A 72,089-nucleotide genomic window follows, 5' to 3' on the forward strand; every position below is an offset into this window, starting at 1 on the left:
GTTCTGTGTCTAATCCTTTCTAAACCTGCTAAAACCCCTCCAAACACAAGGAGCACTGCCCAGTTGTTTAGACTACCCACTGCACAAGGCAGGAAGTCACCATTCCACTTATCAAGAATAAAATTTTAAGTAAGAATACTTTTTATTAATAGAGTATAAACACAGTTATGAAATAAAATGACTTATGGAATAAACCAACAAAAGTAGGCATACTTCTCTTAACATTTAGCTTCAGCCAGATCAGTGAGAGCTCCATAATACCTTTTGTTAGCCTTCCTCTGCAGAGATGACTAACGCTGGGCCAGGTGGTCCTAAGCTAGGCCTGTCTGCTTATTGGCACACTCTGCTGTCCCTAGTCCAAGCTGCATTTCTCAGGTGGGAGGGAGGGAGGGAGGGAGGAAGAAAGAGGGAGGAAGGTGGGAGGTGGGCAGGGCCCTTTGGTGGCGCTCTTAGTGGCTGCAGCTGAGGGCATATCCTATGAGAACCCCAAAGGCAGGCCGCTACAGATGCCTGAATACTAACACCCAGCCCCTAGGCATCACAGTTTTAATTAGTTGTTATATTTATTTGTTTGTTTATTGTGTGGGGAGGTATGGGGTACACTCATGCCAAGGTGCACGTGCCAAGGTGCACGTGCAGAATCAGAGGACAACTTTAAGGAGCTGATTCTCTGTTCCGATATCGTGTGTCCTGGGATTGACTCCGGTTGTCAGTGTAATAGTAAGCGCCTCTATCCACGGAGCCATTTCATTATCTCCATACCAAGGTTTTAAAGGATTTATCTGAGACCATAGTCAGGCCCCATGAGTGTTATGATAAATCTCTCCGACGCCAGCTGCTCACCCAAGTTAGGCCCAAATTAATACACAGAAACTTGTATTAGGTTCAATGCTGCTTGGCCAATGACTAGGATTTCTCATCTGTTAGCTCTGTCTTAATTATCATAAATCTATATATTTTATAAGACTTATAGAGGATGCCTTTTGCTGGCAACTTCTCCTGCCGGTGGCTCACATCCTACTGCTGGAGGATGTGAAGGGGAAAAAGGGACACTTCCTGTTTCTCCTTGCTTAAATATGAGTCATCTTGCTATGTCACTTCCTGCCTGGAACACCACTTCTCTACTACATTTCCAAGAATCCTCTTTGACTCCTAGTACCGTCTAACTTGCTGCCTCATTGGCCAAACTGAACTTTATTAAACAATCAATAAGATAAACATACACAGAAGTACTTCCTCCATCACATGAGGAACATTCTGGGAAACCAGATACCTCCTGCAGAGCCCTGAGCATCCATACCTTCATCTCTGGCTTGATGACTGTCCTGCTTCCTCTTCCCAAGAATACTATAGGAACGATGCTTGCCACATGGCCAACTAAACTACAGAATTTTTAAGGCCTCTTTCACATCTAGGATTTGGTAGTCTGCAGCAAAACAAGATGAGCATGGAGTATAAAGAACAGGGATCTCCCCCATCTTTTCTCTTCTATGGCTCCTGTCTCCAGAAACTGGTCTCCGCTCTCCCCCCCCCCTTTTCCCATTCCCTTCCCCTAATAAAAAACCCCTCCACATAAGCTCTGTCACATGGCATCTTTTTCTCTCAAGCAGCTTTTTAAATGACAACATTGGGGAGATGACACAATCAGTATGTGCTTGCCTTGCAAGCAGGAGGACCTGAATTTGATCCCAAGAACCCTGAAAATATAATGTAGAGTTTGAGGAGAAAAGGGAGCACTAGGACGTGTAATAGAGCTCAGTTCAATGCTCAAAAAGGTTAAAATTTTAAAGAGAAGCCTGAAGTTAATTGGAGTAAAGGGAGTGGTGAGCTCAGAGCAAGACCCACCTAGCTAAGCTTCCAACTTGTAGAAAGGAATTAAAGAAAAACTTAATCAGTGAAAGAAACCATCAACCACAGAAAGCTGGTGAAAATATAATTGAAGGAGGGTGTTAATTCCAGTCCCAACATGCAACAAAACTTGGCAGCTTCAGCCACATGATTCTGGCTTTAGAGTCAAGGATACAATAAAGGGCTTGTGGAATCTCCCTCCACAGCTAAGGAAACATGCTGAAGGAGGGTGTGTCAGGGATCCCAAGATATTGGAGATGCAAGAGTCATTGATACCCATCAAAGAGAGTTGCTAATAGAGAGTGGATCTAGCCCAAGAGTGAGAAGTGTGTTGCAGTCAACAAAGCTGAAAGGAGTTGGAGATCTGAAGATTTTGACATTAGACATGGAGATGCAGAATGCAAAGTTTACCCAGTTGACTTTCATTCTTTCTTTGATCCACCATCTCCTCACTATGCTCCCTTTTATCCCTTTTGGAATAGTAATGTCTATTCTGTGCCAATGTATGTATATCTGCCTTTTAATTTTGATTTTTCCAGGGGTTATAGTTAAGAGATTGCTGTGAATCTCAGAAGAGACTTGGAACTTTGGACTTTTAAACAGTATTGAGACCGAAAGACCATGGGGACATTAAAAGTTGGATTAAATTAATTTCTGCATTATGATATGACTACAAGCCTCTGGGGGCCAGAGAGTGAAATGTGGGGATTTGAATGAGAATGGCTCTCATTGGCTCATAGGTTTGAATGTTTGGTCACCAGAGAGTGCACTATTTGAAAGAATTAGAAGATGTGGCTTTGTTGGAGCATTGTGTCCCTGGGAGTGGACTTTGAGGTTTCAAAAGCCCATGCTAAGGCCAGAGTCTTTCTCTTCCTGCTGCCTGCAGATATGGATGTAGAACTCTCAGCTATTTCTCCAGCAACGTGTTTGCTTGCATGCTGTCATGCTTCCCTGCATGACGGCTATGGAGTAAACCTTTGATACTGTAAGCAAGCCTCAATTAAATGCTTTCTTTTATAAGAGTTGCCAAGGTCCATTGTGTCTCCTCACAGCAACTGAACACTAAGACACCAACCAAGTGACTTTTCTGTGAAATTTAAATGAGATGAAATAACAGTTATAAAGGTGGTAAATAAGTGCCAGGGTGCTAGCTCAAGCCTTCATCCTGAAATGACAAGAACCAGAGGAAGCAAACATTGACTGACAGTACAGTTAGGACTGCTGCATACAGACTGCTGTGTGGAGCCCATAGATGTCCATCACCTTCTCATGGACCTTTAAAAGGCTGCAAAGAAGATCGGGGTGACCATCCTATTCTTCACAGAGGTCTGAAAATCCCCGAACTGCAGGAAAAGTCAAATAAGAAGGCAACACTTGCCACAGAGTGTAAGTAGCCAAGTTACCTGAACATGACCGCCACTAATTTCTCCGTTTTGTCTCTCACTTTCTCCCCAGTCTGTCTCCCACAAACCCCGACTCTCCTGGGGACTACAACTGAGGAGAAAAAATCCTCAACTTTACAGTTCTTGATCAAAAACTTATACCATTATTTTAAAATGTGTTGCCTTTTTTGAGTGCTAAAGTTTAAAACTTCAAGGTAAGGTAGGAATATAGCTCAAGCATGGAGTGTTCACATGGAAAGCACAATACCCTGGTTTCTGATGACAGAACTGCATAATTCAGATGTGGTGTGGGAGGTACAGGCAGGAGAAACAGAGAATTTCAAGGTCTTCCTCAGCTACCTAGTGTGTTCAAGGCCATAAAAGGATATATGAGACCCAACCTCCAAAGGCAATTATTTAATTAACTAATTTAATTACAAATTAAAACTTCAAGGTTTTATGATCAAATGTTCTTGAAATGTGTTTGTTCTAAACTCCCATGGAAGCTACTTTGGGATGGACTTGTAAAAAGCATAATTTCTGCAGCCCAAAAGAAAAGAGGATATCTAAGAAGGCTCAATTGCCTGTCAAGCTAATTGCTGAATTGGGGGGTAAGAACTAATAATAAAACAGAAATCTCAGGCCAGGAAGTATAGAACAAATAGAAAAGTGCTGTCGTGGAGATACAGTGGATTATTCCCAAGACCATCCTGAGTACAGGAAGATAGTGGAAGCACGATGGGAGAGCATTTTTAAAGGTAAAACTTCCATTAATATTGGATATCTTTCAAATACAAACAGAAATTCCATCCCAGGTGATCAGCTATTGATCTATCTCTTAATTGCCCCTTCCTTCGTTGTTACAGAATTCAAAATCAGAAGGAGAGCTTACAATTTCTCCATTTTGTTTGACCCTCAAATGCCTACAGGAACTTTAGGCTGCCATGGAGTAGATCTTCCTACCTCTGAAGCTTCTAAACTTAGAACTGGTTTCTGAGCCAAACACCTCAAAAGAGAGGCCGAGAGCACAGATAAGATGCTGACCAAATGGACTTGTGCTGCTTACATATCCAAGAACAACAGTCATCAGCACAACCTTCACACATTCAGAAAGAACCATTCTGAGGTCCACTCATGGGTCACAATTTTGTATTTGGTCCCCACAATTTCTTTCTTTATCACAAAGCCTACTGAGGCTCACTCTCTGTGGCTCTGTTCATCTGGACACTAATGCTGTCTGACCTCAGAAGGACTTGAATATGAGTTTTCATTCTCAGGCTCCAAATTCCTCTTGAAGAGAATTCTGAGGGTGCTCTCCACAAAATGAGTTGTACCCAAATAGCAGCTGCAGAAAAATAGCTCTAACTTTTAAAAACTGAAAGCTGTAACCAGGAATAGAGTCCGTATTATTCACCAATCCCTTGTGGCAAATGTCTTGATAACCTATTACTCAAAAGCATATCTCAGCTTTCCTTAGCAAATCAATAATCTGATTTTCTTCCATTCTAAAAGGTCATGAGCCCACTTGAAACTACATTGAAAAAAATCAGCTCTTCTAATTCTTATCCACTTTTATCCTGAATTAAATTTGGCTATCTATTGTGGAAACATGGCCTCACTACAAACCTTCCTCCAATCTCTCTCCCCACACCACTTGTAAAACTTCTTAGTATACACTGAGACTGTGTTTCCTTCACATTAATGGGGAACATGATAAAATGAGATAAAACACAAAGGACCCCAGTATTTTCTGTAGATAACTCTGGTACCTCCTAGTTTTTACCAGAGCTGTTGGGAACTGAAAACAAAAACAACCAGTAACAAAACAGGGGAAAAGGGTTCTCACAGCAAGGTGACATCCTCACTGAACAACTTCCTTATTCCTGCCTCAAACTCAAGCTCCTAGCTCAGCAAAGTTAGAAATTTCATGGACCTCTTTGAATGTAGCCATTATCTCCATTTCATGGCCTTCATAGTTTAATGACAAAGTCCATCATTTCAATTCCTAAGCAGTCTGTAAAACAATAAACATAGCAACAACTCACACCTTCGTAAGTACATTCTCTTGCTTTAGTACTGTTTCAGAGGTCCCCTGCCCCTCTCTATATATTTCCTATGGAGGAAAACTGTCTGGGGATTTAACTTGGCATCCTTGGTCAATAGTTCCTGAAGTACTGGGTTATTTTTAGTTATTTATAACTGAAAGTTTCCACCTCTTAGGTCCAGGAAACCATCATTTTTCACTCAGTTTAAACCTGAAAAGTCTAAGTCAGCCACAACAGTTGTTTCCAGACCACAGTGTCCAGATTCCCTTGATAACCACATTTCTCCCACTACACTTCCTGTTACGGATCCGAGAAATTACCAGTAGGTTTCTGTTTTCCTTGTTAATGAGAATAGTGTTTGTCTTCCTGGCTGCCACACCTTGACAATGACGGCCTGCCTAGCAAGTGTTCTCAGGACAATTGCATACTCACACCTTCCTCTGATTTAATCATAGAAATCGACACCTGTTTCATTCCCCTCTAAGATTCCTATCAAAGGCTCAACCAGATTCCGACCAAGGCACTGAGCTCTTACACAGAGCAGAGACAACCTTCTAGGAGGTTAGTGAGTTACATCAGTGTTTCTCTGTGGCCCTTCAATATAGACAGCTCATGTTGTAGCAACCCCCAGCCATAAAATTATTTTACTGCTGCTTCATAACTGTAATTTTGTTACTGTTGTGAATTGTAACATGAGTATCTGATCTGTGACCCACCCCCCCAAGGGGTCTTCATCCACAGGTTAAGAACCACTGAGTTCCATTAAAGAGATCTCTGCCCTGATCATGCAAGCAGAAAAGGAAGTCTGGAAGTACCTTCTCTAACTTCCTGTCTGAGAATCAGATCCCAGCTTTCATTTGGTGAGATTCCAGAGTGTCACTTCAATGTCACTGGTGTGTGGCATGAAAATAACTCATACATTTCCTTTATAAATGCTTTACTAATTTAGAAATTCTAGGAAGATAAACATCTCCCGAGTGAAACCCTTCTTTTAGCCAGAAAGGACCTAGATGATGTGATGATGTGCATTTTTAACATAATTCAATAAAAATCACTTAGTGTCACCCCCTCTTGTCTCCCAACCTTCTCCATGTCCTTTCAACTTAAAAGATATTGTGATTAATGCAATACCAGGAGGAATGTTGACTTGTACTGCTATTATTTTTAAATTGACATTGATTCAGTGTCCTTTGACCATGAAAACTAACCATTTTGTCTTCATCAGTAAAATTTCTTATCAAATGGTTTTAATGCTCTTTCTGTTTCCTTAATGATACACAAGAGTAAAAAAGAAATGTTACTGTGAATCTTCCATAAATATGAACGATTCTTTTTTCAACTCCCTTCATCAAGCATACAGATTTCCAACCAGAATTTAAGATACAAGCCAGATACCAAACTAGGGAGAAAAAAAAATGCAGGGTTAACTACAATATATAGTTCCTAGGAATTGCTATAGTTCATTCAAAAATTTGGAGTTTCAAATAATGGTTTAACAGAGATGCAAGAACTCTATACTAAAAACTGCAAAAGCTCTGCTTATAAAAGAAAGATCTAGAAGTGGTGGCACATTCCTTTAGTCCCAGCACTTGGGAGGCAGATGCAGGCAGATCTCTGTAATTCGAGAGCAGCCTGGTCTACAAGAGCTAGTTCTGGGACAGATTCCAAAGCTACACAGAGAAACCCTGTCTTGAAAAACCAAAAGAAAAGAAAGCTCTAGAGTTGCTGAAATGACTCAGCTAGTAAAGTGCTTGTTGCACAAGTCCCTGAAGCCTGAGTGGGAACCCTAGAGTTTACGTAAAAGAGAATTGCCCAGAAGCCTGCAGAGCAAATCAGAAATTAAAAAAAAAAAAAAGACATTGTCTTACCAAGATGTAAAGACAAAATGACTCCTGAAAGTTGTTCTCTGACCTCCACAGCATGCTGTAGAGCATGTGTTCAGGTCCACATACCTGCCCATTTACACAAACCCAGACAAACACAAACACAGTGTGCACGTATATTCTCCACACACAACAGTAATAAATTATTTTAGATAATTTTTAATTTATTTTAAGAACTCTTAAAGAAAGAAAAAAATCTATAGAAACAAAAGACTGCCCATGTTTCTGGATTAGAATACTTAATGTTATTAAGATGGTATGTTCTCCTAAATTAATCTACTCATACAATCTATAGGTTATCTATAAAGATCTCTGCTGCAGTTTTTAACTTAAAAATGGATAAGTTAATTATTATGGAGTATATGTAAACACAAAGGTTCAAGAGTAACAAAAGCAATCCTAACTGGAACACCCATTATTTCCAAATTTCAATTACAGTTATGGTTATAAGTCTAGGTTTATAGCTCAGTAAAACAGAACTGAGTGTCCAAAAAAAAAAAAAAAACTCATACCGATGGTTGGTTACTTCTATAAAGTCTAGATAATTCAATGAAGAATGTTTTTGTTTTTCAAAATGTTTCAAAAAAACCTTTACACTTGGAATTTTGCAAAAGAATGAACTTGGAATTTACTCTAAACCATTTATAAAAATTAACTCAAAAAGGATAATATATCTAAATATAAGAGGTAAAACTAGAAGAAAATTAGAATTTTTGCAAACTTGTGTTTGGCAGTGGTTTATTAGATATAACATCAAATAAATAAGACACCTACATGGAGGTATTCATTGGACTTCATCAAAATTAACAACTTCTATGCTTCAAAGAATACCAAAGGGACAATTAATAGATATCTCATAAGATAGGTAAGAGTCTTTGCAAGTTAGATCTCTGAGGAATTATTTGTATTCAGACTACTAAAACAGTTCTTATAAACCATCAATAAAAAAAGGCAAGAGACGACATTTTCAAAAATTTAAATAAATGTGTCTCTAATAGTGTAAAAAAAGAAACCTATAAACATATGGAAAGAGATTCAGTATTCCTATTCAGAGAGGAAATACAAACTAAAACCACACTAGCTACAACTTCCTACTCTCCCCAGAATGCCTAAGACAGAAAGCCAGACAACAACAATACCAGTGTCTTTGTCAGTGTTATATTGCTGTAAAGAGACACCATAACCATAAGTCACATAAGAGAAAGCATTTAGTTGGGGTTTGCTTTTAGTTTCAGAAGCTTAGTCCATTATCATCATGGTGGAGAGCATGGTAGCAGACATGGGGGACACGATGTTGGAAAAGCAGCTGAGAGCTACATCCTGATCCAAAGGCAGAGAGAATCTCTGGGATTGGCATGGACTTTTGAAAACTCAAAGCCCACCCCTAGTGACACACTCCTCCAACAAGGCCACATCTGCTAATCCTTCTAATCCTTTCAAATAGTGACAGTTCCTGTTGACTAAGCATTCAAATCTATGATCCTGTGGGTGTCATTCTTATTCAAACCACCACAGTTAACCATGAGCTAGAATCACCAAAATTTCACAACATGTGGTAATATAAACATAGTAGAAAAGCCATTTGGAAAGACCTCTTAAAGTTATACAGTTTTATCATATGACTCAGAACATCCAAGAAAAATAAAAACACATGTCCACCCAAAAGCATATATGTTAATGCTTGGGTCATGTTGTTCTTAATCCTAGAAATGGCAACTGCAAATACCTGACAACAGTGAAACTGATAAGCAAAATAGAGTTCAGTTGCAAGAATGAACTATTACGATATACAATATCACAGCAGTGAACCTTGAAAATATGACACTAAGCTGAAGAATTCATCCACCAGATGCCATTTATGAAAAATTTCCAGAATATACAAATCCATATTTCTGGTTGGGGGTATGGGTGGGAGAATGTGATATGACAGCTAAGGAGCTTTTGGGTATCATAAGAATCTTCTGAAGTGATGACAGGTAACTCAATGTGGGATCCTAAGGCTAAATTCTCTTGATGCCTTGTTTTTTATTTCTTACTTTTATTCTGTGTTTGCTCTTTTCATACCAAATAGTAACACTGACCTGCAAGTTTAATTTGACAGGAATTAATAATACTACCTTTCCACTAAATACCAAATTCTTCACAGTAAAATGTCAGGACAACAGAATGGCTATGAATTTTTATGGTACCAAAGAGTTGGAGAAGCTGATGCACAGAACACAAGTGACAGACAGTTCACTAGATAGAACAGTGAAATAATAGGACTGGATTCTTCCCTGTCTCACACAGATACTAATTATAGCAGGGGTTCCACTCCAACCTATTAGAGACAGAAAACTACTCGGAGAAGCTGCCATTAAGTCAAAGCCTTCATAGAAGCAGTCAGCCTATTCGGAAAGCACAGGCTTTCCTTCTTTGTTTCTTTCTTTTCAACCAGGTTTACTGAAGCCTTAGCTCAGGGATTTACATTTTGTTTTTGGAGTTTGTTTTCTGGGAAGTTTGGCTGCAACATTTATTGTCTTAGTAACCACAATACAGCAGCCACTCTTCCTGAGAGAGAAATATCAGAAACTGATGCGAAAAATGGAAGCATCATTAGAAGGATTTGACGGGGCACCAAAAAGAAGAGCTTCAGAGTCCAACTCTCTGGTCCTTTGGTTATTGTCTGTGAAAATAAGATAAAACCATCTTCCCTGAAAACCCATGAGGGGAAAAGGATTCGTAAAACTCTTGGTAGTTAAGTCACTGTTAGACATCATCATTATCATCAATTGCCATTATCACCATCATCATCTTCATCTGTATCATTCTTTCCTTTGGGCTTGGCCAAAAGAGCAAAGGTCAAAGGCATAAACCACTACGAGTTTCCTCTTTTGGTTTTCTTGATCCAACAGAATTTTGTAATAAATGACATCAAAATTCTATGCTGGTAGAAACTAAACAAAATAATTAGCACTAGTAAGAGTTATCCGATGCATCTTTGTAATAAGATTGATAGGAAGGGATATGTTTGCATCTTACATTGGAGCAAAATCACCCACTTACTCTGAGAAAGCAAGATAGAGATGGGAACCCAGTAGGACTTTTCTCATAGGAGCCAAAAGGAAACTAAAATAAAGTCATTTATTCCAGTAACTTAGTCAGGATCTTGGATCAGCCATGATATGATTCAGCTTTGAACTATCTGGAATATCCTATAACTGCGGTAACAAGGCCATTTACTGGTACATCAATGGGCATAAATGTGCATTTTGGTGTCTATTAGGGAATGAGTGAATAAGTGCAATGTGCACACACAGTGGAATATTGTACAGCTTTTCAAAGTAAGGAAATCTTTGCAAATATCTTAATGTGTCTAAAAGTTGGGGGGCATTTTGTGTGGTGGAACAATCCAGCCTAAGTTGAAAAAAAAGACAGCGCTATATGATTATACTTCCATGAAGCAGTTTGAGTCTCAAAATCATACTAACAGAAAATAGAAGTTTCAAAGAGCTAAAGGAAAGAACAGGAAGCTGTTGTTTAATGGATATAAAATTTCAGTTTTATTGGATGAAAAGAACTCCAGAGATAGATTGTGAAGACAGTTGTACAACATGAAAAAAAATTAATACTACTGGATTGCATATTTTTAAATAGATGTTGTCGTGGTTAGAATAGTATTGACCCCCGACCCCTGCTATAGGCTCATATGTTTGAATGCTTGGCCCACAGGGAGTGACACTATTAGACACTATTAGTGACACTATTAGTGTGGCCTTGATGAAGGAAGTGTGTCACTGTGGAAGCAGGCTTTGAGGTCTTATATGCTCAAACTACACCTAGTGTGGCAGTCTCCTGCTGCTGCCTCCAGATCAAGATGTAGGACTCTCAGCTACCACTCCAGCATCTTGTCACCTGTCATGATGATAATAGACTAAGCCTCTGAAATGTAAGCTAACCCCAATTAAATGTTTTTCTTTATAAGGGTTGTTGTGGTCATGGTGTCTTCTCACATCAGTAGAAACCCAAACTAAGGCAGATGTCATAGCAAATTTTAAGGTATAAGATGTACCATAATAAAATGTATATCACACAAAAGGGGCAACATGAGTATCAATAATCTGTCATAAGAGCTGGAAAGATGACTCAGCAGTTAAGAGCACTGACTGTTCTTCCAGAGGATCCAGGTTTGATTCCCAACTCCAAAATGGTTGTTCACAACCATCTGTAACTCCAGTTCCAGGAGAGGAGACACCCTCTTTTGACTTCCGTGAACACCAAGCACACAAGTGGTACACAGACATACATAAAAGCAACACATCCATATGCATTATATAATAAATAAATAAGAATTTTAAAAATAATAGTTAGACATAAGTATGACCACCATGAGTTTAAAAATTCAATAATATATATTTGCATTATTCACAATTATAACATGAAAAATAAAAGACCCAGAGACTTCAAGCTGAAGATCAGAAAAGCAAAGCAGCCAGCTACTAGCTCTTACTTCTACCTATGCTGACACCAAATGGGTGATCCTCAGACTGCTCCCAACTTCACTGCTCCTCAGATTCACTCAGACTGATAGGCTCTCCTCAACGTGGTTAGAGAGTGATTCTCAGGCCGAATGCTTCCCTCTACCATTTATACCTCTCAAATCTTGGGATTAAAGGCATGAATTCTGATTCACTCTCCAGTAGCCCAGGGTGGTCTTGGACTCAGAGATCAGTCTACCTCATAATCCTGAGTCCTAGGATTAAAGGTGTGTATCACTGCTGCCTGATCTCTATAGCTTGAGACTGAATTTGCTTTCTGAATCCTCAGACAAGCTTTAATAAATCATAAATAATATATCACCACACACAATAGAGACATAATTATGTAAATTATAACACTTTGTTAGGATATTATATATCATCTGTTAAATTAAACTTTGTGCATACAATGGTCTAAACTGTGTACAACGTCATGTATTTGATCATGACCTGGCTGTTTCTCTGGATGGTAGAGTGTTAAGTGATTATTATTCACATTTAAAAAACATTTCTATTGTTTTCATATGTGTGTGCCACCTTACTAATCAAAGATGTTATTCCTTTCAGTGTCATTAACAATAAAATGATGGTGTTATCTATTCCAATAATGAAAAAAATGTTACTGAGGCCAAAAATATGGTCGTAATACTTTTTGTTGCCAAGATCAGTATTTTAAGGTCTTTTTTTTCAATTTATCAATTCTTGAAAAGAAATTTCAGGTTAGTGGCAAAATGTTCCATTTGTATTTTCAAGCTTCAAAACTTCAACTGCAAATCCTCTCAAGTTGTCCAAGCATTAAGGAATATATGGCATAAAATAGAAATGAAAGCTATAGCTTAAATCCACACACAAAGAAAAATGTATTCTGAACACAAATTAAAATAAAAATCCATGCTAAAGCAGCAAACTACACATTTTCCCACTTTACAACCATGCTACCCTACCCTTGGCATCTTCACTGATTTAACCAAATGCTTTCATCTGGATAGGGAAGCAGTCTCCTCATGCTCAATATGTTTTCACATTCTAGCTTTCGTCATAAATTATGGCAATTATACTTTACTAAGGAATTTAGAACTATGTCTGGTGCATAAGAGGTACATAGATAATCTGTCTAGAATAAATGAATGCGGATAGGCAAGGTGGTTCATCCCTGTAATCCTAGCATTCAGTCAGTAAATGCAGGAAAATCAGGAGTTCAAGACCAGCCCTGGCTACTTAAAACCCTGCCTCAAGAGAGAGTGAAAGGGGGAAAAGGGGCAAGAAAGACTAATAATAGAGTAGATGAGTGAATATTCCATAGGCTCACAGGGAGTGGAACTACTGGGAGGTGTGGCCTTGTTGAAAGACAGGCATCACTGGGGTTAGACTTTGGGGTTTCAAAAGCCCAAGCCAGGCCCAGTGTCTCTCTCTTTTTGTTGCTTAACAGTCCAGATCTAGAACTCTCAGCTACCTCTCCAGCACCATGTCTGCCTGTGTGCCACCATGCTTCCTTCCATGATGACAGAAGACTAAACCTCTGAACTGTAAGCCAGCCCCAATTAAATTCCTCCCTTTATAAGAGTTTCCATTGTCATGGTGTCTCTTCACAGCAATAGAAACTATCACCAAGACAGATGATGAATCTCTTACATTTGCTAATGATTGATAAGGATACCTACATTGGCCTATTGATGGAATCCTTCCTTTCCAATTTTTGGAACAAACTTCTGCCTCTTATTATCAATGTGATCCTTATTCTAATGCTAAATTCTATAAGTTCTAAGGGTTAGGATTTCTCCATGATAAAAGGCCCCTCAGCCTAAGCATATGAATATCTGAAGAACTGGAATCGATGTATGGAGGCAATATCAGTTATGCACAGCCTTTGTAAACAGCATTTCATTTTATTTTCAAATAAACTGTATGAAGTCATTTTTACTTCATAATTGAAATGACCAAAGACAGAGATACTGGGATGTTTGTTTTAGATTGCAGATCTAGTTACTAAAAAGATGGGGGGGCTTGAACCCATAGCTGGTTTACTCCAAAAAAAAAAAATCCATGCCTCTCTCATCATGTCACCATTGTCAGGTCTGGAAACTTCAGAAAACATGTATTTTGTGCCTGAACTTTGCTGCCTAGAAGCATGACCATGTATAGAAGCCTGTAATGTTGGTGCCTATGATATTTAGTTTTAAATATCAACTTGACACAGTTTAGAATAATCTGAAGAAGAGACTCAACTGAGGAATTGAGTAGATCATGTTAGCCTGTAGGCATGTCTGTGGGGAATTATCTTGATAATTGATACAGGGAATCTAGCTCATTATGGGCACCAACATCCCCTAAGCAGGGCATATTGAAAGATGTAGGATGTGAGAAATCAAGAGAAGAAACTTCTAAGTCTTCATTTTGTTGTGCCAGGTTCGAGAGACCCCAAGTTGGTGAACAAAGGAATGTTGACATAGATAATTTCCTTTCATCTAGAGCTGGGCCTCAGTGATTGGGCATCTGCACTTTTCATTAAAGGGTAAAAATTTCTCTATTATTAGAAGTTCCCTTTCACTGTATACATTAAGTGGCCCAAGTTAATAAACTTTTATTCATTTTAATTTTTGGTCCTTCAATTTCTCTCTACTCCTGACTATAGGTGTGATGGCCACTTAAGTTCCTGCCTCTACTTCCCCTCAACAAGGAATTGTAATCTGGAATTGTAAGACAAATAAATCTCATCCACCCACCCACCAAGTCACTTTAGGTTGAGTACTTTAGCACAGTAACCTAAATGAAAATAGGGCAGAAACCTGTATGGGGAAATCCTGACCATGCACGCTTGGGGCCGGCTACAGTTAACGCTAACCAAGACTGTTTCATCACTATACCTTTACAAGAATGTGATAGGGAAAAATTTGCGTTCACTGTACCAACTCTTAATAATTCACAGCCAGTTAAGAGATTTCAGTGGAAGGTTTTGCCACAAGGAATGCTAAATAGTTATCTTACCATCCAGAGAATACCCTTCAGGGATTCTGATGCAGAAGGAAGATATTATATTGGATATTATATTATATTTCTGCCACATAAACAGAATAAAAAGCTAAAGACATATATAGAAAAGACTTCTGATTTGATTCTAAAGGGCAAATTAAGACTCCGTTAACTGACTGGAAAAGATCAAGCAGAAATTATAGTACCTTTAACAAATGAGGAAAATTCTTCCTTATGGAAGGACAATGAATACTGGCAGATCGCTCTTACTGAACAATAAGCAACAATTATCCCAAAACTGACAGAATTAAACTCATAAAAAAGACAATTTGGATCCTTCCATGTATTGTAAGATGAACTTATTTCTGGAGTTCCTACCTTCTACACTGATGCAAACAAATCAGGTAAGGCAGGATATAAATCAGGTGAGGTAAGTAAAGTAGTTCAAAGTCCATATACCTCTGTACAGAAGGCAGAATTATAAGCAATTCTTTTGGTACTTATGGATTTTTTAGAGCCTCTCAATATAGTTACTGATTCTTAATATGCAGAGAGAGAGTCATTTTACACATCAGAACTGCATAATTTGTTCTTGATAATACAGAATTAACCCTATAGATATAACACATATCAGATCCCATCTGGGTCTTCCAGGCCCACTAGCACAAGGCAATGATGATATTGAATGTTAATAGGAAGTGTGCTAGAAGCCTCAGAATTTCATAAGAAACACCATTTAAATAACAAAGGTTTAAAAAAGGATTTCTTCATCACTTGACAACAAGCCAAGAGATAGTGAGAAACTGTCCTACCTGTTCCTTTATAATCAAGCTCCATTGCCAGCAGACTGTAACCCTAAGGGCATTAGGAGAAATGAGATTTAGCAGATAGATGTCTTTCACTTTACAGAATTTGGAAATTTAAAATATGTGCATCATACTATAGACACATTTTCAGAGTTTCAATGCTGCTCTTAGCTCTGAAAAGGCGGATTCTGTTATAACACACCTGTTAGAGGTGATGGCCGTTATGGGCACACTTGCACAAATAAAAACTGACAATGCTCCAGCATTTGTCTCTAGCAAATTGGAACAGTTTTTCAAATATTATAACATAAAGCGTGTAACTGGTATTTCACAAAATCCCACAGGACAAGCAGTGGTAGAGAGATCTAATAGAATACTGAAAGGAATGCTCCATAAACAGGCTGGGGGTACAAAAAAAAAAAAAAAAACATGGGCTACATAATGCTTTATTAACACTAAACTTTCTTAATGCTAATGAGAAAGGACAAACAACTGCAGAAAGACACTGGACTACAGAAAAAACTGCTGAACTGAATCAACCGGTATACTTCAAAGATGTACTGACCTTTGTATGGAAACCAGGACATGTGTTACATTGGGGAAGGGGTTTTGTCTTTATTTCCACAGGAGAAGAAAAACTTTGGATGCCATCAAAGTTGATCAAGATTTGAGTCAAAAAAGAAAAACCTCTCGATGAGGAGAAATGACAGGTAATCTACCAAGGTATATCTCATAAACTGTATAGAAACCTTACAAAGGAAAGGGAAGTGTTTTGTTTTTATCTTCACAGGAAAACTCATCTCCAGAAGTCAAAAGACACTGCATGGGTGGATACTTAAATAAGAGAAGGTAGCTATAACCATCAAACAAAAGGAATGTGCCATAGGGTAAAATATATATATATATTATATATATATATAATATATAGCACTTTTTTCTGTAGTCCAGTGTCTTTCTGCAGTAGTTTGTCCTTTCTCATTAGCATTAAGAAAGTTTAGTGTTAATAAAGCATTATGTAGCCTATGTTTGGTTTTTTTTTGTACCCCCAGCCTGTTTATGGAGCATTTATATATATATATATATATATATATATATATATATATATTATATATAATTTCTCTTTATTTCCTAGTCCCTATTCAATTAAACCAATATTGGCTTTGGAGTGGATTTGGCTTTCCTCCTCTAAATCCAAGCATGTTGTTAAAATAAAATTCAGAGTTTCTGTGTTATATCAAGAAGCCAACTGATGTAAAACAAAATAAGAGAAAATTGGGGACTGTCATTTGTCTTTTCTTGGCTCTTTCTCTTAAGGTATACATTCCGTCATAATTGTTATTTTCCCATTGTAGCCTTTCCCAGTACTCATACATATAAAAGTAAAAATTTCTCTGCTAACATTTATGTTTGAGTTTCACACAGCCAATGAAGCCTGACAGCAATCCCTGAATGTTCCAAAAAGAAAATGGGCCACACCTCCTCAAGTCCACTGGATCCATCTTGATTTGTCTGAACTGACACTCCAGCCAGAGCTTCAGGGAATAACTCCAATCAACACAAGGACTTCAATCAAGATAAGGACTTCAACCTAGACCTTCAATCAAGCATCTCCCACCAAACACGGACTAGATATAATCCACTGAAGACTTTCACTACACTAACATTTTCTTCCTACGAGACCCCACAAGGCTATTGTTGTCCCATTTCAACAGGAAGTAATTTAGAGAATACTATGCCCCTTTCCCCCACTGCTGTCACTAAAGATTATATACATCTAGTTAGGGATAGTTTCCTATTGTTTAGGGTTGGGATTGGAAGGAGGTGTTCAGGCTTGGACATCTCTTTCAGATGACTTTAGGGTTTAGTTGGAATAGACATAGTTAAGATTAATATAAGCAGATTATTATATTTCTTGTAATTCACCATTATGATTGTCAATTATAGATACTTTACACCGTTAAGTTTTAATCCTTTTTAGACTAAAAGGGAAATTGTAGGGGGAAATCCTGGCCACACCTACTTGGGGCCAGCTACTGGTAGGGCTTGGGACTGGAGACAGGTTTCAATGACTATGCCCGCTTGGGCGTAGTCAGAGTGACATGGGAAAGGTTTAAAGAGTTCGGGGACGCACAAAGCTACCCTTCTTCCCTTGCTCCCTGCTGCCTGGCTAAGCGGTCTGTGTGAGTACTATTCCTTAATAAACTACCCTTTATCAATCTATATCTGGCTCCATATTGCATCCTGCTTTAGAAACCAACACCAAAAATGGAGTCATTTAAATGAATTCTCACATTGCCCTCCTTCTTCCATCCTGGAACCTTAACTCCAAAGGCATCCCAAACAACATCAATAAGAACTTTAAAAAGTGATCAGCATCTGACCTCCAGACCTCCAATCTCACAGTTTGACTGGGGATTATCTTCCCAGTGCACTTTTTCTCTCTCTCTCTCTCTCTTCCCTCTCTCTCTCCTCCCTCCCTCCTCCCTCCTCTCTCTCTCTCTCTCTCTCTCTCTCTCTTCTCTCTCTCTCTCTCCTCTCACTCACTCTGTGTGTGTGTGTGTGTGTGTGTGTGTGTGTGTGTGTGTGTGTGTGTGTGACTTTTTAAGGTTTTCTGCTACAGTGGCCTATATTCTCTAGTTATTATGCAACAGCTACTTTATAAGACAATGAAAGGGCTGTCACAAAATAGTTAGTTACAGTCCAGCAAGAGATGGCTGAGTGTGTAAAAGTCTTGATGCCAAGCCTGATAACCACCTCCAAATACATACACAGTGTGCAAGGTGGGCACCCCAACCCCTCCCATGTAAGTCAATAAACATAATTAAAAACAACAAAAATGAAGGCTGAGTGTGGTAGTACACACCTTTAATCCCAGCACTCAGGATGCAACTGCAGACAGGCATATTTCTGTGAGTTCAAGGCCAGCCAGGGTTACATAGTGGGAGTCTGCCAAAAAAAAAATAAGGTTCAGTTGACATAACTAATTGCTTTATCAGTAAATACTTTATCTTACTTTGTTTTGTTTATAATTTCAGTTTTATGTGGGTCAGGGGCAGAATGGCATTAGAGGGTGTGAATTTTTAAACTGTGAAGTTTTAAACTGTTATGTTCTAGACAGTTTTTCCTGGCTCCTCAAATTCCCTGTTCCAATGCATAAGCTACAGTGTTAGCAATTGATAAACTCACAAGTTCCAGGAACTAACATCAGGGTCAAAGCTTTTCATGGGCAAAAAAACAGCAGCTGAAGGTTGGAAGTTTAATGGCCTCACCTGACGTTTATGTGCCATCTTTCCTTACAAATGCCCCCCATGTGTGTTTGGTATGTATGTGTGTGCACATGTGTACACATGTATGGGGAGCCAGAGTTTGAATTCTGGCATTTTTTTTCTACTGCTTTCCACATTATTTTTGAGACAGAGTCCCTCACTGGACCTGGAGATCATCGATTCAGCTAGACTATTTGGCTACCAAGTACCCTGTCCCCCACCCTCCAGTATCTGTCTCCAAGCCTTGGCATTACAGGTGTACTGCAAGGTCCATTTTTTTAAAACATGGGTGGTGGAGATGTGAACTCAGGTCCCCAGGCTTGCATAGCAAGTACTTTACAGTCCACCTCTCCAGTCCTAAGACTTACTATTTCTGATTACACTGTACCCCATAAATATTTACAATTATTACATGCTAATAAAAGATCTTTAAGTTACAGAGATAGAATGTTAACTATAATGATTTGATCTTTGCAAACTGCACACATATATCAAACTGCACACTGTACCTTTTCAATTTGAACTAAAATCGTAAACTTAAGAGTTTGGAACTTCTCCATTTGTATTTGATCTAGGTTTAATCTGTTATTATTATTAATTTGATTTTTTTTTTCAGTTGTATCTCATTTAGCCCCGGCTGGCCTAGACCTTGCTATGTATTGGAGATGAACTTGAACTCCTAACTGCCCTGCCTCTACCTTCCAATGCTGGAATTACAGTATGTGCCACCACTCCAGACAGTTTAACCCAGATTTAATGCATCTTTAGATTTCCAATTGTATATCAATTGGGGGGATTCTATTTTGCTAACTTTATTCTTGTTGTATTTTGAAGAGTGATATAGTTTCAATGATTTCTGCCTTTTAAGTTGCCATGACCTTTATCTGGTGACTCGGTGCCATATTCACATGGCACACATAGCCATTATTTTCTATTCTTGGGGGGTGTCCAGATATACATGAAGGTGTGACTGTATGCCTTTTATAAAATACCATGTTTAATGGTGTGGACACTTTTGCCAGCGGTGTGAGTTTCCTCCAACGTCTATGTAAAGTAGTTGCAAAAGGTGCCCGTTTTACAAGCTTTTGTCAGGAAGATCTATGTCCCTTTTTCCCAGATGCACAGTGATGTGGAAGGTGATGTCACAGGCTAGGACAGTGTTTCTCAACCTTTCTAATGCTGTGACTCCTTAATACAGTTTGTGGTGACCCCTAACCATAAAATTATTTTTGTTGTTACTTCGTAACTGCAAGTTTGCGACTGTTGTGAATTCTAAGGTATATATCTATCTGTGTTTTCTGATAGTCTTTGGTGACCCTGTGAAAGGGTCATGTGACCCGAGGGGTCGCGCCCCACAGGCTGAGAATCGATGGTCTAGCAGAACAACTAAGAAATATATTAAAATCCAGAAAGTGTAAGAACCTTGGTTATCCTGCCAATAGTAATTTCTCAGAGCCTCTGTTTCCCTCTCTATAGCCGTAAGCTATGTCTGCCCTGCAAACATTGTAAGGTGTGTCAGGAGAAGCCAAGCGATAAGAAATGTGACCAACATAAAGTGATTAAGAAATAAAAGTGCTATTCACAAGAGCTGCAAGGAAAGATAGTTGTAAGAAATAGCAAGTACGGGCTGGCGTGTGTTCTACTGGCTCCTTTCCCAGCCCCCAACCACCTTCAGCTTTGGGGGACACCCTGCCGCCTGCATGGAGACACTGCCGCCCAATAGCGTGAGGCTCCCTCTGCGTAGCATTGGAGCTCCCATCCTGCTGAAAGTGTGTTGTGAGAAAGAGCAGAAAGCTGCCAGTAGCTCAAATTTGCGCTTCAGCACAATCAGCCCAGTGGAGCCTATGCTGCCTCCCCCTCCTGGAGTGGAAGCTGAATGGCAGAGGCAGCCCAAACGTTCATTAATCGAGAGGCTTCCGTCCCCGGACGCCCCTGGATCTTGGACAGAAAAAAATCCCGGTCGGATATGTAGGATGAAGATATCCAGGTCCTCTGAACCCTTAGCGCGCAGCCACGGAGTCAAACGCAGAATTGCCTAGGATGAAGAAGAAAGAGATCAATCGTGCTCTGGCTGCGGGTTTCCAGCAGCGATGCTGCGCGAAGGGCACGCCGGCCCGGAGCCGCTCCGTGCGTCTCTGCGGCACCCCGCCGCCTGCCGGCCCCTTTTCCCAATTTGCCCTCCGGCCGCAGTCGTCTGCAAATGAATAACTCCCTGCACTTGTGAGTGAGCCCACACAAGTTCCCCAGACACGGTCCTCCTACCTCTTTCCCCCAGGGAAGGGTGGGAGCAGTTTTTCAACCATAACCTTCCTGCACCTGGGGGAAGGTGACTGTATTGGGAGGGAGAGGGATTGTTTTAATGGTTCCAAGGCAGCAGAATTAGCTGCCGGTGATGAAGTACTTCGTATTCTTTCTTTGCTTTTTGACGAACAGTGGGCGGACCGCTGCCGGGGCACGACCCCTGGGCTCACTTTGCAGCCGGACGCTGAGTTTCAGACTGCAGCCTTGCTCGGCATACACCCGGGCCTCTTTGGCGCTCATCCGAGTAGGCAGAAAGGGATGAATGCTGACAGGCATCCTCTGAGCATTGGTTAAAGCCTTAGAGTGCTCACCTTTGCACCTCCTGTTTTTCTGCCATCTCCGCTGCCTCCTCCTCCTTTCCCTCTCCTCCCCCTCCTTCTCTTCCTCATCCCCACCCCATCATCAGCACCACTACCAAAAAAAGTCGTGCCCCTTTGGTAGAGTCCAGTCTCCCCGCCGAAACAAGGGGGAGGGAGACGCCCATCCCCCCTCCCATCTCTGCTTAGGCTCTGGGTTTTACTGCAGCAATCGGAGGTGACAGCGCCACCTCGGTCTCCTCGGTTGCTCTCCGTGCCCGGCTCCCCCCAGTATCGGTGGGGAAAAGCGCCCCCTCCTGAGAGGCTAATCTCCGAAGAAGTGCGAACGAGCTACAGAAAAGCGAATTTTAAAAATGTAGAAGTCACTGGGCTGCATTCCTCGGAGGACAGCCCAATCCCCCAGGACTGAGTGTCAGCGCATAGGAAGTTGGGACCTTAGAGCGAAGGGGGAGGGGAGTGGTGCAACCCGGCATTCTCTTCTGGAAGGAGTCACTGCAAGCTCTGCGGTTGGACACGAGTTTGCGTAAGAGTGTTTTCCTTTTGTCAATTATTAATCATCGGAATCAGTTTGGCAGAACTGGAGTTTTAGCAGTAGTGCAGAGGGCGGGGCCCGAACACCTAACTCTGGGAGCTTCCCCTGCGCCCAGCGCAGTGGCAAGCTAACCGCGGCTGGGGAGAAGCCAGAGCATCCAAGCACACCCAAAGGCAGGAGGTAAGCATCTCCCAAAATACCTACCTCCAATCCAAAGAAGCTTTCGTGACACAGAATTTCTGTCTTCGTGGGGGAAAACAGAATTGAGCTTTGATTCAATTCATGTGCTTATTATTTAACCACATTACAACTTTAAGAATTGAATGGGTCCTATTGGCATTTATTATGTTGGAAACTAACTTTTCACTCAATGGAAGCCAAACTTTATAATGGGAACTTTTCCAACCAGAAAGAAAATTATTTTACATTATTTTCATTATTAATCTCTGTATGGTTTGTTAATATCCAGGGAAATATCTTAAGATGTGCTTAGCTTCCTTGGTGGTAATATTTATCTAGTTCTCTGCTCTTCTACTTTTTTGCCAATAATTTACTGTAGGCAAGGGCACACCAGTCAGCTGTCAGCAGATAAGGCATATCTAGCAAAAACTGTATTTTCTCGTGATTATTAAGCACAATGTGTTTTCTCAAGGATGCTTATGTGATTGTCACAAGCAATTGAAATCTTCAGCCCATGGATAATGTGTGTCTGAGCATCCATGGGGAGCAGGGGAGAACTAGTAGGGAGGTTTTTAGGTACAAGTGTCAGTCCAGACTTGTTTCAAAAGGCATTCAACTGGTTGTCAGTCTACTGATCAGCCCAGTCTTGCTCCAATACAGAATTTGAGGAATTTATTAAAACTAAACATTAACTCCCAAAGTTCAAATAAATGTAACAGGGAAATTGAGATGTTTGCTTTTCCAAAAGAAAAAAAAAAACTTTGTGGCAGGAGTCATTCATTATTTTGAATCAAAAGATATTAAGAAATACCCAGCCGTTTTTGTTAAAGAACTTTTAAAATGAGGTGTGCAGGAAACTGGTAAAAGCTTAATCACTTTGATTTTCACATCTGGTTTATTCTTGTGCTTCTTTCTTAATGTAGACATCATTTTCATGATGTTTTTATTTTTATTTTCAAGACAGAGTTTCTTTGTGTAGCCTTAGATGCCCTGGAATTCTCTGTAGACTAGGCTGGCCTCAAACTCATAGAGATCTGCCTCTGCCTTAAGTTCTGGGATTAAAAGTGTGCACCACCACCACTTTTTCATGATTTTTAATAGCTGTGATGACTTTGTTCATTGATCACTTAGAACAAGAACAAACTTTCTTGTGAGATACACAACCTCATTTTTTAAAACTATCTAAACAACAATTTAACTGCAATAAGTTAAAGATGGTTAGTTAAGGCAAATGCATAGACATTTAGAATTTTACTATGAATCAAGCAGAAATTCAACCAGTCTTCAACTCCCATTGGTTTTCTTAACCTACTGTTTATAAGTTTGATAATTTTAAAATAAAATTTCCCTGTATAAGTCTATGACCAATTTTACCTAACAAAGTCAGTGAAAATTTTGCCACCAAATATATAGTCTTCATTTCAAATTATCCAAATAGGGGTTGGGGCTGAGAAAATGGCTCAAAGAGTTAAGTACATTCAAGCACAAGGACCCTGGTTCAAATCCCCAGGACCTATGTAAAAAGATACTTCAGAATATGCCTATAATCCCAGAGCTGAGAGGTAGTGACATGAGAATGCTAGAGTCCTCTCCAGGTAACCATTCTAGCCAAATGGGCAAGCTCCTGGTCCAATGAGAGACTCTATGTTAAAAAGTAAAATGTGGAGACATAGTAGTAGACACCAAACGTTGGCTTGATTTCTACACACATGCAAAAGTATGGATACACACATACCCATGTGCACATATACCACACACATGAGCAAATCATCCAAATAAGACTCAACTGCTAAATTATGTCTGTGAACACACCCCTCACAAAACAATAACTGTTGAAAATTATCTCTGGATATTATCCTGAGGGAAGACAGCAAATAAAACAGTGTTTATGCAAAATAATCTGTAACACTGCAGTAAGAATGACAAAGGTGTATGGTATTTGAGCACAGTTCATCTCCCCAGCCTCCTCCGGCTAGGTATGGTGGTGATCCACTCTGGCTGGATGGTGCAGTGCTTAATATACAAAGTTCCCTCTCAACAAGAATCCAGCCCAAGCTCCAGCCTATTCAAAGTAGAAACAGGCCATCACCCTCCTCATCTCTCTCAACTTTGAGATACAGGAGCTTTATTTCAGGAAGGATGAACTGTGAAGTCAGTCTTTCTTCCTATAGCCAACACACACACACACACACACACACACACACACACACACACACACACACACACACACACACCCAAAGATGAAGAACTCAATAACAAAAAGACAAACAACCATTTTAAAGCGGGCAAAGGTTTTGAATAGACATTTCTCCGAACAAGATGTGCATAAGAAGCCAGGCGTTGGTGGCGCACACCTTTAATCCCAGCACCCGGGAGGCAGAGGCAGGCGGATCTCTGTGAGTTCGAGGCCAGCCTGGTCTCCAGAGCAAGTGCCAGGATAGGCTCCAAAGCGACACAGAGAAACCCTGTCTCGAAAAACAAAACCAAAAACAAAACAAAACAAAAACACAAGCTGTGCATAAGAAATGTGCTTATATTTACTTGTTGGGAAGTAATAATCAAAAGCATAATGAGCTATCACTTCACAGCAACCATGATAGTTATAAATGAAATGTTGACAAATCAGCTCAGCTCATGTTCAAATAAAGAATTTTGGGGAGAGATAATGTACAATAGCAATGATAAAAGATGTAGTGGGAAACAATTTGTTAGTTACAACTGTCATGTATTGCCAATGGGATGTAAAATGATGTAGTGGAAAGTAATATGTTAATTCCTCAAAAAGTTACACCTAAAGTTACCAAATAATACAATCCCACTCTTAGACATATATCCTGGAGAAGTGAAAGTTTACAGCCACAAAAGAACCATACCCAAATCCTCATCACAGTAGTATACATAACAGGCAAAACCACCAAACAAATAAAAAACCTGCAAACAATCCTAGTATCCACTCAGAGGTGATGGATAAGTAAAGTGTATGGAACAGAGTGGTGGACATTATTCAACATGCTTCAGCACAGTTGAACAGTGAAAAAATTACATACGCTAAGTGAAAGATGAGCACACATTGTGTGTCATATCACAAACCACCAAATCTATAGAGACAGAAATCAGATCACTTGTTGCTGAGGGCTCGTGTGGAAGATAAGTTGAGGAGAAATGAGAGGTGACTGATAGAGGGTACAGGGTGTCATTGGGAGATGACAAATTTTAGACCATGGGAATGATTTATGGCTAGGGATATTGTACTACTGAAAGGCATTAAACTGTATACTTAAACTAGGTTAACTGCATAATAAATGAGTTACATCTCAGTAAGGCATATGATTAAAAACCCATCCAATGTAGGCAGGTGTGGTGGCAATTACCTATAACCCCAGAACATGGGAAGGTGTTGAAAACTCAAATTGCAAGTTTGAGATTAGCCAGAAAAATTTAGCAAGACTCTATTTTAAAACACAAAGGGCAAGTCAGGTGATGGTAGCACACACCTTTGTTCCCAGCACTTGGGAGACAGTGGCAGGTAGATCTATGATTACAAAACAGCCAGGGAAACCCTGACTCAAAAGGGAAAAAAAAAACCCGCACACACACACAAAGGGCAGAGGCTGAAAAGATGGCTCATCTCTCAAGAGCACTGGTTGCTCTTCCAGAGGACCCAGGTTTGAATGCCAGCACCCACACAGGGGCTCACAACTGTCTGTAACTCCAGTTCCAGGGAATCAGATATCCTCTTTTGTTCTCTGCAGGCACCAGACATGCAAGTGATGCACACACATACATGCAGGTGAAACACTTATACACATCAGATAAAAAGAAATAAATCTTTTAAAAAAAGATACAAAGGACTGCAGGTATGGCTCAAGCTTAGCACTTTTGCCTAGTGTGCGCACAACTCTGGCTCAGTCCCCAGGACCAGAAAAAAAAAAAAAATACGTGAAACACTGAAAAAACAAATGACTTTAGAAGCAGTATGAAGCGTTTTTGTCCAATGGCCATTTAGAAATATATGAAATAATTAAGGGAAGCACAAGAGTTAGAGAGCCGTTTGGTTTGCATAAGTTTGCATACCTGCCCTAGCTTGTCTTCTATTCAGAAATAAATCGGATGCCATTAACTTTTTGTCACAGAGGATTTACTTGCAATGCAGCATCTGTTTGGACTCACCCATCCATTATATTAACCCTGAACCTGTTGAGGCTGGTTATTCTTCTTGCTTTTAGGTAAATCTAGTTTTTAACATCTCTTGAGGTTAATTGTTAAATTTGCTATGTCGCCGCACACTGGGTTCGAGAAGAAGGTACCTTACCCTCTGCAAAATGGGGGTTTCTACTCAGATCGAACCACTTTAATTTCCCTAGATTGACTCTGGAAGGCAGAGCCATTGAAGAGCTGGGGAAGCAGCCAGTGTAGTCCCCAAAGTACACTGATGTGTCCTTGCTGGAAAGCATCGAGTGTAATTATGACAGTCCCCAGTGCAGAGGCTCCTAAATAATTAATTTGTGTCTCTATTTGTCTCTTGTGTTTTGAGTTCCCACAACTTCCAGAGACTATACTAAAAGGGATGGCAATTCTTTGTCTAGAACAAGTATAAAGTTAGTGTGTCTTGCAATCTTGTAAGGTAGGAAGCAGCAGAATGTGTTGCAAGGACAGTTGTGAGCACACTGAATCAAACTGTACCCTAAGTTGTATGGATTAAAGTTTTCCTGCTTCTGAAAACCTCAGTGATTTTCCTTCTCACCTGAATAGGCCTGTCCTTCCATGTGTATATTTTTAGGAGGGTATCAAGTTAATGGAAATAGATGCCATCCAGTCTTTAACTACCATGTTTAGTACTTGGTCCCCGGAGAAGGGGAAAGGGTCAAGATCCCCTGAGCAAGTTGAGAGCACGGGAAGAGGGGGGAGGGAGCTATGAGAATGAGAAGGGAAGAAGAGGAAGGATGCAGAGGTCATGAGGTAGCAGAAAGGTTGAGTCAGTGGAAGAATAGAAGAAAGGGTATGTGATAGATTGGGTTTTAGTTGGGGGGGTGTAGGAGAGGACGGGAGGGAGAAGAGAACTGGGATTGTCATGTAAAACAATCTTGTTTCTAATTCAAATAAAAAATCTGAAAAAAATAAATTATATCACCTGATATAATTATATATTAATAATATATAACATGTCACATATGTATTAATATATAATGTATGATTATATATTATCAAATATTATAATATATTAAAACTGTAACATACATCAAAAAAACTACCATGTTTAGTATCATATGTAATTGTCCAATTAGAAGACTTCCATTGAAAAAATTGTGTGCGCATGTGTGTGTGTGTGTGTGTGTGTGTGTGAGTGTATGCATGCACGCACATCACACATGTGTCTATGCGCACACACACATATACAGGTCAGGAAAATGTCATTCTTCAGGTGCAGTCCCCCCGCCCCGACTTTTTTTGGTAGCATCTTTAACTTACTTGGAACTTGTCAAATAGGTTAGGCTGGCTGGCCAGTGCTAGGCTTGCTAGCCAGCAAACACCAGGGAATGTACCTGTCTCCATCCTTCTAGCACTGTGATTACAAACATGAACTGTCATGCCCTTTTTTTGGTATGGATTCTGGGGGTATAACTCAGGTTCTCATGATTGTTCCTTTACAAACTGAGCAATCTTCCCAGCTGTGATAAGGGATGAGTTTAATGTCTAATCATTTGTCTACAAATTAAACACATGCAGAAGTTGATCATGACTTCTTTTTCTTTGTTTTGCTTTTTTTGTGTGTGTGTGGAAGGAAATGTAAAAAGATCAGACTAGCCATGAACTCATAACACTCCTGCTAAGAAGACCAAGTGCTAAGATTATAGATATGCACTAACATGTCTGGCTTGATCATTACTTTTTAACATCATTTTCATTCAGAATTGAAAATGCATATATTCGGCAGATATTTACTGCACATCTATTCCAGGACACCCTTAGGCCTTGGATAAGTACTAAACATATAAAGCATCTTGCCTTTAAGGCATTTATATCCTAGTAGGCAGCTCAGACAGTAGTAACAAAAATAATAGCTGAGAATGTAATATATAAAGACATAAGAGCTCTGGGGAAATAAAGAGGGAATGGGGTACAGTTTTAAACTGAGGCTCAGGCTGGAAAGTAAGAGTGCACTATAAAAGGCACACACAAACCCGACCCTGTGGCACTGGAGGAAGCTACAAGGATTTCTGCCTTCCTCTAAGGTTCTCATCCCCAAAACAGGTTTGTTTTCCCCTTTGCGTTTGCCTCACCCACCAGTATCTGCCTAAATATTCCCGTGTCTTAAAGGAAAAATTATCCCCAGCACATACCAAGTAGGCACAAGGAAGAAATACCCCAATACCTGGTTAAAGAACTACAGCTGAACTATTAATAAGGCAGTACCTTTTAAAATAATATTTTTGTTAATTCTTTGAGAACTTCATGCATGCATGTCATGTATTTTAATCATATTCAATTCCCCATTCTTCCTCCTAAGATCCACTCTTGTCCCCCTTTCTTAGGATCCACTGAGTCTAACCTGTGCTGCCCATATACTCATGGCCACAGGGGCTTCCAGTTGACTGTGGTTAGCCTACCCAGGCCACATTCTTCAATAAAGGTAATTCTTCCTCTCCCAAACAGTGTCTTATAACAAGAATTCTCACTCAAGGAAATAATCAGGCTGAGTTGTCAGTTTCTTCTTGGACCTTTTCATCATCTGTTGCATGGATGCTTGCAGTGTTCCAGGCGTTGTACATAAATAGTGCAGATTGGGTTCCCCAAAGATAGCATTTTTTGGAGAGTAGAAGAGAGTTTGAGAGGAAGGAAATGTTGAGAGCCATCCTGAGAAGGAAATGGAAAAACTACAGAAGTGAACAGAGCATGGCATCCCACAGGTTTTCTGTGGAGGGTGAGAGAAAAGCTACCACCCCAATGTTGAGGAATTTCTACACAGCTACCTGATTTCAAAGGCAGCCAGGAAGCCTTGTTCTAATCATACACAGTAGGTGTAGCAATGTTTCTGGTATAGAGCTCTTTTAGGTCTGGCCTAAGAGGATCAGGGATGGGATTTTGCAAGTCAAAGGGAACATTTACTTTAGTCTCAAATGAGAAGTATATAAGAATGTTGAGCAGAACTAGAAACAGGGTGTTTTTTTTTTTTTTAAGAAAATCTATTATAATGAGACATTAGAATTCTCATTCATTTATTTGACATGTTTTAATTAAACAGCTACTATATGCAAATCATGGAGGAAAAGACACCACGAAGAAGATCTTATTCAAATCTCTTTCTAGACTGCTGTGTGTGTGTGTGTGTGTGTGTGTGTGTGTGTGTGTGTGTGGTACTAGGAACTGAACAGGACTTCATTCATGCTAAGCAAGCACCCTACCAACTGAGCTGCATCCCCAGTCCAGTACACCACTTGCTACAAAATGAAGAACACAGGATAAGACATTCAAGAATGTGCCACCCTACCAACCCGGCCCTGATAACCTTTCTTCACCCCATTCTATGCCTTGGTTTACCCACTACTTCCCTGTCAGAACACTTACCACACTGTGGGGGAGATATTTGCTACTTATCCCTGCTCTCACGAAAGTGGCCTGGAGACGGTAACCATGTAAGCTTTAAAGAACTTTATACCCCTCCTTGCTACCTTGTTGATTGAAATAGCTAGGATGGATGGATGGATGGATGGATGGACAGGTGGACAGATGAAAGGGATGCATGGAGCAACAAATGGATGATTTGCTGGGCTATGGTCAAAGTTCTTTGCTTAGCAAGTCAGTGTGTTAGAGTAGTTCACAGTATGTGCTCTGCATTTTTGTTTTGGTTTTTGTTTCTTTTTTTGTAAAACTTTCGGGTAATTTTAAAATTTCCTACTACATCCATCCCATAATTATATTGTGAATGCATAAATACTGCTACCCTTACAGCATTGTTAAGTGAAACCAGGAAGTTTCAGGTACTTATAAAGTACTTAGAAAAATTCTGGGCTATAAATTGTTCAATAAATACCTACCGATATTATCAAAATAGAACAGCTTTCAGGTTGAAAATTTGCTATTCCAGTGTTATAGCCCAGCTCTTTCAGCTCCATTATAAGATCAAAGGCTGTCAGTGATGCCTAGCTGGAGCTGTCATGCTGATGTCAAGGTCAGTGAAGAGATTAAAAAGAAAATTTGGCAAGAAATGTAAGTAGCATATTGTACAAGAAAATGAAAATGGCCAGAAAAAGAAAAAAGGCTCAAGATGACATGTGCAAAGCAATTTTTCCAGGATTGTGATCCTTCTGTTGCTGTCTACCTCACAGATCAGTGAAGTACCAGTTCTGACACATACTCAGTGTGCCTTGAAGAACACCATGCCCAGTGTCAAGTGATGTAAAAAAGAAAGAAACATGAAACAAAGCCTACTTGAAACAGAGCCTTACATGTACCTTAGGGCATTAAGTTTTCTTTTTAGCATCTTTTGCAAAGCTAATTATCTTTGGGGGTATGCCATACTAGTAGTCAAAATTATCACAGTGCCACATCTAGCTGCCTATAACATTCTAAGTGAACTGAAGAAAGGGCTAACTGGACCAATCAGTGAAAACTCTAGAAACTTTAATAATTACCTTTAATAAGACTTTAATAATTGCAAGGAATAGAATACCCTTGGGCTTTTCTATGACTGGAGAATCCACAGAGAATCTTAAATCTTATAGAGAAATGTTTTAATTACTGGACTAGCACCTCTGTGGCCCTGGGATCTCAGAATTGACAGACATCACCTGTGGCAGAAAGCCTGCTTGGGCCAGACAGATGGCTCAGCAAATAAAGGCACTTGCCACCAAGCCTGATGGCCTGAACACAACCCCTGGGAACGGGGGGTAGGGGGGGAGATGAAGAGAACCCATCCCTGCAAATTGTCCTCTGACCTCCACATGTGAGCTGTCACAATATACTAAATAAGTGTAAAATTTTTTAAGCATGACAACATGCACGATTGTGTTTGGCACGCACATCTAGGCCACATTAACAGGAAGGTAGCCATTGTATTCAACATAACCTTGTTTGTCTCAATTTCCTGTTGTCATTAAGCTGTGATTGCTGTATGCTTCTTTGGAGAATGGAATGAATTTTTTTTTTTTTGAGACAGGGTTTCTCTGTGTAACCCTGGCTGTCCTAGAGCTCGCTCTGTAGACCAGGCTGGCCTTGAACTCACAGAGATCTGCCTGCCTCTGCCTCCAGAATGCTGGGATTAAAGACATGTGCCACCACCTCCCAACCAGAGAGTGGATTTTTTTAAAGCTTTTTACGTGTAGTAGATTGAAACCTGGCACAGTATTTATCCAAACATGTATATATATTCCTGCCTGCCTGGGTTGGTTATCAGCAACGAAATGAGCAACTTAAATATCCGACACTAGGGAGCAATAATAGCACAATAAGGGATGGATAGGTAGCACAGAGGTGGAGTGGCATGCACAAAGTCCTAAATTCAAACCCTGGCACCACAAAAAAACACTAGTGCCCAAATTAAACATTATGGATTTCTTTCATAAATCACGTATGTATCTTCTTTCACCCTCCCATAGAATGCACAGCACCCAAACCACTGCTAGGTTCATACAAATCATTCAATAAATATTTGTGATATGAATTGAACAAATTTGTGTTAACTTAAAATTTAGTTCAGTGTAATCAGTAAAGAAGTGATTTTCAAATCTATGTAGTAACAAATGAAAAAATCCTTTGGGTAAAATGAATTGAAAATCTCAGGATTCAAAGTTAAAACATACCATGCCTTAGCTAGAGTTTCTATTTCTGTGATAAAATGTCATGACCAAAAGCAACTTGGGGAGTAGAGGGGGGTTTTGGCTTACATATCCTAGGTTACAGCCCATTGAAAGAAGCAGGGACCTGGAGGCAAGAACTGGAACAGAGGCCGTGGAGGGGTGCTGTTTACTGGCTTGCTCCTCATGGCTTGCTCAGCCTGGTTTCTTTCCTTCTTTCTTTTTTGTTTCTTTCTTTCTTCCTCCCTTCCTTCCTTCCTTTCTTTTCAAAGCGACTTCTTCTTCTATTTTGTCTCCCCTCTCTCCCCAGAGCTGAGGATCGAATGGAGAGCAAGTGCTCTACCACTGAACTAAATCTCCAACCCCTCAGCCTGCTTTCTTATAGCATCTGCCCAGGAATGGCACAACCAGCAGTGATGTGGCCTCTTCCACATTAATCACCCATCAATAAAACGCCCCCACAGACTTGCCTACTAGTCAATCTGATGGAGGCGTTTTCTCAGTTAAAATTCCTTCTTCCCGGGGCTGGAGAGATGGCTCAGAGGTTAAGAGCACCAACTGCTCTTCAGAGGTCCTGAGTTTGGTTCCCAGCAACCACATGGTGGCTCACAACCATCCATTATGAGATCTGGTGCCCTCTTCTTGTGTGCAGATATACATGGAAGCAGAATGTTGTATGCAAAATAAATAAAATCTTAAAAAAAAACACCTTGCTTTAAAAACAAAACAAAACAAAAATTCCTTCTTCCCAAATACACCCAGGCCTGTGTCAAGTTGACAAAAACCAAGTAGACACCACAACAATCACACGTGGGTTTAAAAGAAAAAAAATAACATAGAAAAAAATCAAAGACTAAGCAACATATATTTGATATGCTAATTAAATATGCCTCTATTACTTGGCTACTCTGATGTTCTCTCTGTTACATTTCAGCATTTTATTTTTGCATAGCTAGTTCAGGTTTAAGAGCCATCAAAATTGTTAGCCAAGAAATCATTCTATGTTTTCAGCTCCAAAGGCTGACATAGGATGGTGAGTTTGAGACTAGCCTCGGCTACATAGTAAAAATTCTGTCACCAAAAAGAAAACAAAGTTTAAGAAGCAAGGACTATTTGCAAAGTCACAGTGCAACTGTGTTTCCATTAAAGCTACAAACTCTGTTACCTAGACACCTTTCCCTTCTCAGAGGCTGAACCAGTGTATACAAATATGCAGTATTTATATGGCTTTGAGACAGTCACGATGGTCTGATTACCTGAGCTATTTTGAATAATATACACTGAGGGACAAGCTGTCACATAAGGGAGATTTGCATGAGTTTAGCTCAGGTAAAGGATGAAATGACATTTTTCTGAAATGTTTATATGTGTTCTTGGTAGCATGTGTTCCATCTAAAAAGACTTCCATTAAACATGCTGCCTGCAAACATGAGGAGCAGAAAATTTAGAAATGATTCTTAATTTTAGCAATGGTAAATATGAAGAAACATACATAACTAATCCTCTTCTTAAAATTCATATAATAAATTAATTCTGTTACTTTTAGATCAACTCCTTGTATATGTGAAGTATATCCTATAAGTGCTTTTGTGTGTGTGTGTAAATAACAAAGATATAGGAATCTACGAGTATTATAATATGTAAAAATTCAACTTCTTACAAACATGACTCAAATTCTAAATTTAATAATCACTACAAGTCATTAACCTAAATGCTACAAAAAGTGATTATTCAGTTGCCATAGACCTTGCGAATAACACATGTTAAACTGCAAGTTTTCCTTACAAAGCTTTAAATGGATTATCTCACAAACAGGTCGCACAACCTGCTTAAATAACTGTATTCACAAACGTGACACCTCTTTAAGTGATAAGAGTTATCACTATGTTAACCCATCACTCAGACACATCAGTTTTGATATGCTGCAGTCTAATTGCTTCCTGTTATATAATTACTTAAAAATCCATTCTGAGTGAGTTCCTGGAAAGAGCCTTAACTTTGAGCAGCGGAAACTGTAGACAACAAATTTATTTTTTAGGCAGGAAAGCAAAAAGTTGTAATAGCAGGGAACAAAAAGCACACAATCGGATGTGAATCCAGCATGCAGCGGAGGTCAAGTGCAGCTTCTTTTCCAAGAACAGAAGATGGATACTGCTTCATTTTCTTTCATTCATTCATTCGTTCGTTTGTTTGTTTGTTTGTTTGTTTGTTTTGTTTTTTCCAGGCTTTCTCTGTATAGCTTTGGAGCCCATTCTGGCACTTCCTCTGTAGACCAGGCCTGCCTCTGCCTCCGGAGTGCTGGGATTAAAGAAAGGCTTGTGCTACCACCGCCCAGGGGATACTCACTGTATTTGTCAGGATGTCTGAAAGAATGGGATTCTGTGAGATTGCTCTGCTAAGAATAGTAAACTACTTTGCCCGTTTTTTTTTTTGTTGTTGTTGTTTGTTTGTTTGTTTGTTTTTTTCCTCAACGATTGAAAAATAAGTTGTTGATTTGGGGGTAGCTCTGTTGCCAGATAAAGGCACAAACCAAGCATGTGCTGCCATCTTAGAGACTGAGCCTTCAAATACTTTTATTTAGTTAAAAAAAAAAAAAAAAATGAAGACAAGGTGTAACTGCCTGGCCTAAAACTCACATGTAGACCAGACTAACCTCTAACTCACAGAGATTCTCCAGCTAGGAGAATGCTAGGATTAAAGGCAAGTCAAGGCTTATGCCCCCACACCCAGCTAGCCTTGTCTTAGTAAATTAATTTCATTGTCTAAAAGTCTAAACAAAGAGAAAAAAAAAAAGTCAGGCTGGCCTCATTCTGGATTTGACTGACAGGAAAATCTGATTGTAGTGTGTAGGATAAAAGGAAAGCAGAACTCAAAAGCAATACTGCTTCCTAGTTTCCTCCACTGAGAAGAAAACAGACTAGGTGCACGCATGCACAGCTGCACCTACTGCCTTCTTCCTGGTGAATCCCCAGCTCCCAGAACTGTCCTTACCTCTCTACACAGCCCGCTGTCCCCTTACCCTCAGACCTGTTTTGCTGTCTCCTTACCCACTTACCTAATTTGCCTCTGAAGTGCTCAAAAGAGTGAGCAGAAATCTCTCGATAAGAAGGAGCAGTGCATAGAAAATATGAGAAATAATAACTGAGATAAATTTTTCCATATAGCAGATATAATGAACTACGCTTTATTATGTTGTGAGCATTGAGCTCTACAACATGCAGAGACCACAAATCACACATGTGATTCATATAAGCCATGCTCAGAGAGGTTTAACAACCTCTAGAATGTCATTTAAAAAAGTAAGTTCAGCATGCATAAAGTAAAATAAACAGATTAACAAATTTTCCTATGACTTTTTTTTTTCTACTGTAGAGAATGGCTCTTAGAATTGGAAACATTTTAGTAACTCTGTTTATTTTTTTCCCTTGGTTCTTTGAGATAGCTGACCTCAACCACACTCATCAGCCAGTGAATGTCCTTGAACTTCTCCTGCCTCCAACTCTCAGATGCTAAGACTATAGACATGTATCATCATGCCCACTATTGTAATTGAATCTTAAATCCTTCCTTCCGGCTCTCTGAAGAAGGCATTGAGCCATCTCTGCTTGGACCATTTAACTACTGGAGTCCTCTGTACCTCACCAGGAAACTCATTCCCCTACTTCCATACTAGGCAAGTTCTCTGCCAGTAACCATCCCTCCTACCTCACCCCTCCCCCTTTACACAGCTCTTGCTGTCAATCGTTTTCTCTGAGATTCTCCTCTAAAACCTTCTCTGTGACCACTTATAGCGTCAGTTAGAGCACCAGTCCTTCTAAGATGGCTAACTCCTTCCCGACCGGAGATTTTCCATAACTAGAGGATACGCTCAGCAGACTGGCATGGTCTTTTCTAAGAGCTAGAAGAAGAGTATGGCGGTTTAAAAGAAAAAGACCCCCAAAGGGAGTGACACTATTAGGAGGTATGGCCTTGTTGAAGGAAATGTGTCACTGTGAAGCTGGCTTTGAGATCTTTTTCTCAAGCTTCACTCAATGTGACAGTCAGTCCTATTTCTGTTGCCTCTGAATAAAGATGTAGGACTCTGAGCTACTCCAGCATCATATCTGCCTATACACCACCATACTCCCCACCATGATGACAAAGGACTGAACCTCTGAAACTGTAAGGGAGCCACCCCAATTAAATGTTTTCTTTATAAGAGTTGTTGAGGTCGTGGTGTCTCTTCACAGCAATAAAAACCCTAATCAAGACAACGAGCTACATCTCTTTTACTCAACTGTGGCATCATACTTGGCAAACATATAAGAATATTGAATTATTTATCACACAGTCTACCATTATGCCCAAAGTCAGATTTTTAAACTTAAAAATTAACCTAATTTCTTTTTCCTTTCACCACTCCCTATATGCTATTAACAAACTATTTAAAATCAAGAAACATCCCCTCCCTGAAGAAAAAATAAGTTGCCCAGAAATCCAATCCTTGAAACAGAGTAAAAGCAGCTGCTTTAGTGGAAGCTGGAGGAAGAATCCTGCATCCTCAAACTAGTTCTCGGACCACAATTGCAAAGTCATCAGCCAGCACCATGTTCTTCAACTCTGACTTTCCCCCTCAAATAAATTTTAAAGTAATGTTAGCACTTTCCTTGATTTTTCACACTATATCTTAGACTTTGTGGAAGACAGTATGAATCGTTAAATGACTCTTCACAGGGGATAGAATGGTTGTAAAGTTGGAAGGCATCTTTGGCTTCATTTCACTGAAATCTTTGTTTCCCAGATGAAGATATAGAGCCCAGAGAAGAGAAGTAATCTACACCAGGTCACTCAGAAGAAAAGCACAACTGCATCACAGCCTGGACCCTCCTGCTCAGGTGAGCTTCTCTGCTCGCATCTTGGACTTCTGGAGATCTTTTAGAAAGGTGCCCCTTCTCATGGTAACATTACTAAAATGAAATCCTAGTTCTCTGTCAAGCAACCAACAAACATTTACAGCATATGGAATATTGTATTGACCTTGGAAATGAGACAAAGGAGGACACTGGCAATTAGCTTTATTTTATCTCAAAACAGTTATTCTTGGCTTACGGACTTAGAGGGACCTTTGAGGTGTTTTGAGAAGACCGTTTCATCTGTGCAAATTTGCATAAAGTGCAGGGGTTACATAGATGCCACCTCCCCCAACTTTTGACTATAGGTTACAAACCCCTGGCCTAGAAAGAGACAGTGGCAGGATAAATGCCAAAAAGCACAATAGCAGAGCACTAGCTCCTGCCTTATTTATGGGTCTCTGGTGGAAGACTGCTTCTGTTTCAGTATCCTGCATCTTTAATTTATATGATGCAGCAGTTTATCCTGGAAGACCTTTGGTATGAGAAGAATGTTTTTAAATAAACATTATCAGCCAGGTATGATAAATTAATATAACAAATCTGGAAATATGAAGACAATGTCTTCCAAAATAAAAATATTCACAGTGAAAGTGAGAATGGTCAATTTTCACAGAAGGGCATTCATTTTATCTTGCTTTAAAATTATTATTACTATTATTAAGAAAAACGAATGAACTAAAAAGAAACCTAGGCTGCTGGCTCCTATTCAAATTATTATAAAAGCACCCATCAGCTCATGGGAAACAGTGTGGACAAAAGGTATCTCTCCTTGTGTCCTGTGGACATCTGGAAGTCTCCAGTCCTTTCCTGTTTATAGCAGTGTTTCAGGGGATTTTTAGTTCGAGAGTTGAGGGGCAGTAGTTTTTTTTTATTTCAATATACTTTAAGAAACTTCTTGATTACTTTAAGTTTATTGATGATGAGTGTTGGTCTCTCCAGTTGAAAATATCCTTTTTTGGACATCCCAGATAGCACCAGATATTGTAGGAGGCAGCATGCTGTAACTGGAGCTCTCTCTCCTCAGTGTCACAGCATCCCAGGTCAAATCCCAGGACCAGTGCTAGCTTGACTCCCAAATGAACAAGACACAGACCCTGGAGCCTTGCATTCTTACTCTCTTGAAGTGAACTGATGCATTTGAAGTACTTCCCATGGTGCTCTGCACGTGCAATGATGTGCTCGCAGAGGGCAGTTAGCATTGAACTTGCTGGGGACTTTTATCTCTATTGTGGTAGCCACATGGGAAACAAATAAAAATTCTCAACAGCAATATTCCTGAAAATAATTTCTAGGTTAGTAACTGAGAAAAGTCACCTGCTTGGCCTAAAAGGTAGTGTCAATTTCTTTTATTCTTTGCCTGGTCTTTATGATCTGGTATATTATAAGGTGAACTTTACATACTAGTGTGCTAGTGTGTGGAGTAGTGATTACTTTAGCCATTACAACTTAACCTTTCCTGAGTATTGCTCCAAGCTTCTTTCTAATCTTCCCAGCAGATGTGGGCATGGATTTCTGTCACATTCCTATCCCCCAGCTGAGAAAACCAAGGAAGGAAATATTTAAGTTACTCGGAGTGACTCGCCCAGGGCTGCAGTTCACCCCCATATATGACCCAGAACAGAACTCACCCACGTGAACACCCCAGCATTCAGTCTCTTAAGGTCCACTCACCGTCACTGTGAGCTGTTAGCCCTCAATTTATTCATCTGTATAAGGATAATTGAAGCCTCCAATCCAGCCATAGCCCACCACAGTGGCACTTAGAGAGGGTGCCTGTGGTGGAAGAGAGAATACATTGTCCCCAAGGACATCTGCATTTGTCTCTGGGACAGCTCTACCAAATCCCCACAAGTGTGGTGCCTTCTGGCAAAAGGAATGTATCTACCGATAGTGTTGAAGGTAAAAGTCTGCAATGAAGGTGTTAGCAGGGACATACCACCCGCCACCTGCCTTTCCCAGACACCCATAAACATACACTCTAAATACACACACACACACACACACACACACACACACACAGTGGGGGGGGGGTACATTGGATAACAGGTGGCTGGATGGCTTCCACCAGACTATCACAAATAGTGCAGTCATACACATAGCTATACTTTTAATAACCTTTTAGAGAAACTTCTAATGACTTTAAAGACACTTGGTTTTATAGTTATGTTCATGTTTTACTTCTAAAATCACCTTGGCAGCCTTTGGCAGTAATAGCACTGAAATGGAAAGCCAATTGGAAGCTACATACTGTCCTTCCTGTCATTATAGAGTAACAGGGATGTAGTTTTAATAAAGAGACAATAAAGAGCACACCCCCAAGAAACACATAACTGAGCCTGGGCCTAGAAGCCCATCTCTCCATTGCAGGACTCCCCAGAATGCTCAGGGACACTGCCCTGTCTCTAGATTAGTAAATGATGAGACACCAGAAGAAAGGCATAGCATGTTATCTCCCACACCATTATAACCTCTTTCTATACATTTCCATATCAATATACTTTCCCCCATTTATGGTTTTGAAATAAATAACTTCTTTTGATAGCCACACGACATTGAATTTAAACAAATCTCTGAATTTTGTATGCCCTAAATTACAGTAAATACTTTCACTAAAGTTGAATTCCAATATTTCTGCCTCAGTCATGAGTCCTTCACTAGTTAACTCATCTGGAGTCTGAATTGAGTTCCCTCAAAACCAAAACAAAACGAGCAACTACTTCGAAATTAGTTATTCGGTGCATACCATATTGCCCAATGGTGTCAGTTGATAATCGGGCTGGTAGAACATGTTTTGTGGTGTTCTGCTTTTGTTCTTATTAGCAAAAGTGAGACACACTAGAGTTGGTGGAGCCTCAAAACACTCTGTACCAAATACTTGGCTGCATTGTTGCTGACCTCTAGTAGCTCACTGCTAAGTACAAGGTTGCACAATGGAACCAGAGTAACTAAGTTGCCTAAAAGTGATGCCTGTGTTCACTTGCCATGCTTGCTCTTCCTCTCTCATCGTGAATGCATAAAGAAAATCCATTAATTGCTCTATGGTCATTTACTTTTCTCTCCTTTCATCACAAAGCCCTGGGTTGCTTCTTAACCTCCACTAAACACTTGGGTTTATACTCTGACTTCTAATATTCACTCTGCTGTCAGCTCGGGAAACTAGCTGGTGATGGAAACTTGGCAAGTATTCCAGTATGGAAAGAAAGTTCCCAGGGAGGGATTAAGCAAGATTAGCACTTTCTGTAGTGCATAGATGACAACAGAAACCAATAAACTAGTCACACTTTATTTTCACACAATACAGTGTGAGGTTGTGCCATTAATTATAAAGACCATGAAACCAGAAACCATGTCACTGATGATATAAGAAATTAAATGCTGCAGAGATAAGGAGATGGCTCAGTGGGTAAGGAGCTTGCTGTGTAAGAATGAGGGACTAAGTCCCAATCCTAGAATCCTCAGAAAAGGCTAGGCACTGTAGCACATGTTTAGGGGGAGTTGGGGCAGAGACAGGTGAATCCCAAGAGCTTGTTAACTGGCCAGTCTAGCTAAATGGTGAGCTCCAGATTCAGTAAGAGACCTTGTCTAAAAACAATAGAACAAGATACTCAACACTTACCTGGCCTCAGAACACACACACACACACACACACACACACACACACACACACACACGAAAAAAGAAAAGAAATTACATTCAGCATCTCTGTGAACTGAACTGTGCTCAGGGGGAGAAGCAGCTTGTGATTTGCCCTCTATGATAAGAACACTCTTGTGAAATTATGCTTTGCTCAGCCTACACAAGAAAATGAGGTGGCACTGTCCAGGGCACATCTGAATGTCAGTTCAAACACTGTAAGGCCTTTCAAGGGGAAGTTTGTCGCAATGACCACATAGATGCTTTGGTTGATTGGTTTTGACTGCTCTAGGCATTCAATTAGCACACAAGAAAAAGACCTAGAATTTCCTCCTATAAAATACACAAACCACTATGAAGTAATCAGAATACGCCACAAAAACGGTCTCAGTGTATAACTTAGCAAAATCATACAGCTTAAGGTTATGTGACTACAAGGAACAACATACACTGCTTTACTGTTACTTACACTCCATAACTAAGTTAAATTTAAAAGAAACTATCAATTATTACCTTTTCCTATGTAAACAGCTTGTGGCACAAGAGCTTTGGGGACATTCCCAGGATATAAATTAAAACAAATAGATAGACAGGCAGGCAGATGGGAAAGAAGGGGACCTGAAGAAGAAAAATGGAGCAAAAAAAAAGAAGTGATGGAAAAGAACAGGGAGTGAAGAAAGGGCAGAGAGAGAGCCGCCCTAAAATCTGCCTCCCCGGGTGGTCCCGGCCTAGGATTCTTTCCTCATCAGTACTACTTTTCTATTCATCTTAAGTTTTTTTTTTTTTTTTTTGTTTCCTAGAACGAGCACTTGTAAAAGGCATTTTTGTGAAATTTAAATCCACTTCATGGGTGTTCCTGAGAGTGGAGCCTGTAAACTTTTAACATTATGAGGAACTACAAATGCATTTGTGATTTTTGTTTACTTGGTTTAGTTTTGTGGGGGGGGGGTTGTGTGTGTGTGTGTATGTGTGTGTGTGTGTGTGTGTGTGTGTTCAAAAAAGACAGATGGTACTAAATTTGCAGAAAACAATTTGTCTAAAGTCATTGCCTCAAGCAGCTCATATGAATTCCCAAGCACTTCTTTTGGGCTCTGTAACTTGCTGGGGAAATAATGATGCTCAGATTTACCTGGAAAGCACATCCAAGAATGTTTCTGCCATGCAGTTTGTCAGTCATTCAGCCAATTATCTTCCCTGCCAGTTCCGGGGGGTGATGAGGTAGGTGAATGCCATATACCCCTTGTATTTCAAAGAAAATAAAGTCTTCAGTCTACTTAGGAAATGGATTGCACGTGACTACTTATTGTAAGTTCTAAAATGTTAGTGCAGTGGTTACTGCATAGAAGAAAGCAATGTGTGTTCCTTAGTGTGATGGTTAACACATAGAAGAAAGAAATGTGCGTTCCTTGAAAGAGAAGGTTCTTATGAGACTGTTCAGTAAAAGAAGGCTATAGGAACTGGGTCATGGGGAATAAAGCCGGCTTTATTTGGCAGAGATGAGGCAAAAGAGAATAGGAAACAAAAGAATACAACTTGAAATATTAATACCTTGAAGTCAATGTCTCTTAGCATGGGAAATCAGAACTGGCTCCAGAGAAGCAGAGCAATCAAACCATATAGAGCTGTGAATGAGTCTTTGTATTTCTTTAAGAAGGAAGAGTCACTCACTGGAGGCTTTCAAACAGAGAGGCTGTAAGTTTTCAAAGTTAATGTTAGAAACAATGAAAAACATAAAGTAGAAAAAAGACAAGTTGGTAAGCTGTCTTACTCATCTAAGTAAAGTATCTGGAGCATCTATAGCACTGTCTGTGAGTCTCTCCTGCAATGACAGAATGTTCTACGCCCTTGCTGGTCAATATTCTCTACATCCATGCTCTTCAATATGGCAGGCACCTTCCATATGTGACTACTGGGAATCGAGAGTTCAGATTTCCATGTATGGCTAGTGGCTGTACTGCTGACAGAACAGAAACATCTTACATGGAAAAATATGAGAAGGGGCACTGTTGGTGATGTAGCCCATTTGATAGAGTGTCCTGGCATCTATCCTTAGTAAAATGTAAATTAAACGTGATTGATTGTACACACCTATAATCCCATTTGGGATCCTCGGTAAGAGGATCAAGAGTTCAAGGCTATCCTTGGCTACATAAATGAATTTAAGGCCAGCCTTGGTTACATGAGACCTAGTCTCAAGTAAAAATGTAAAAATGAATAATTACAAAGAAACAATTTAAGTCAGTACAGGCATTAAGTAGGGTTTGTTGTTATTGTTTGTTTGTCTTGTTCGGTTTATTTTTGTTAAGAAACCTATTTAGTGGAGCTGAAGGTATGGCTCATTTGTTTAGCATTCACTGGACCAGGAGGTTGGTCCCTAGTTTATCTTGGGATAGTTTATTCCATCTTATGTGTTTGTGATTATACTGGACCACAATGTAAACTGTTCAATTTCTCTATTGTTCTTAGCAATGCCAGCATTTCATAGAATAATATTATTTTTCCTATTCTCTTTTTCAGTTACTTCAGTTTTAGAGTAGTAATTTTCATCTATAACACAAAAATTACTTTGAAAAGTTTTTCAGAAAGAAAGAACAGTATAAGCAAAGTCACCCAGAGGTAACCCAATTGTCTAGGCATGGTGTCACTCACTATGGTTTTTTCTTTTTGGCAATTTTAAGAGGTTTAAGGAAAACTAGTTGTGTCTCTTATAGCATGCCACATGAATGTTTTGTTTAATTATTTCACTTACTGGTTATTGAGAAGATGACTGTAGAGATAAAGTACCATTGTCTTGGCATTGTGTCGTGGACACCCACTATCAACATTAGCTATTGTTGGTGATGACCTTGATTAGTAATCTTATCTACTTGGAAGTCATTCTCTCCCCCACCTCTTCTTTCTGTATTATACCCTTTGGAAGGAAATCATTGCATTCCTAATCCATTTCATAAATGAATTACTTAAAGGAAGACTTTGTTTGAATAAGTCACATTGGACCCTTTTAAAGAAAGCTACCTAATATAGACACAGTTGGCTTAAATACAGCATCTTTTTCTCTGCCACAGGCAAGACACTTTTATCACTCCTCGGATCTCAAGTTCTGAATATGAAGCATGTGTGCACTCAATCACACTGGAGCACACTCACACACAAGCATACTCACACTCAAACACACACACACACACACACACACACACACACACACACACACACACACTCTGAATGACTGTTATAGATTTCCAAAATGAGTCAGGAAGGGAGTTAGTCAGAATCAATTTGGGCCCTTTGGACATTTCAAGTCCTTGATTCTGAAATTCAAGAAGGAAACATAGCTCAAAGCATACAAGCTCTTAACCAAGAAGGCAGCTAAGTTTTAGAAAAGGAAACCCCTTATTTAAAAGGGCCTTTTGTTGTTCATTTCAGTGCTTTGCTTTGCAAATGTCACAGTCCCAAATCACCTGGGAATATGTTTTGTTGCCATTGCCTAACTCACTACCACTCCTGTTCTACAGACTAAAAGCAACAATACAGAATTCCTTGGCAAGCCCAGCTACTCCTACATGCTCCTCTCACAGCATCCTCTTCCTGACTCAAATGTACAGGCTCATGTTAGGACATGTATTTTTATAATTGCTGTACTAATTTGCTTCTTATCTACTTAAGCCGTAATGAACTCCCATCATTGACTGATGTGGATCATGAGTGTTACTCTTCTCCCTTAGTCTGGGAGAAGAAACTTACTCCTTTCTGGCTGCTCATAAATCTAGCATGGAATCTTCACCTGTTGCTTGAAAAGCCATGGCATTGAGGAATAGAAAATAACAACTCCATTATGCAACAGCCCCAAGTAGCCCTGGGTGGGCGAACTATGGCCTATCTTTTTGGATACCCGGAGACCACCTTACCACTGTGTGATGCTATCTGCAACAAACTGAATAGATAGAATTAGAACAGGATAGTAAGGGCTCTGGGAGGTGACTAGGTCATGAAGGCAGAGCCCAGGGAATTGTGCCCTTATAAGAGAGATCCCATAGCCTTTCTTGACCCTTCTGCTATGTGAAGACATAGTAAGATGGCAGCCACTGTGAACCTGGATGTAATTCTCATGACTCTAGTGGAGTCCCGGCCTTGGACTACCTAGCCTTGAGACCTGAGGGGAAGGAATAGCCCCAGTCCACAGTGATATTACAGTAGACATATTTTCAAGTGAAGGGAAGGACAGAAGCTTTAAAAAACAATAACAACAAGGGATTATGCTTCACAAGAGGCCTTAGAAAAATCAGAGCAGCCGAGGTTCCCCATGAGAAGAGAGTTTGTGATGAAGGTCAGGATTGCTACCTGAAGAAATGGAAGCTCACAGGAAAACCTTTCTGTGAGCCACTGTCTTAAATATGTGATAGCCTCTTTCAGATATAAATGGATCTTTTTTTGGTAGGTGAGAGTTTCCAGACAGGGTTTCTCTGTGTAGCCTGGGAGCCTATCCTGGAACTCACTGAGATCTGCCTGCTTCTACCTCCAGAGTGCTGAGACTAAAAGTGTGCACCACTTCCTCCCAGCTGATATAAGTATATTTAAATGTAAAGTTTAGGGAATTTTTTGTAAATAATAAAACCAAAAAACTCTCTCCTTTTTCACTTACAAGCAATCATAATTTAAAAGTATATAACTTGAAACAAGAAGATTCATAGCAGGCTTGAATAAAACAAACATTCCATGCCCTTTGTTCATCATCTCTAGGATATGGCATTAAGTATTTAAAGAATTAATTTTATTAATTAATTAATTATTAATTATTAATTAATAACCATATTAATTTTGTAACTTATCATAAACATTTAAGGATTTAAGACATTTACTGGAGGGGCTGGAGAGATGGCACAGTCAGTCAAGTATACACCATGCAAGCATCAGGACCATAATTCAGATCCCTTGCATCCATATAAAGGTAGGCATGGGAACATACACCTATAACCCCCATGCTGAGGAAGCAGAGGCAAGTAGACCTCTGGCCAGCCAACCTAGCCAAATCAATGAGCTTCAGGTTCAGTGAGAGACCCTATCTCAAAAAAAACAAAAAAAACATGGAGAGCAGTTTGAGGAAGACATCCAACATCAGCCTTTGGCCATCACAAAACACACATACACACACACACACACACACACACACACACACACACACACACACACACACACACACGGGAAGTGGGGGGACTATCCTATAGTTCAAGGTGACTACAGATAACTAATTTCACTGTGTTTCTGTCATGGTTCTTCCAAAATCAGCATCTGTTCCAGCTTCCTTCTTGGTATTTTTTTCCCACACCCTTCCAGTCTCCATTTGTGTTCACCCCCAGCCTCTCATGCATAGCCTGACTGCTACATTGTCCAAAAGAGCTTCTCCTTCTGGCCTGAAATGCCTTTTGGGACAGAGCATGTCCTTCTGAGGCCATTGCTGTTCAGAAACTCCATAACTGTATTCAAAATTAGTTTTTCCAATGAATTAATGAAGCCTCCCACCCATGACTCATCACATTGTCTACAGTGGTGGTGGGCTTCTTTTTTGTTCTAATTGTACATATTATCTCATAGGAGATAAAAAATGGACCACAAAGAAGGAGAAATAAATTACCTAAGTAAATCTAGAACCTAAAAGTAGTGCACATTCTACAATAGAATGCAGCAGATGGCTTTCCAATAATAACTAGCTCTCTCTCTTCTCACCTTTTCCTAGTAGGAAATGGGGAGCAATCTTTAAATGTTCTTCTCATCATTAAATAAAAGAAGAATCAAAGAGGGCAATTAATGCCTTCTTGAACTGGCTGTTTGACCTCGTAAGATTCAAATGAGATGGATAATAAAAGCACATTCTCCCCGGGGCTGGATTGATGGCTCAGTGGTTAAGAGCATTGGCTGCTATTGTAGAGGACCCAGGTTCCTTCTCAGCACCCATATCAAGCAACTCCCAAATGCCTATATCTCTAATTTCAGGGGTTGGATGCCATTCTCTGATCTCCACAGGTACCCTCTTGCACACACATGAAAATAAATAAATCTGTAAAAGCACTTTTAATGGGGAGAACTGGCAATTTAGAGGGCTGAGAAATGAGATGCAAAAACTGTTGTGATTTAAGAAAAGTGGCACATAAGAGAAAGACAGGGTCCAAGTGGACTGTTTTTTTGTTTTTTTTTTTTTTAATTAGGAAAAGAGATCATAAAAAGGGGAAAGGGATCATAAAAGGGGGAAAGGGAAGGGAGGAGACCTGCTTCCAGAGACAGGAGCAGCAGGAGAGAGGAGAAAGGAAAGCGTGGGAGAGAGAGGAAGAAAGAGAGGAGAATAGACAGAGAGGGGGGAATGGGAGGTGGGAACATAGTAAATACACACAGGTGGTGCTCTTAGTGGCTACAGGTGAGGGCACATCCTGTCAGAACCCCAAGGACAGGCCTGTACAGATACCTGAATACTAACAGAAACAGTCAATAAATCTTAACATTTTGTTCTTAATATGAAAGTATATTTCAAATGTCCATTTCTAAAGCACTGTGACATTTGTGACCAAAGTGTCTGCCTTTGATGTAGCATATGTTTTTTAATCTGTTATTTCATTGGTTGTTGGTTGACTTTCAGCAGCCTTAAATAATGGATACCTGTTATCCCACAGTTTCTACAGCTTAGCTGGGTGCCTCTGGCTCAGAGTTTCTCAAAAGTCTGCCATACTTGACTGCTAGGGCTGCCCAAGCAAAAAGCTAATTTTAAAGTAGAAAACATCAGCCAGGAGATTAACTGGTGTATTTAAAAAAAAAAAACCCACAATAGCGAGAAGAAAAGTGAATGATATTCATGAATGTAATATTATAACCTTCATAAAACTAAAAAGAGTATTATGATTTTTTTTTTTATAAATCTTCAGTACATGGTTGATTCTGGACAAGCAATAACCACAGGAAGAGCAGAGGAATAGAGCTCCCAGTGGTATGCAAATCAACTCACCTTGGCTTTAGGATGTACTCATGAGTTACCCCCTCCTCTCTAACACTACAACCTCCCTCCAGTCAATAACCTCTGGGACCCTCATAGGTTAAAGAAAAATAATTAATGCCAGGTGATGGTGACACATTCCTTTAATCCCGGCACTTGAGAGGCAGAAGCTACATAAAGAAACCCTATCTCAAAGGAAAAGGAGGAGGAGGAGAAAGAGAGAGGGGGGGAGGGAGGGAGAAAGGGAGGAAAGGGAGGAAGGAAGGGAGAAAGGAAGAAAAGAATTAACCTATCTAACTCATTCTTCCACTCCTCATGCTGGCATAAGGCATAGCTTTGGCCTCTTAGGTTTTATGCCATTCTCTTTCCTGGACCTTTGACCTCATCCCAAGCTCCCTTCCACCTTTAGCCTTTCCTCTAGTCCCTCCCCCCCCACCTCCCTTGCTACCCCTGCATCCCCCTTCTCCCTTTCTCATTTCCCTTTCTTTTGGGCTTTAACCATCCCTGTTATTTTATCTTTTCCTCAGACTGTGTTCAGACTGAATCAGGTTTACGAAAGCTTCTTGAAAACTATACTTTCCCTTCAGGGCATGTAACATAGTTGATAATTATGTATTCTTTTGTACTAACTATTTAAGAGTTGTCTTTCCAACTAGTTTATACTCCTTAAAGAGAAGAGGCGTGTCTGTCTAAGCCACAAAGACTTCACCTTCATCCAGCACCACTTGGCACTAGGTACCCAGTAAATAGGCTCCAGGCTCCTCCACCAGTTGCCTGGCTCTATCTCAAACTCTGAGTAATTACAGGGAAGCAACTGTGGAGAGTTTTGAATACAATTTTTTAAATTAACTTGTCTAGCAGGACTGTCAGACCTCAAGTACTGGTAATCATCACTTTTATTGTTTCTGTTCATGGGAAATCTTGGTTTCTGGGGCAATGTTGCTCATTAAAATTATCACTGTGCTGTGGTTTGAAGGCTTCCATCCCTTCTAAACTCCATGTCAAACCTAATCTCCAGAGTAGCCATACGAAAAGGCTCAGTTTGGGACCAATGAATGGATTAAAGTGCTTGCCATACAAGCCTGATGAACTCAAGTTGATCCCTGAAACCCACTTGTAAAGTCAGATGTGATCATAGACATCTGTAATCTCAACACTTCTATGGCGATATGGAGGATGGAGACAGGAGACTCCTGAAAGTTCACAGGCCAGCTAGCTCCACAGAAATAACAGAGGTTGCCTTGAAAACAAGGTGAACTCATCAAGGAGGTTCTGTTAGACCCCCGAAAACTCAAGTATTCGGGGTCCCAGGCCACGTTCGCGGTCACCCCAATCACCAGGCGGATTCGAGAGCTTGCTGCAAACTGCACGAGGCTTTATTGTAATTTAACGAGCTAACCCCATGTTAACTCGGGTCTTTCACCCACCCGCCATGGCGGACGGCTAGAAAAGACGGCTCCTTGGGTCTCCCAAGAGATCTTATAGAGCAGCGTAAGGGGAGTGTCTAGGGGTACGCACAGGCTTACGCACAGGCTCACGATTGGTGTGCCTCCAGGCTTGGAGGGCTTGCCCTGTGTTGATTGGTCAACTGGTTGTTATGGCCCATAGGCCCTCCCAGGGTGGTTGCTATGCTCTCTACGTCATTGCTGTGCGCTTGTCCGTAAAGCACACCCAGGGTCGTAAAGCATAGCGCCACCAGCTAACCTCTGATTGGCTCCTTGTCACAAGACAGGCATCTGACCTCTAAGTGACCAAGGCAGGTTTATGGCAAGCACATGTTCGGCTGTTATGGCTGCCAAAAGGGAAGCCGGTTCCTTCAGTTCCTCTCTAAATAGGTTTAAGGGGTTTTTTTCTTTAATGTTTTATTAGTTCTTTGAGATTTACATTTTTACTTTATTTTCATGTTTTTAATGTCAGTACCATGCTGTTTTTATTACTGTAGCTCTGTAGTATAATTTGAAATCTGGGGTATTGGTGCCTCCAGCAGCTTTGTTGTTGTTCAGGATTGTTTTGTATATCCTAGGTCTTTTGTATTTCCATATGAAATTTATGATTTACTGTTTTCAATTTCTGGAGAGAACTTTGTTAGAGTTTTGATATGAAAAATATTGAATCGTAGATTGCTTTTGGTAAGATGGCAGATAACATTTCACAGTGTTAGCCCTGCCAATCTATGAGCATAGGAAATGTTTGTATCGCCATCAATTTCTCGTTCCAGTGTCTCAAGATTTTCATGGCACAAGTTTTTCATGTCCATGTGAAATCTATTCTCTCTCACACATACATGGTGTGAGTTGTGGGTTGATTTTGTGGTTGTTGTTGAGGTTACTGTGAATTATAGTTTTCTTGAGTTTTCTAAGTGTATCTGTCATTTGTACATATGAAGGTTACTTATCTCTGTGTTCATGTTATATCCTCCTACTTTACTGAGTGTATTTATTAGTAGTAGTGGTTTTCTGGTAGTCATTAGGGTCAATTATATCAGCTGTAAAAAAAGCTACTTTGGCTTCTTCCTTTCCTGGTTCACAACAGGATGTTGATGCCAGTGGGGTGAGGCCAGGAAAACAGGAGGTACCTGTGGTTATGCTGGAAAACAACTCACAGAGACCCTGTGGGGGCTGGGTCCCAACAAGCTAATATAAAAAGAAATTCACAGTTCTAAACCAAGGTGCTATTAGATTTGTGGCTTGTGAGGGTCTGTCTCTGCATCCAAAATAGTCCACGCCTTGAAGATTGTTTCCTTGCATGGTGGAGAGAATGGAAGGACTAAGAGGCTGATCTTGGCTTCTTGTTTGTTTTGGAGGTTTCCCAAACCACCCACATCTCCAGTGATTCACTAGAAGTCCTCATGAGACTCAACATATATGTGTGATCAAAGTCAAGACATACTAAATCAAAACTGTATACAAGAGGATCAGTAGGAAATGAAGACACAGAGCAATCTAGATCAGTCCACTTGAGGGTTCTGATGCTCTCTAACCTACCATTTAAACCAGGCAGTAATGTATCTGCAGTCTCCAACTGATTAAGTCCCAATGTGATATTTCAGTGTTTATTGTTGTACATGACCAATAGAAAACACCATACTTCCTATTTTGAATTTTGATCCTTTCCTGGCCTTTACTCTAGTGATGCTGGGAAGCAGCAGTGTGCCACAGCTTCTAGTCACCCTTGTGATCACAAAGGCAGATAAATGGTACTCTGTCATGTACTTTGTGGCTAAGTCCTGATGTTCAATAGGCTAAGTATACTAATTGCGGTTTGGTTTTCTTTTCCTTTACAACATTTAAGCTTATATTGTGCTTTGGGGGATGTATCTCCATAATAAGTTGAAGAGTATCCATACATAAACATTTTTTAAAGCCCAGGAAACCTACTACAGGATAGCACTCAAGGTTTATATTAGGACTAGTGACATGGATACTCTTTGCCTGAAAATTACCAAAATTTCAGGTTATGGGAATATTAACAGTAGGAATTTGCTGTGTGTTACCAGAAGATTGTGTGTTTTGTTTCTTATTTTTCTTCTGTGGTGTTATTTTCTTAAACAGGAAGACTTTCCACAGCTTGAGGAAGAAGCATGGATTTGAAAAGTGTGAAAGAGTATTTTGCCTGGCTGTACTATCAATACCAAATCATCAGCTGCTGTGCTGTCCTGGAGCCCTGGGAACAGTCTATGTTCAATACCATCTTACTGACCATTGTTGCTATGGTAGTATACACTGCCTATGTCTTCATCCCCATCCACATCCGCCTGGCTTGGGAATTTTTCTCCAAAATATGTGGATATCACAGTTCAATTTCTAACTGATCTCATCGGAATCCTGTGAAATAGCATGATGTGTTCATGTTGCTTACTACCTGTTGACTTAGGCGACTGCACCATCTTTCACCTTTGACCTGACCAGCACTCTTTCTATGCACTCGCATCCTGCCTGGAGTCTGAACTAGGCGTCCTCCCAGTTGCTTTTATCCATGCAGCATTGTGTGTATCCGATGACAGAAAATGCATTGACTTGACCCCATTGCCCACATTCACTCAACTCAACTCTATGGCTTTAGATTTCTTTTGAAATCTGAATGCTTTCCAATAACACTTTTCTGGAAAATAGGCTTATAAGAAACTTAACAGAGTCATATTTAAAATGCTCTCTTCATATTATTCTATACTAAAGGATATGTTACAAAAAGTATTCTTCATAGGCTACTGTCAAAAGTACCCTGCTCTTGTTTACAATCTATTAAAAGATGTGAATAAAATAAACAAACCTTTAAAGTCTTATTTTCTGGTAAATAGCTAATATCTAAAATTATTTTCTTCTTCTTTTTAAAATTTTCATTCTCTTTGTTTTACCTAAAATTCTTTTACTTCAAAAGCAAAAGAATAGGCCAGAGGCAATTATTTTCTTTCAGATATGGTCCAGGCATTATTTCAAATGCCTCTGAAATCTGGCTTTATATAGTTTTAAGTGACTTATGATTTTAAATCAACAAGTAAATACTGTACCATGGAACAATTTAAGTTTAAAAAATAAATATAATCAGGACAAATTCAGATCTTGTGACTTTCGACCATGTCCTGTCTTGCATGCTGGAGGTAAGAGAAGAGAATGGTCATTTTCCCGTACCTTCACTACATGGAAGGAAAACTGCATGTCCTGGGCTACAGGAAGAAGCTAATAAATAGGTTGGAAGTAATAGTCTACCAGCAGGAAGTCGACAGCTCCAGTTATACGCTGTGATATAGTGGCTCTTTTGCACAGAAGAAACAAGATTTATTGAATTTCCCTCAAAATGTTTATCTTCAAAGCAAATGTAAGATTTTAATTATAGTGCTGAGTCAAACATGAAAGCCAAAGACCAAGCCTTGCAGATTTTCTTTCCTCCCAATAAATGTTAACGTTAGCAATTATGGAGGGTAAAAAACAAAGAGGTTTTGGGCAACACTGGCACCTTTGTTTTAGAGGGGAAATATTCCAAGGAGAGCTAAAAAGAAGGATATTTGGCATGCAAAATCAACTTGCACGTCTGTTTAAAAAAAAAAAGAAAAAGCATACATTTTGAAGAGAAACCAGATATGAATATATATATATATGCTTGTTAATTTTTGCAAAATAAAATTAAGTTTACTTTGATAAATAAATGCCCAGTTTGGACTTGCTTTCCCTTTCTTCACAACACAGTACAGTGCATTCCCCAAGCAACCCCCACTAATCTATTCTCAAGTGGTAGAATAAAACAAACCTTTGCCAAGTTGCTGGTTTCTTTTCCTCTTGCTGTGATGAAACACCGGAAGGAGAAGCTTCGGGAAGGAAGGGTCTCTCGGGGCTCCTGTTGGAGTCCAGCACATGATGGTGGAGAGGACATGGCGGCAGGAACTTGAGGCAGCTGGTCACACTGTAGCCACAGTCAGGAAGCAGAGAGCGATGAGGGCAGGCACTCAGTCTGTTTTCTCCTTTTCATTCAATCCAAGACCTTAGTCCAAGGAATGGGGTTGCCCATATCAAAGTTAAATCTTTCTAGAAACATCCTCATAGACATACCCAGATTTGTTTCCATGGTGATTCTAAATCGAAATTGAGTTGACAATGAAGACTAGCCCTCAGACTAATAAACTTCTCAAATCTAGATAACACATTTTTCAGATTACATGACTTCTATTACATGCCATAGTCGGTATCCAGGTTTCCCAGTTACAGGAAAGGGGCCTGGGGATTAGAAAACTCAACTTGTTCAAAATCAGTTAGCTACCTCGGCTGCTATACAAGGCGGGGGGGGGGGGCTGTTCACCCAACTCTCTTGTGATCTTAGGAAGAGTGCTTCCACTTTTAGTTAACAGTTTAAGAATGGGCTTGAATGCATTCCCAGTTCACAGTGACTCAGCACCCTTCTGTAGGTGGCTTCCTGCTAAGTACTTCCAGAATTCAGTCACAAAGATACCACTTTGACCTTCAAATCTACCTTCTAAAAATAAGAGGTAAATTAAACACTGGTAGACAGAGGAGATGTTAATAAAGGGTTATTACAAAACGCCGCCCTGGGATGTCACATCAAAGGCGACTATTGTCTCTGAATAATCAAAGATAGTCAATACAGCGTCCAAAAGGTATACTCATACAGGCTTTTTGTTTGGTTGGTTGTCTTAAAGCTACCAGTGTGCAGCAGGGAAGAAAGCCACATCTGCCTGTGGCTGCTGGTCCAGACTTGGCAGAGCTGTTTTTCACTTTGGCTGCAGTCAGCCTGGACTAGAACACTGTGTGCTTCCACTATATAGATACTTTGACAGTATGCTTAGAACTTAAAACAGGAAGATCCAAAGGGTCTCAGGTTCCAGACGGCTAGTATTTATCACTCCTGACACCAGGACTCATAAATACTCAGTACTGGCTAAAGCAGTAAATAAATAAATACCCAAACCTGCTTTGCCTACTTGTATAATAACAACACCAAACCCACAACACACAAAATACCAAGAACCAGACAGTTTTAACATAACATCATTGATTAATCTACATTACATGTAAAAAAAAAATCACTAATGCATTTTCTACTTGTTCCTTTTCTTTTTCTGTCACTAACTCTTTCGAGTCCTATAACTAGTGTGCTCCTAGGAGACAGAATCGGCTTGTTTCTGAATGCCAGGTGGTTGGCACAGGGATTAGCAGGTGCCCACCACAGAGAGAATTCTTCAGCAACTCAGACACTGTACGAGGAAGCTCAGCTTGTTTATCAGGCACCTCCACATGCACGGTTTCAGGTTATGGACCTAAAGAGTAACCTCCATTCACATGACAGATTGACTAAAAGCTAACCAGGCATCCATGCATAGGCAAAGGGAGTTGAGAGATGAATAAAGAGCTGATGAGAAATTATAAGAGACAAGGTGATACACATTCCATGGTATTTATCATAAAATCCTCTTCTCTTCGGATATTTGAAAAAAAATGTAGCCTACTCTATGCCAGCTGTTGAATTTGATAAGAAAAAAAAAAAACCCAGCGAGACAAAAATTTAAGTTGTCAACACACACACACACACACACACACACACACACACACACACACACAACCAATGTCACAGCTCTCAGCAGAAAGGGAATAAAAGATAGCTTATCCTGCAGCCAAGTTTGAATGGCCATGGCCTGGAAAAGCACAGATTTAGGTCACCCCGTTTCCGTGTCTTCCAAAGTGGAAGTGGTTTAATAATGCTAAAACAAAGAAAGTCATAAATCAAAGAAATTTGAAAACACACTGGCGAGGACCTCAGAAAAGCAGATTACAGCCAGGCAGATGAGCCTCAGTAGTTACCTGGTAGTATTCTTAGTCCTTTAGTTGGTGGAGAACACAGTTTTAAGACAATACATTGTGATGTTTTTGTTGTGGTGGTGGTGGTGGTGGTGGTTTTTTTTTTGTTGTTGTTGTTGTTGTTTTTGTGTTTAGAGACAGGGTTTCTCTGTGTAGCTTTGGAGCCTATCCTGACACTCGCTCTGGAGACCAGGCTGGCCTCAAACTCACAGAGATCCACTTGCCTCTTCCTCCCGAGTGCTGGGATTAAAGGCGTGTGCTACCAATGCACGGCTGTTGTGATGGTTTTAATCTGTTTGTCAGGGTATTAGGTTTGACTTAGAGGTGGCTAAGGAATGGCTATTTGGAAGACTGAATATTGATTAAGATAAATAACAACTGGGCTCTGAAACGGTACCAATCCAACCTCCCCACAGTCGTAACTGTTTTAGTTGGCCCAATAGCCTCTGTTGGGCCATACAGATTCTTTCCAGGAATTTTTTTCTCATAAAATATATAAAAAAAATCTCTGAATTTACTCACAAATAAATTCGATGTTTGGCAAAATAAAACTAAAAAACAAATGAAATATTTAACAAATACTTAACAACAAATATCACAATTTTTGAGCAGAACGAGCAAAAGACCAGCAGTGTTCTGAGGAGGAAGCAGCAGAAGGTCGGAGACGGACAGAACATGGGGTGAAGGCAGCCAGCAGCATGTCTCTTGTGACTGTAAGAGACTCAGAGCCAGGCACAATGTGGGAGGATAGTCTGAGATAATGTACAAACGAAGCTAGAAAGTTGAGGCAATGATTCATTATATATGACCCCTGTGGTGGTGTGAAAGTAAATAGCCCCCAAAGGGAGTGGCACTATTAGGAAGTATACCCTTGTTGGAGTAAGTGTGTCTTTGTGGGAGTGGGCTTTGAGGTCTTTTGCTTTCTCCTGCGTATGCAACACAGAGGTATCCCACTGACAACACACACTTGTAATCCCTTTTCTGTGAATTTGAAACTCAAATTGTTTGTTTCAACATTTCTTTTTTGTGTCTTGCTAGTGGTAAATGCTAACTGAGGCAACACTTTGACCTAGGAGTCTGAAGGAGCATCAATGCAGACTACAAAATAGGACCAGATATTTGTTCCACTACACATACACACACACACACACACACACACACACACACACACAAAATCTGTAACACCCAATCACACCTGAGGCAGGTAAACTTCCCAGATACCATGAACCTGATGGTTAGGAATGTCACCGTAGGAAAGAACTACATGTCACATAGTGCTCACACACTGTGTATCCAGGCTCAAATTGCTTAAACTCTGAGTCAAAGGCCTGGGGCAGGAGATGGGCAAGAGGTGGGAAGGAGGGCAAGCATGAGAAGGTGGTGGGGAAATGAAAGGAAGGAGGGCAAAGAAAAAGAAAAGGAACCCCCCCCCTTTCTTTAATTTCCATGTTCAAAATTGGAAGGTCTAATGAGTCTCAAAAGACAAACATCATGACATATTTAGCTGAGAAATCTAACTGGTATTTATTAGGGAATCCAGAATTGAACAACATCTCACTCTCTAACACTGGATTCAAAAGAGGGCATCATCTTTTGGGGAAGAAAAGGACTGGAGAAAAAAAGAAGCAGAAATAAGAACAGAAAGCAGGCTGGCTGTTTAAAGGTAATCTTCCTCAAAGGGCAGCACGGAAGTATCTTCTCTGTCTGGCTGGATCTGGCAAGATGGACCCGCCCCAGTTGCTTGCTGTGATTTGTGGGTTTAGTTTTTCACTCTTACCCCCTAAAGTGGCCGATTTTAAAATTGATTTTGATTAATGGCACCTAGCAGAAGTGATTCCATACTTGTCTAGTTGGTCTGTAGATGTCTTCAGAGGGAGCTTGACCCAAAACAGTGGCTTCCTATGAACTTACTTAACCTAAGCAGATGGAAACTCTCTGACCTCATTCCCCCAAGAATTCCCCTGACCACATGTACTCTTCCTTAACATAAGCCATAAGTAAATGTCTTACTTCTTTGTCGTATTCATATTTCAATTCCTTTTGTTAAAATAATTCACGTTCCTAAATAATCCCAATAAATCTGAATAAGCAGACAGCTGCCATCTACTCCCTGGTGGCCTGTCAAGTAAGGTTCCCTCTGCCTCACTGAATCTTCTAGAGACTCCACGACCTCATATGGAAAAAGTGGCTCTGTTTGTGGAGTTAACTTCAGATGTTCTTCAAATTTAAAGGAGCTGTATTATTTTACATGATTCTTAACATTTAGCTTTCTGCAGATAGCTGTCCTGGTTGCCTGGTTGTAGGCAGGACACTGGTCTTTCCCTGAAATGCTAGAGCATCTCATGACCCTGGCATTACTATTGTTTTGGGGAAGGGGATGTAAAATAGTCATAGATGACAACAGATAAATGCAAAAAATTCTAGAGTGGACAAGCAGTGCTTATGTAGTAGTCGGGTGAGGAAGGAAAAAAGATTAATGAGAGCAGTACCTGGAGGGAGCTGCCTGCATTGCAGTGACACCTCTACCATGCACTCTCTAGGTCCCTTTGACCTCTGTTTTCTGTCATCACCTAGTCTGCTCCTGCATGTACCCTCCAGGGTCATTTATTGTCTTTCTCTGGAGCCTTAGTTTCCACCAGTCAATGAGAAAGGCTGTGACAGACTAGGGGACAGAGAGGTGTCTCTGACAAGATATGGAATCTTGTTATTGTCAGACTGTTTCACTTTCTGCAGTGAGCAACTTAATGCAAAGGTTTATAGTTGGTCTAAATGCTGAGAATAAGGAAGTCCTGAGTGTTAGGCCTGAAGAGGACATTTTTACCAGCCCCTTCCAGGGAGAGCTGGAAGGTAGGGAAGAGTGTTGTGAAATGTTGTCTTCAGACTGGCATGGCCATTGCACTAGTGAACTCACTGTAGCTGTGTTTACCTGTACATAATCAAGATGACAAGATCAGTCAGCATTCCAACAGGTAGCACTAACTGGAATGGGGGTGGGGGAGAGAGAGAGAATATGAATGTAAGGAAAGGGGTGATCAGGTAAATATTATATGGGCAGAGTGGAGAGGTAGATAGGCTCCAGGTGTGTGTGTGTGTGTGTGTGTGTGTGTGTGTGTGTGTGTGTGTGTGTATGGTATTGTCAGAGTTTTAAAAAGAAGGCTCTTGACTATTAAGAGCATGGTGCACATGCATTGGCCTGTGGTTTCTGCATCAGTAGAGTCTTTGGATTGAGTCCTAAAGCCCCAAATAACAAGTGCCAAGAGATTGAGAACAGAGAGCTAAAACTTAAAACATTAAGAATGCTCTGCTTCTCCTATTTCCTTAGATTCCATCTTACACCGATCATAATGGCCAAGAACAAAAACACCAGTGACAGCTAATGCTGGAGAGGATGTGGAGAAAACTCCTCCACTGCTGGTGGGAGTGCAAACCTCTACAGCCACTGTGGAAATCAGTATGGCTGTTCCTCAGAAAATTAGGGATCAACCTACCTCAAGACCCTGCAATACCACTGTTGGGCATATACCCAAAGGAGGCACATTCACACCACAAGGACATTTGCTCACCTATGTTCATAGCAGCATTATTTGTAATAGCCAGGTCTTGGAAACAACCTATATGTCCCACAACCAAAGAATGGCAAAAAAAAATGTGGTATATTTACACTATGGAGTACTACACAGTGGTAAGAAACAATGACACCCTAAAATTCACAGGCAAATGGACAGAACTAGAAAAACAAAAAGCAAAAACAAAACACAAAAACAAAAAACAACATCCTGAGCGAGGTAACCCAAAACCAGAAAAACAAATATTGTATGTACTCACTCATACTCACTCATAAGTAGATACCAGACATAAAGCAAAAGATACCAAGCCTGCAGTCAACAACCTCACAGAAGCTAGAACCCTCTTCTAGAAACAGGTGGAAGCAGATGCAGAAATCCACAACTAACCAATGGGCCAAGCTCTTGGAGTACAATCGAAGTAAAGGAGGAGCAATTATATGAACAAAGGAGTCAAGACCATGATGGGTCAGAAACAGATGACCCGAGCTAGTGAGAGATCACTGACAGGTTTGATAAATGGGGAACTTTCGTAAGACTGAACTAGACTCCCTTAATATAGGTGACAATGGTGTGGCTGGGACAATATATGAGGCCACTGGCAGTGGGTCCAAGATCTAACTAACACTAATGCACAAACTGACTTAGTAGAGTCCATTCTACATGGAGAGATACCTTGCTCAGCCTAGACACAGGGGTGTGGGGGTGGAGAGGTGCCATGGTCCTGCCTCAAGAAGATGATGGGACAGACTTAGTAGATTTCCTAGGGGTGGCTTTACCCTCTCCAAGGGGCAGATGAAAGGTGAGATGGGGGAGAAGTAGGGGTAACAGGAGGAGAGGAGGGAGAGGAAAATGGGATTGAAATGTAAAAGATAAATCAATAAAAAAAGAAAAAACAAAGAAGAACACCAAGCTTCCTAATTAGGTCTGCAAAGGCAACTGATGCAAGAGTACCCAGTGAAGCCAAATTGTTCTTTATTTGCCTTAGGCTTCCATAATAAGAAGCTGCCAAATAGCCTATAATATGTCAGAAGTATGACTACTATGCCTGGATAGGACTCAACTGAGTATTGAGAACCTGTGTCTCTAAAAAGGTAGTAAGAATGGTAAATGCCTTGGAGGAATAAACCCTTTTGTTAAGTACTTGCCACGGGGTGACCTTGATGTCACAGAAGAGTATAAAAGACTAAAATTTCTTCTTGTTGATTTGTTCAGAGTCCACACAGTATCACAGGTTCAGATGGCTGGATTAGAGTATGTTCTCTCTTCATTGCACTGAAAGGAAATGCTTACTTTGTAAACCATGAGCTGCTATGGAAGAGCTCAGGTTACAGAACGCCACAACTGAATTGGGACAGATAGGGCCTGTATTGGGTCTGATTCTGAAGGGGACATCATCTATGAAAAAGCTTAATGCCTTCAAGCTAAAGAAAGTATACTGGTGCTGGCCACACCTCGTCATTGTCCCCCCAAAGCCCTCTGCCTTCTGCCTGCTGCCTGCCACCTGAGATGAGTCTGGGCTCTCCTCTGGCCCCAACTCCCCCCATCAATCCCTCCTCACTTCTTCCTGAGCCTGCTCCTCTGGTAGAGTGGACCTGTCTAGCCAGGGGGGCCCATCCCTGAGTCTGGCCACACCTCACCCTTGTCCCCCCTATGCTCTCTGCCCTCTGCCTGCTGCCTGAGTTGAGTCTGGGCTCTGCTCTGGCCCCAACTTCCCCCATCATCCCTCCTCCTTCTTCCTGAGCCTTCCCCTCAACAGGAGTGGACCTGCCCAGACCGGAAGGCCCACCCTGAGTGTGGACATACCTCACTCTTGGTCCTCCCTCTGCCCCCCCCCTTTGCTTGAGGAGACTAGAAAAGAGGGAAAGATGCCACCTGCACCCACTGGAAGAAGGGATGGGAAGACAACAGAATAAGAACACACTCAACAATAGAAAGACCAATATGACACCACCAGAATCTAGGGACTCCACACCAACAAGAACAGAAAAGCCCAACGCAGAGGATGAAGAAGAGATGGACGTTAAAAATTATCCTATGAAGATGATAGAGACCATTAAAGAGGAAACAAAAAAAAAATCCCTTAAAGAAATAGATGAACAAACAAGTAAAAAATTACATGAAATGGAGGAAAGACAAACCAAAAAATTCAAGAAATAAACAAATCTCTTAAAGAATCTAAAGGAAGCCAAGAAAAAACAACCAAACAAGTGAAGGAAACAATTAAAACAATTTACGGTTTGAAAGCAGAATTAGAAACAATAAAGAAAACAGAGAATTTAGGGATGCTGGAAATAGAAAAGCTGGGTAACGACCAGGAACCACTGATGTAAGTATAACCAATAGAATCCAAGAGACGGAAGAGAAAATCTCAGATGTTGAAGACTCACTAGAGAATATACAGTCATCGACCAAAGAAAAATCTCAAGTCCAACAAGTCCCTAGCAGAAAATATCCAGGAAATTTGCGACACTGTGAAAAGACCAAACCTAAGAATAATAGGTATAGAAGAAGGTGAAGAAATTCATCTCAAAGGTACAGAAAACATATTCAACAAAATCATAGAAGAAAACTTCTCCAACCTTAGAAGTATATGCCTATGAAAGTACAAGAAGCTTACAGAACACCAAATAGTTTGGACCACAAAAAGAAGTCCCCTTGCCACATAATAATCTTGCAGAATAAAGAAAAAATAATTAAGAGCAGCAAAAGAAAAAGGTCAAGTAATATATAAAGGCAGACCTATGAAAATTACACCTGACTTCTCAATGGAAAGTTTGAAAGCCAGAAGATCCTGGAGAGAAGTTCTACAAATGCTAAGGGAACCATGGATGCCAGCCCAGACTACTGAATCTAGCAAAGCTTTCAATCACTATAGATGCAGAAAACAAGATATCCCATGACAAAAGCAGATTTAACCTATACATATTCACAAATCTAGCCTGACAGAAATTTCTAGAAGTAAAACTCCAACCCAACGAAGATAACTACGCAAAAAAAAAAAAAAAAAAAAAAAAAAAAAAAAAAAAAAAAAAACAAAAACAAGACCATAGGCAATAGAGAATCCCACTTTACGAAACAATAAAATAAAAACGGGGGCACCCATACATAATAACACCACACCAACAAATCCAAAACAAACAAGAATCAACAATCAATGGTCATTAATATCACTCAATGTCAGTGGTCTTAACTTGCCTATAAAAGGATACAGGCTAACAGAATGGATACAAAGACAGAATCTATCCTTCTGTTGCATACAAGAAACACACCTCAAATTCAGAGACAGGTGTTACCTTAGAGTAAAGGGTTGGGAAAAGTTTTTCCAATAAAATGGAGCCAAGAAACAAGCTGTTGTAGCACTCCTAATATCTAAAAAGTTAGACTTCAAAATAAAATCAATCAAAAGAGATGAAGAAGGGTACTTCATACTCATCACAGGAAAAGTCCTTCAAGATGAAGTCTCAATCCTGAAAATCTATGCCCCAAATACAAAGGCACCCACATTCATAAAAGAAACATTACTAAAGCTCAAATCACACATAAAACCTCACACACTTATAGTGGGAGACTTCAACTCTTCCGCTCTCACCACTAGATAGGACCACCAGAAAGAAACTTAACAAAGAAACAAAAGAATTAACAGAAGTTATGATCCAAGTGGGATTAACAGATATCTATAGAACATTCCATCCAAACACAAAAGAATATCCTTCTTCTCAGCACCACATGGAACCGTCTCTAAAATCCAGCACATACTTGGCAACACAGAAAACCAAAACAAGTACAAAAGAGTGGAATAACCCCCTATATCTTATCAGGACACCATGATTTAAAGTTATAATTCAACAACAACACAAACTGCAGAAACCCTACAAACTCATGGAAATTGAATAATGCACAATTGCACCATTCCTGCATCAAGGAAGAAATAAAAAAAGAAAGACTTCCTAGAATTTAATGAGAATCAAGACACAACATACAGAAACCTATGGGACACTTTGAAAGCAGTGCTAAGAGAAAAGTTCATAGCACTAAGTGCCCACATGAAGAAACTGGAGAATAATTACACTAGAGAATTAACAGCGCAACTGAAATCTCTAGAACAAATGGAAGCAAACTAGCCCTGGAGGAGTAGACGCCAGGAAAAAATCAAACTGAGGGCTGAAATCAATAAAGTAGAAACTAGGAAAACATTACAAAGAATCAATGAAACAAAGAGTTGGATCTTCGAGAAAGTCAACAAGACAGACAAACCTTTATCCAAACTAACCAAAAGGCAGAGAGAGAGCATGCTAATTAACAAAATCAGAAATGAAAAGGGGGACATAACAACAGATACTAAGGAAATCCAGAGAATCATCAGGTCATAGTTTGAAAACCTGTACTCCACAAAATTCAAAATCTAAAGGAATGGGCAATTTTCTGGATAAATATCACTTACCAAAATTAAATCAAGAACAGATAAGCAATTTAAACATACCTATACCCTCTAATGAAATAGAAGCAGTCATCAAAAGTCTACCAAACAACAACAACAAAAATCCCAGGGCCAGATGGCTTCAGTGCAGAATTCTACCAGAAATTCAAAGAAGAGCTAATACCAGTACTCCTCAAATTGTTCCATACAATAGCAGCAGAAGGGACATTGCCAAGCTCTTTTTAAGAGGCTACAATTACCTTCGTACCCAAGCCACACAAAGACACAACTAAAAAAGAGAATTACAGACCAATATCCCTCATGAACATGGATGCAAAAATATTCAACAAAATACTGGCAAATCGAATCCAAAAACACATCAGAGAAATCATCCACCATGATCAAGTAATGCAGGGAGAGTTCAATATATGAAAATCCATCAATGTAATCCACCATATAAACAACCTGAAAAAGGAAAACCACATGACCATCTCATTAGATGCTGAAAAGCCTTTGACAAAATCCAATACCCCTAAAATGTACCAACAACTTGATCTTTACTCTTTTGGTCCTATTATTTTTCCAGAAATACTACTAATTAAGAGGCTCATTTGAGAGTCTATGTCTTATGTTTGAAAAAAATGCTTTGTTTTGTTTTGTTTTTTTAAATGAAGAGATGGGAAGGGATAACTAACACTAAGGGATGTTGGGAAAACCCATATGAAAAACCACTACTTTATAAGTATCCCAGTGTGTGTGTGTGTGTGTGTGTGTGTGTGTGTGTGTGTGTAGATTCGAGTTACCCTCCCTACATAGGAAATGGAGCTTCCCCCAGAGCTTGTAAGTTGCCAGCTGTTGTTGGCCGGGGTGCTTTTATCGCTCCCCAAGACTCTGAAGCCCTGCATTGTTGGCATCACACTCTTACTAGATTATTTATGTTAAACATAATGATGAATTCAATCATTTCATCACAGGTCATTTAAGAGTAATAAAATATCACAATTTATGCTTACAGGCATGAAACAGTAACACACACTCAGCCTGCTCCTGCTGAGCTTCATGGAGCTTCACTTGCAGCCTGAGTACATGATCATGACACAATCATTCAGTTAACTAGATATATGGGGCCATTAAAGCTGTGAGAATGAGAATTCCTGTGCATCTCACAGCAAGGGCTTGGTTTCTTGAACCTTTTCCACCTCTGGCCAATTAATCTCTGCTCTGCCTCAAATATCTAATAGGGCTGCAAACCAAACATCTACTGACAATAAATCATAAAGAAATGTCTTTTAAAACTATTCTTTAGTGTAGATATAATCTTGTCATTCATTAAAGAGGAAAACAAAGTTGCATGCCAGTGAGATAGATATTATTTATTTTATACAAAGAATTAAATACTGGTTCAGCATTCAATACTGCAGGGAATACAGTACCTTTCACACTTTTCTGCCTTGATGGGTATCTTGATTCTGCATCTATTAATGCCAACAGTGCCACTCTATGTCCTTATGTAGTACAAAATAACAGAAGTATGTTTGGGGCCATTTAGGAAATCATTGAAATTCTCTCCTAATCCCAATCTAAAATTATTTAATAGTTTTTTAAATGAAATTCAAGTTAACTTCTCAAAGAGCAATTTTTGAAATGAAGCATTCTACCACAATAGAATCCAAAAATATATTAATTTGATGCTCACATACTAAAGACTGACTATAGGAAGTTATTAAAAGTCTTTGTCTTCATTACCAAGCTGTTATGTTTCAATAAGAGTTGAAGCTTTGTGTGTGAAAGAAATAAAAAGCACTGCAGTTCATGATGTGGTAGTCTCAAGTCTGAGCTCAGTGGTCTGTGAGGGGGCCAGTATGCACACTGCAAGCTGTGCCCATTGCTTATTCAGAACCAACCGCAGTGAAGTCGGAAGATGCAACACAGACTGGCATACCATAACCACCTTACACTCATTATGAAGTTGATTTTGGTTGTGGCACATTCAGAAACCCTTCACTCTTGCAATTTTTTTATGAACCCCACATCTAGTTACATGACCCCCAGTGAGGCCCTGACACACAGTTCAAGAAGCTGTGTCATAGGCACCTTGGGGATGAATGACTGCATCTTGCTTCCTTTCTGTTTATATATCCTTGTAGCTAGATATCTTTGACATGATATGATGGACACACATTAGTATAGCAGTATAGTATAGTATAGTATAGTATAGTATAGTGGTACATATGTATACATTTTAACCAGGTTGGGCTATATTGGTGTAATTTGTGACCAACACATTTTAATAGACAGGCAAGTAACGTGTCAGATGGAAAAGATAAGAACCAGAGAGTATAGTGACCAGCTTCTCCTGGCTAGCTGTGTGTCCTGGACCAGTCACTTTACTTCTCTAGGCTACAGAGTCTCTTCCCAGCCATGGAAAATGCCTCCTGTGTCTACCATTACCTTGTCTCCACCCACCCAGTAACACTAACACAGCAACCTCAGCTGGGATGCTATTTCCTCCACCAGGTCACCTGCCAGAGCAATATATAACCAAGATTTATGTTTATTATGTTATTTATGTTTATTATGTTAATACCCTGCTTGGCATTTACTTCTTGGCAACATAAAACACAGATCTTCATGCACAAGAAATAGAATGGAAGTTTTCTAATATAAATTGCCTAGGAACAGGGCCTTGGGACTGTGAGGCATGTTCTCTACCACTCAGCTACAACTATGGCCTGGAATGTCTTTTTTCGGAAAGACAGGGCAAGAGAGGGTGAGAGGAAGAGTTTCCTGTCATAGGACATCAAGAGTAACATGCTGAGGATGGCATGGGAACATGAGAGAGAAGATAATCACATCTGGGTGAGTTCCAAGAGAAACACATTCCATTTATGTACTCTCTGACCTGTATCAGGATGGCTACCTGATGGAGAAGCATGGAGATCTAGGCGAGGTATGGGAATGTTAATGGAATTTACTGATTGGCACACTCTCTGTCCAGGTTTCTAGAAAGCGCTAAAGAGGGAAGATAGTTTCTCAAAGATGAGGCTTCCTTGGAGAAGCCAGGACAGAATAGGCCTATCCTACATTACTTCAAAGGGCATGATACAAAGCCAACAAGGGAAGGCTTCTTAAACGGGGGGTGGGGGTGGGGGTAGGGGTGGGGGTGTGCAGCCTTGATGAAGCACACTCTAGGGAGTTGCTTATGGTAGAACAGACCTTTTCCGTTGCTTTCTGAAGAGTTACAACAGGAACATAGAATTTCAAGGAGACACCCTGTGCTTGAGTTCCTTGGGAGACAAAGCCTGGGCTATTATCACTTTTGGAGAGAAGCAAGAGTACTGGATGACTTTCTATATATTTGGGAAGGCTCCCAGCAACCCTAAAAAGATGTCAACAAGTGTAACCAGCTAGCTGCGTTGCTTGTGGACAGATGAGTGAGATTCATCTGCCAGTCCTGTCCAGGTACATGACCAAGGAATAAGGAGGGCTGTCTTTGAGGGCTAGCAGGCCTAGGTAGATATGAGACAGTTTTTAGTAACCATGTGTGATTTAACTCCCAGGTTTCGACAATGTATCTGAGACTGAGGAGCTTGCACAGAGGCTTAATCCTATGGAAGGAATTCTGTAGTCCAATGAAGATCTCCCCTTTGAGACTGAAAAGAAGGGTCATTCAGCCATCATTGTGACCACAACCCTTACATTTTCCAGGAAGCACATCTGAGAACAAGAAAAGGGACCTTGGTCATAGTACATATGAGGGAAAGCATAATTTGGAAGGTTGGCATCAGTCTGACAGGGCCTGGCAGGAATAATTTAGTGCAATCCTGTCTGAGAAGGGGAGAATCTTTCCCTGACTTGGGTTTGGGGAGATGAAAACATGTGCAGAGCACAGTATCCCATGCTTGGCATCCACCACGGCAGCAGCCACAGGGCTGAGAAGAATGATCCTCTCTCCTCCCATCCTGAGCAAGAATAGTGCTCTGAGATCTTCTGTAGGGAGACACTGTAACCATGCCTCCTAAGGGCTGGCTACAGGTGTGTCTGACCACACCTGTCAAGGCATGGTCAAGGTGAGGTCAGGATGACTCAGGAGGGGCTCTTAAGGGACAGAGGGCACATGGGAGCCCCTCTTCTTCTGCTACTGCCCCTTCTCCCTGGCCTTGCTGCTCTGGCTTGCATTTGGCTGGTGTTTATCTGAATAGAAAGATATCTTACAGACTATGGATTGACTTCGATCTCGTTATAATCTTCCTATTTGGAAAGGCTCGAACCAGTTCTGTCTGGTGAATATGAATGTGAGGGAAATGCCACAAAAACCCTGAGAGTGCTAAGGGATTACTTTAAAGAGCAGTCAGTGCTCTTAACCGCTGAGCCATCTCCCCAACCCCAATTAATTCTAGTGCCTGAATTTTTGCAGTGTTGCTAGTAATTAATTGAAATGTTTGAAGGAATGGTATTTAATATCCACATGATGATGAGCCTAACTAAATCTATTTGAGCTATTTACTAATCCAAAAGACAGCACTTTGTGTGTGCTACTGTGTTTCAGTGTTTTATTTTAGCCAACCATGATAATAAATATTATGATTTGCAATGATGGGATTAAAAAGGCATTTTCATGGACTCAGCCTGTAGCATCGTAATTTGTTGAATGAACCAAGAAATTTAGAAACAAAATCATGATGTTACCAGTGTGTGATAATACACTCTAACTCAAATAGGGGAAGGAGATGGGGGCAGACTTCAGACAGCAAGGAAGCACCAAACTCACCTGGAGGACAAATTAATTCATCATGTACTATTCAAACAAAAGTTTAACAGTAGTTGGAAACAGGAAGTGCCTGTGAGAGACATGAGTCATTATACTATATGGTAATTCAGATATAACAATATAATAGTACCATTCAGGGAAAATGTGGCTGTGTAGTGTGTATCCACCTATGTACTAACCGTCCTGTAAAAGTTCATTACTAGAATGTTACTGTAAATATAAAACTATATGGAAATAGGGCTGGGTTTTTTTTTTGTTGTTGTTGTTGCTTTTGGTTTTGTTTTTTGTTTTCTTGGGGGGTGGTTCAGTTTTGATTTAGGTATATAGTGTCATGTTACATTAGTTGACCATATGCAAAAAGAGCATATGCAAAAGAACATATTTTTAAAGAAAAAAAATAGTATTAAAGAAAAAATAATAACACTCTTTTAAAGAGGGTCTGTTGTGCTGCAGCTTAAAATGACCAAATCAACAAGGGAAAAAGAAAATGTTTTCCTATCACTAAACCAAATGTTCGATAATTTTATTTCACTAACATCTAACTGTATTTCATTAGGACCAGCAGCTTAAGTTTTTATTCTGACACATTATGGCCCATCACTTACTTTAATTTTAGGGTTGTATGCCTAAAGGAACAGGGAAGTATTATACACATCTGCATGTACTTAAACCAGTGTATCATAAACTAATGTAAGCTCTTACAAAAGTAGTGGTCTAGAGTGAAAGAAAAAGTACAAGGAAAAAGGAAGTTAAAGAAAATCATAAACTAAATAACCCTGCTGTCAATGAATGTCCAGCAGAAACAGACCTTGTGAGTCATTTACCTTCTGTGAACCCCAGTTTTATTCTCCTGTGAGGAGATGGAGCTGTGGATCTCTACATAAAAGTCTGCAGAGGGAACAGCAGTCTGGAAGGCTCGCATCACTTTGGAGTGCTAAGTCCTCCAACTCAAGCTAGCCTGCAGTCTGCCAGGCAATCCCACAGCTCACTTCCAAGGAAGGGAGTGTTACCAAAGGCAGAAAGGACTGAATGGGACTTCATACTCCATAACACAACTCTCCACGCAAATATACTCACCTAATAAAGTAAAACATGAGGGAGATTTGCAAAATAAAAAGATCATAGAGGTGAGGTTGTGTGTGTGCTTCACTTGTAGAGCTGTCTTCTGGGGCTTGAAAGGTCCTGGGCTCAATTCCCAGAGCCATGGAAAAGAAAGGGAAGAGGGAGGGGGAGAGAGGAGGGAGGGAAAGAGGAAGGGTAGGGAGGGGAGAGAGGCGGAGCAGATGGGGGAGAGGGAGAAGAAACAAAGAAAGAAAATCAGTAGATTTCTCAAGTGGTGAAAACAACACTTTGGCTTCTGGGAACTCGAGAGGACCCTTGGATTCCACAGCTTCTTATGAGCTATGGAATGGTGGAAACATCACATTCTCACACCTCAGTTTTTCAAACAAAAGAATGTGTAATGCCCATCTTCAGAGGCATGTCTGGTGCATAAACCTACTGGTTTTATTTTTATTCTGGTTTTGTGTTTTGAAAAACAAAAACAAACAAAAAAACCCTTTCTATGTAACCCATTCTGGCCTCAGTTTCTGGAGTCCTGGGATGACAAGTGTTCACCACCATGTGACTAGTCATATCATAAGCTGTTTTGTCCCTTAGATCCAAGATTCCTCTACATCTCTGCCTTAGGAATGGGGCATTGATGGCCTCTATCAATGACCTCCTGGGTTTGAGATTCTTCTTGCCAATGAGCCAATGAGATGGTAGGAAGGAGAAGAGGGGTGGGGTAAGAGAAAGGTTGGGACACATTCTCACAACTTCCACCTCACCAGCAAGCCATTGCTGGGCTGATCCTGGTATAAAGTCATAGTCTGAGTCCTCGATTCCAGCATGGGCTCTGGAAGCCCTTCGTCCCATTGCCCTTTCAGGTGTAGGGTCACTGGGACTCTCCAGAGTTAGCTTCCAGGTTTTACAGTGCCCCTTATTTTTCCTCACTCAGAAATATTCCTTTCTTAAACTCTTCCAACTCCCCAAATGGTATTGTCCTCTGTCTCCGCCTCCCCCCCACTCCTCCACCCCTGCCCCATATTCCAGCACCCACTGCTCACTAGCACCAGGCCAGTGAAGACCAATTCTACAGAGACAACTCAGTGATCGAGCTCAACAGACCTGCCTCGTGCTTTGGCAATATGGTGAGAATGTAAGGTTGCATCATTTGAGGGACATAGAAAAAATGCTTCCTCCTGCTGAACTGCAACTGCACCACAGATACAACTGTGGCTGATGCACCCACACTTTTAAAGATAAAGGTTTTCTAATAATTATAGAAGTCTCAGGGAATAATTCTGAAGTGGCCACTCAGGACTGTGGAGTCTCCAAAGGTGTCAGTTTGTCACAGGTGTTTCTGTGAGCTGTGCAGCAGCTATCAGGAAAGCACATCTTGGCCCAGGGAGCATCTGGATGCTAGACTAGAGCAGAACCACTGGTCCTACTTGCTCTCATTACAGCCTCTCCCACCCCCCCACCCCCAATGCCATTTTTCTGTTCAAAATTCTATCACGGATATCCACTATATTTAACAATTACTGCTGGAGAACTGACTATGTGTTGGGTTCTAGTCTAAGACATTTGCAAATATTGATTCTTTTGGTTGTTGCAGAGAAGCACAGAGCCATTAGATGATTCATACCCAGGTGACACAGCTAGAAAGTGGGAGCCCTGACTGAAACCCGTATAGCTTCTGCCACTCCACTCTAACAGCTTACTGCCTGGCTGATGCTTGCTAATTTCTCACTAGAGGTTCCCAATTCCCCAGCTTGGGTAGCAATCTCCCCTGAGATGAAACATGAGCTCTTGGAGAGAAGCTCACTAGAACCCAACAAGTTCTACAGGGAAGCTGTTAAGACTCAGGACATCAACAACTCAGAAGTCTCACGATGTCCCTAAAACTGAGAAAACCATAAGGCTCTTCTTTCCCCAATGTTATATAAGCAGTAAAGACTGCTAAGGAAACTCAGACCATACAGCTGCCTGGGAGCATCTCTCAGAGCTGGCTAGCTGCCTTCTACCAGTGCAATGAGCTTCAGCATTCCACCTTTTGTGAGTTGTCAAACCTTTTGTGAGTTGTCACCCATGAAGAAGGGGGCTTTCAGTGATGTAGCTGCCTTTGAATCATCTATGCTGCTGTAAGGGCCTCTCACCCATACTTCTGTTTAAGTGACCCTAATAAATTAATTAGGTCACTGAGTATCATTACTTTGGTTTATCATCTCTTCCCAGTCTAAGACAATATATTTGTGCCACATCTCTGTTGGAAAAATGGTACTCAACACTCTATAATATAGACCCAATTGCTTTTTAAGTATTCTCTTACATGCAATGCTTTTGTGACCCTACTCTGTAACAGTTCATCAACACAATATTTCAAACAAACAGTGAAGCCATAGACTAGTTTTTTTTTTTTTTTAAAGAACATTAGTTTACTATTCACCAACAGTAAATTGTGGCAAGTTTGCATGGTGGAATAATGGATAACAATCAAAGTGAAGAAATCACAACCACAGGCAAAGCCTAGTGCAGTCACCTAAGGTTAAGCTGCCAATGCAGGAGTGTCAGCTGAGTGTGACACAATCTGCACAGGGCAGGTGCTGCCTTGATGCTTCCAAAATACTCCCAGATACCTCCCAAGGGCGGGTTCAGTGTCCCCATGGCTTTACGTTAATGTGGCCTGTTACTACCGAACACTCCAGTGTGCCGCTTGCTGTCTTGAGCTTCATCCATTTCTCCTGGAACAAAAACAGTAGATAGGTAGCTCGATTCATCTTAAAATTTTTAAAAGGCAAAGCCTAAAGTGGTGAATGAAGCAAACACTGAAGCCCTGCTTCTTTTTTTATTTTTTTATTTTTATTTTATTTTATTAGTTCAAATTAGGAACAAGCTTGCTTCAGATGTCAATCCCTTCTCCCTCTCCCTCCCCTCCCCCCCAACATCCCACCTGCCCCTAGCCATCCCACCTCCACTCCCCAGGCAGGGTAAGGCCCTCAAAAGGGGCTCCCCAAAGTCTACCACATCATCCTGGGTCAGGCCTAGGCCCTTCCCCATGTGTCCAGGTCAAGAGAGCATCCCTTCACATGGGATGAAGCCCTGCTTCTTAATAAAGCAATTTACCACAGATGTTGGCATTCTACAGCCTGTCCTGCCTGAAGGACTAAGTGTCAAGGGAGAACGAGATGGATAGGGGGATACACAGCTTGCCAACACCTCAGGACCCACATGAAGGAAGTAGAGAACTGACTCCTGAAAGCTGTCCCCCACAAAGGAGGTGTGCTTGCATGAGTGTGTACACATGGATAAATGTACATGAAATAAAAATAAAACACTATTAAGAGACATTTTCTGTTAAGACCTAAAAGATGTCAAGTTTCTAATAACAAAACCAGCCATTCTGATTTATTTTTTAAACCTGTTATTTATTTATTTTTATGTGTTTGCTAGGGGATGCACAGCATCAAACACTGTGGAAGCCAGAGTTCAATTGTCCTAGTTTGCCTTTTAATGCTGTCATGAAATATTCTGAGAAAAAACAGCATGAAGAGAAATGGTTTTGTTCATGGAAGTCTACAACTTCCATGTTGTAGACCATCACTGAGGGAGGTCAGTGCAGGAACCTGGAAGCAGGAGTTGAAACTA

At 40.4% G+C, this 72,089-nt stretch overlaps 1 protein-coding gene across 3 annotated transcripts; it reads left to right on the forward strand.

The window, feature by feature from the left end:
• Nucleotides 1-21,494: 21,494 nt before the first annotated feature.
• On the forward strand, nt 21,495-51,618 carry Sptssb (serine palmitoyltransferase small subunit B). 3 transcript variants are annotated; one of them, XM_027391782.2, is made up of 3 exons: nt 21,495-22,047; nt 36,622-36,715; nt 50,894-51,618. In XM_027391782.2, exon 3 carries the CDS (start codon nt 50,923-50,925, stop codon nt 51,151-51,153), a length of 231 nt encoding a protein of 76 aa, XP_027247583.1. In that variant the 5' UTR covers nt 21,495-22,047; nt 36,622-36,715; nt 50,894-50,922; the 3' UTR covers nt 51,154-51,618. The 3 variants fall into 3 exon arrangements, with proteins under 3 accessions (XP_027247583.1, XP_035307030.1, XP_035307029.1); XM_035451139.1 differs by having other exon boundaries at nt 21,495-21,858; XM_035451138.1 differs by lacking the exon at nt 21,495-22,047 and adding an exon at nt 28,579-28,678.
• Nucleotides 51,619-72,089: the final 20,471 nt, after the last annotated feature.

Source organism: Cricetulus griseus (genome assembly GCF_003668045.3).
Source record: "Cricetulus griseus strain 17A/GY chromosome 1 unlocalized genomic scaffold, alternate assembly CriGri-PICRH-1.0 chr1_0, whole genome shotgun sequence".
Classification (NCBI taxonomy): Eukaryota; Metazoa; Chordata; class Mammalia; order Rodentia; family Cricetidae; genus Cricetulus; species Cricetulus griseus.

What these genes read in the sequence shown, in the direction of transcription:
- Sptssb (XM_027391782.2), top strand. Translation starts at nt 50,923, where the DNA reads ATGGATTTGAAAAGTGTGAAAGAGTATTTTGCCTGGCTGTACTATCAA.